At 40.9% G+C, this 68140-nt stretch overlaps 8 protein-coding genes across 15 annotated transcripts in view; 3 read left to right on the top strand and 5 right to left on the bottom strand.

The window, feature by feature from the left end:
• The window catches only part of agbl2 (AGBL carboxypeptidase 2), a 12477-nt gene extending 3126 nt beyond the window's left edge, over positions 1-9351 (bottom strand). For all 3 annotated transcript variants that reach the window (XM_026312407.2, XM_026312408.2, XM_026312409.1), the window contains exons 1-12: positions 8917-9351; positions 7943-8072; positions 7579-7752; positions 7307-7414; positions 6736-6883; positions 6368-6623; positions 5307-5705; positions 4985-5127; positions 1075-1234; positions 675-801; positions 466-566; positions 210-322 (exon numbers count right to left, since the gene is read on the bottom strand). In XM_026312407.2, the coding sequence (XP_026168192.1) occupies positions 210-322; positions 466-566; positions 675-801; positions 1075-1234; positions 4985-5127; positions 5307-5705; positions 6368-6623; positions 6736-6883; positions 7307-7414; positions 7579-7752; positions 7943-8054 (1841 nt within the window). In that variant the 5' untranslated portion in view covers positions 8055-8072; positions 8917-9351. The remainder of the gene's footprint in view (positions 1-209; positions 323-465; positions 567-674; positions 802-1074; positions 1235-4984; positions 5128-5306; positions 5706-6367; positions 6624-6735; positions 6884-7306; positions 7415-7578; positions 7753-7942; positions 8073-8916) is intronic.
• A 3174-nt stretch (positions 9352-12525) lies between these two features.
• On the bottom strand, positions 12526-15611 carry LOC113133173 (basic leucine zipper transcriptional factor ATF-like 3). Its single transcript, XM_026311789.1, has 4 exons — positions 15420-15611; positions 15024-15128; positions 13953-13997; positions 12526-13163 (listed from the first exon to the last, which is right to left on the bottom strand). The coding sequence occupies exons 1-4, from the start codon at positions 15492-15494 to the stop codon at positions 13020-13022; spliced, it is 369 nt and encodes a 122-aa protein (XP_026167574.1). The 5' UTR covers positions 15495-15611; the 3' UTR covers positions 12526-13019.
• Positions 15612-17967: 2356 nt separating this feature from the next.
• fnbp4 (formin binding protein 4) lies at positions 17968-25067 on the bottom strand. 3 transcript variants are annotated; one of them, XM_026310978.2, is made up of 17 exons: positions 24824-25067; positions 24242-24319; positions 24025-24155; positions 23394-23568; positions 23125-23272; positions 22906-23002; positions 22437-22781; positions 22130-22322; positions 21808-21968; positions 21622-21726; positions 21251-21384; positions 20076-20254; positions 19676-19971; positions 19432-19549; positions 18933-19126; positions 18646-18803; positions 17968-18493 (listed from the first exon to the last, which is right to left on the bottom strand). In XM_026310978.2, exons 1-17 carry the CDS (start codon positions 25050-25052, stop codon positions 18403-18405), a joined length of 2832 nt encoding a protein of 943 aa, XP_026166763.1. In that variant the 5' UTR covers positions 25053-25067; the 3' UTR covers positions 17968-18402. The 3 variants fall into 3 exon arrangements, with proteins under 3 accessions (XP_026166763.1, XP_026166765.1, XP_026166764.1); XM_026310980.2 differs by having other exon boundaries at positions 19676-19938; XM_026310979.2 differs by having other exon boundaries at positions 21808-21947.
• A 91-nt stretch (positions 25068-25158) lies between these two features.
• Positions 25159-27721, top strand: LOC113132686 (seipin-like). Its single transcript, XM_026310981.2, has one exon. The coding sequence runs from the start codon at positions 25240-25242 to the stop codon at positions 26506-26508; it is 1269 nt and encodes a 422-aa protein (XP_026166766.1). The 5' UTR covers positions 25159-25239; the 3' UTR covers positions 26509-27721.
• A 1552-nt stretch (positions 27722-29273) lies between these two features.
• Positions 29274-30155, bottom strand: lrrc10 (leucine rich repeat containing 10). Its single transcript, XM_026311223.1, has one exon. The coding sequence runs from the start codon at positions 30153-30155 to the stop codon at positions 29274-29276; it is 882 nt and encodes a 293-aa protein (XP_026167008.1).
• Positions 30156-32357: 2202 nt separating this feature from the next.
• cnot2 (CCR4-NOT transcription complex, subunit 2) lies at positions 32358-39819 on the top strand. 2 transcript variants are annotated; one of them, XM_026312152.2, is made up of 15 exons: positions 32358-32507; positions 33494-33622; positions 33717-33789; positions 34034-34181; positions 34275-34457; positions 34585-34664; positions 35267-35392; positions 35601-35725; positions 35868-35985; positions 36313-36469; positions 37240-37301; positions 37623-37672; positions 37776-37876; positions 38165-38309; positions 38427-39819. In XM_026312152.2, the coding sequence occupies exons 2-15, from the start codon at positions 33506-33508 to the stop codon at positions 38511-38513; spliced, it is 1572 nt and encodes a 523-aa protein (XP_026167937.1). In that variant the 5' UTR covers positions 32358-32507; positions 33494-33505; the 3' UTR covers positions 38514-39819. The 2 variants fall into 2 exon arrangements, with proteins under 2 accessions (XP_026167937.1, XP_026167938.1); XM_026312153.2 differs by having other exon boundaries at positions 32476-32567.
• A 1786-nt stretch (positions 39820-41605) lies between these two features.
• washc4 (WASH complex subunit 4) lies at positions 41606-51268 on the bottom strand. Of its 3 annotated transcripts, XM_033325278.1 has the most exons (34): positions 51131-51268; positions 50426-50565; positions 50261-50314; positions 50107-50172; positions 49903-49948; positions 49719-49786; positions 49544-49626; positions 49311-49353; positions 49110-49213; positions 48876-48996; positions 48650-48773; positions 48432-48559; positions 48127-48287; positions 47907-48033; positions 47575-47700; positions 47375-47482; positions 47109-47255; positions 46923-47002; positions 46335-46440; positions 46066-46182; positions 45774-45942; positions 45395-45549; positions 45216-45290; positions 45035-45139; positions 44801-44935; positions 44502-44610; positions 44325-44391; positions 44074-44160; positions 43688-43835; positions 43457-43553; positions 43131-43327; positions 42822-42918; positions 42576-42636; positions 41606-42211 (listed from the first exon to the last, which is right to left on the bottom strand). In XM_033325278.1, exons 1-34 carry the CDS (start codon positions 51189-51191, stop codon positions 42112-42114), a joined length of 3612 nt encoding a protein of 1203 aa, XP_033181169.1. In that variant the 5' UTR covers positions 51192-51268; the 3' UTR covers positions 41606-42111. The 3 variants fall into 3 exon arrangements, with proteins under 3 accessions (XP_033181169.1, XP_026168017.1, XP_026168016.1); XM_026312232.1 differs by lacking the exon at positions 41606-42211 and having other exon boundaries at positions 42345-42636; positions 42814-42918; XM_026312231.1 differs by lacking the exon at positions 41606-42211 and having other exon boundaries at positions 42345-42636.
• A 1534-nt stretch (positions 51269-52802) lies between these two features.
• Positions 52803-60756, top strand: slc41a2a (solute carrier family 41 member 2a). The gene is made up of 10 exons (XM_026311222.1): positions 52803-53138; positions 53598-53705; positions 55182-55253; positions 55398-55542; positions 56136-56282; positions 56515-56662; positions 58598-58677; positions 60124-60255; positions 60352-60500; positions 60580-60756. Exons 1-10 carry the CDS (start codon positions 52803-52805, stop codon positions 60754-60756), a joined length of 1494 nt encoding a protein of 497 aa, XP_026167007.1.
• The last annotated feature ends 7384 nt before the right edge of the window (positions 60757-68140 follow it).

Below are 68140 nucleotides of genomic sequence, written 5' to 3'. Positions count from 1 at the left end.
AAACTGAATGAAAGACTACCATTCCAAATCACATTCTTCCATCTCACTGATTTTAGTCTGCACAAATATGTGCCAACTGAGCATTCCAGTTTGACTCCCCACACAGCTCTATATAATGAACATGGAATATAATATATAAGGTAATATATAATATAATATTACTGAAGTCTATTTTGCATAGGTATTTCATGGGCAAAAAACTTTATCACCTGGTTTCCAGGTCAGAGACAGAGATGTTACTATCAGAGCCCAAATCTTTACCCAGCCTTTCTCTCACTGCTTTTGTCAGCAACACCGCCAGCTCTGTTAGACAGTAGGTGAACTACAAAATAAAAACATAATAGAGTTAAAAGCAACTTCATATTCAGGTTATAAACTTTTTTCCTCTACAAAGACTGAGACCTAGTGTTCAAGGGAGTTTACAGAGCTGTGTACATTTGCCAGACATGCTGCTTTATTGCTCACCTTTGTTCGATCAGGGTCACAGTAGTCTAGCAGAGTATCACAGAAGTAGAAGCCCAGGGACTTCAGGTCTCTAGTAGTAAAATGTGTTCCTTTCCTGTTGCCTGCCAGTCAAACAGATGATAGCGGGACATACAAGACACTTGGAAGTGTACACACACACACACACACACACACACACACACACACAGATTTGAAAAGTCTAAACTCACCCAGAGTCGAACCTCCAAAGGTGGCCTCCATAGTGTAGCTATTTTTGATGCCAAGTCTCCACATGGCAATTCGTCCTGTTCCTTCTTTGCTTTTCTGTACCTGAAACTTACAGCTCTTGAAAGAGAACTGAAAAGACAATGATTTAGATGTTGTACTTGAAATGTTGAGTATGCACAAATCAATACGAAGAACACCGACGTGACTAAAGTGAGGGGTTTAAAAAACAGAACAGAACAGATTGGTGAAGGTTAAACACATGTTGTCCACTAGAGCTTTGCAAGCTTAAGGACATGCAACAATGGCCAAAAACACGAATGTAAAACATGTACTTCTTAAAAGGTACGCAAAAATGGGTTTGGGGTTTCTCAGACATAATATTTATTTGAAAAGTTAGTTTACCTTATTACTGGCATTCTTGCTCATCATTAGTGGAAAGATTCTCTCATGAAGCTTCTGCGATGCTTCACCTCGGCTGTTGCAACCGTACATGAAGACATTGTTTTTCCGGTTGTGGCCATGAAAATCACAGTAAAGAACAACATCCCTCTCAGCCATCAGCCTGGGGTCAACATTATGTAACATGAACAGAAAATTGTATTGAGAATAGATTGTGGATTCAAAATTCAGAAAAAATAACACACATGCAAATACAGAGTGGAAAAAGTGGAACTCAAAAAAGCTAATCCATTTTCCTCCGAAAACGTGACATAATGACATAGTGACAGTGACATAATCTTCTTCTTCTTCTCCTTTCGGCTGCTCCCTTCAGGGGTCGCCACAGCGAATCATCTGCCTCCATTTAACCCTATCCTCTGTATCCTCCTCACCCACACCAACTAACCTCATGTCCTCCTTCACTACATCCAAGAACCTCCTCTTTGGTCTTCCTCTAAGCCTCCTTCCTGGCAGCTCTAACCTCAGCATCCTTTTACCAATGTATTCACTGTCCCTCCTCTGAACATGTCCAAACCATCTCAATCTGGCTTCCCTGGCTTTTTCTCCAAAACATCTAACATGAGCTGTCCCTCTGATGTCCTCATTCCTGATCCTATCCATCCTCGTCACTCCCAGAGAGAACCTCAACATCTTCAGCTCTGCTACCTCCAGCTCTGCCTCCTGTCTTTTTCTCAGTGCCACTGTCTCTAAACCAGACAACATTGCTGGTCTCACCACTGTCTTGTCCACCTTTCCTTTCATTCTTGCTGACACTCTCTTGTCACACATCACACCTGACACTTTCCTCCACCCGTTCCAACCTACTTGCACATGTCTCTTCACTACTTTTCCACACTCTCCGTTGCTCTGGACTGTTGACCCTAGGTACTTAAAATCCTCCACCTTCTTCACCTCTACTCCCTGTAACCTCACTGTTCTACTTGAGTCCCTCTCATTTACACACATGTACTCTGTTTTACTGTGGCTCAGCTTCATTCCTCTCCTTTCCAGAGCAAACCTCCACCTCTCTAGATTTTCCTCCACCTGCTCCCTGCTCTCACTACAGATGACAATGTCATCTGCAAACATCATGGTCCACCGAGATTCCTGTCTAACCTCATCTGTCAGCCTGTCCATCACCACAGCAAACAAGAAGGGGCTCAAAGCCGATCCTTGGTGCAGTCCCACCTCCACCTTGAACTCCTCTGTCAACTCTACAGCACACCTCACCACTGTCTTACAGCTCTCATACATGTCCTGCACCACTCGAACATACTTCTCTGCCACTCCAGACTTCCTCATACAAAACCATAGCTCCTCTCTCGGCACCCTGTCATACACTTTTTCCAAATCTACAAAGACACAATGCAGCTCCTTCTGGCCTTCTCTGTACTTCTCCATCAGCATTCTCAAAGCAAATATTGCATCTGTGGTTCTCTTTCTTGGCATGAAACCATACTGCTGCTCACAAATGCTCACTTCTGACCTCAGCCAAGCCTCCTCTACTCTTTCCCATAACTTCATTGTGTGACTCATCAGCTTTATTCCTCTGTAGTTTCCACAACTCTGCACGTCTCCCTTGTTCTTAAAGATGGGCACCAGTACACTTCTCCATTCCTCAGGCATCCTCTCACTCTCCAAGATCTTGTTAAGTAGCCCAGTCAAAAACTCTACTGCCACCTCTCCTAAACACGTCCATACCTCCACAGGTATGTCGTCAGGACCAACTGCCTTTCCACTCTTCATCCTCTTCAACACCTTCCTCACTTCATCCTGTTAAGCCCCGAGTCCTGGTTTCCTGTTTTGCATTTTATTTTGGTTAACTTCCTGTTTCTGTTCCGTGTCGTGTTCCAGGTGCCTTTATGCCTTTATGTTCCGGCCACATACGGACCCAGCGGACACCGAGGAGAGCTGGAGTGTAGGGCTCCTCCGGCTGTTTATCGGTCGCCTGAAGGCGGCCGAGGACTACACGGCGCCAGTCCTGTGGAGCGAACAGCAGGAACAGGTGCTGCGAGGCACCCTCCGCGAAGCGCCGAGCGAGAAGGGGCAGAAGGTATGCGGTAACTTTTTTCGGCTATTCACACCATGCTGGAGACAGGACGCAATCTGTCGGTCCCCTTCTCCGTAGCCAGGCGGTTTTGCATGAACCAGCTCCAGCCACAGTTTCCTGACCTCCCAGCCAGTCCGCCAGATTCCCGGTCCCCGGCGTCCCAGCCGCCAGATTCCCGGTCCCCGGCGCCCCAGCCGCCACAACCCCTCCGGATTACCTCCGTGCTCCTCCACACCACATCGCCGATCATGTTGCCCGCATCACAGGCCCTGCAGTCGCTGACGCCGGCGGAGGCGCGTGCCATCTGGCAGGAGCTAAAGGCGAAGCCCCTGGCTCCCTGGAATTCGGCTCCCCTCGCTGCTGACCAGCCCGAGTCCCTCCTCGCTTCTGCCCAACTACCTGGACCGGCATCCCCGATGCTTCTACGCCGGCGTCGCCGCCGTCCTAAGAGGCAGAAGCCAGAGCCTCAGTGCGCCGTCCCTCGGCGTGGGCTCAAGTGCCAGCTCCAGCCCCGCCAGTTCCAGCTCCGCGGCGTCACGATGTTGGCGCCCGCGTTGAGGCCCAGCTACCAGCGCCACCGGAGTCCCCGGGGCAGGAATCCCCTGGACCGTCCGAGCCACCGCCTGAGTCAGAGCAGCCGCAGCAGCCGCTGCCCACGTCCCCTGAGCCGCAGCAGCCGCTGCCCACGTCCCCTGAGCCGCAGCAGCCGCTGCCTGTCCCAGTCCCTCGGCGCCGCAACCAAGCTGCACGCGTCGATGCCCAGCCCGCTCCTTTCCGGCCCGCCGTCCTGCCTGTTCCCGTCCCTCGGCGTTATGTGGAAAGCGCCCGCGCTGAGGCCCTGTCGTCTCCTCCAGCCCAGTCCCCTCGCCGGCCAGGACCTTCCCGGCCGCCTCAGCAGCCAGAGCCAGAGCCAGAGACAGAGCCAGAGCCAGAGCCGTCCGAGCTTCCCGAGTGTCCCGAGCTGCCGCAGCAGCTCCCAGAGTATCCCGCGCCGCAGCTACCTGATGTCCCCAAGGCGGCCGCTGCATCCTTACTGATCTTTGCTACTTCCTGCTCCACAACAGTCACCTCTCCTACTCTGTGCTCTCTGACATTTTCCTCATTCATCAACTCTTCAAAGTATTCCTTCCATCTTTCCATCACACTTGTGGCACCTGTCAACACATTTCCATCCCTGTCCTTGATCACCCTAACCTGCTGCACATCCTTCCCATCTCTGTCTCTCTGCCTCGCCAACCTGTACAAATCCACCTCTCCCTCCTTAGAGTCCAACCTATCATACAAATCCTCATACGCCCTTTGTTTGGCCTTTGCCACCTCTACCTTCACCTTACGCTGCATCTCCCTGTATTCCTGTCTGTTCTCTTCTGTCCTCTCAGTGTCCCACTTCTTCTTAGCTCCCACTTCTTCTTAGCGACAGTGACATAATATATACATATATAAAAAGGAATATTCTAAAATTCAGTTGGCTTTGGTATTAAGGAAATATGACTTTTTGCATAGATAAGGTCCAGGAAAAATATATGTAGTCAACATATTTCAATGTTCAACTCCTTTTCTGCCAAGTACAGTCTGTGTGTAAATCCAAAACAAATAATGCATTGTGTTCATCATTAGAAGTTATACAAGCTAGGTTTTAATTATATTCACATTTTCACACAACCTATCTGGCAGTGACCCCACCCCTAATCTTCACCTATCCAAACAACACAAACAGGCCGTTCACTGACAAACAGTGGAAGAAACATAAGTTTATACATAAGTAAGTAACAAAACTCTCAAAACAATGTTTGTGTGTTTGCCCATGCGTGTGACCTGTCTTACTTTTCCACCATATTTCGGGTGTGCCACACACAGGGAAAGGAATCCCTGAGCAATGTCTTGTAATTTCTGTTGAGGTCCCTGCCTGCCAAAGAACAGCGATAATTACCCACCACCACACCATCTGGGTTCAGCATTGGCACCACCTGCAACACCACAAATTCAGTTAAAAAAAAAAAAAAAGAAAGTGTTCAACATAAAATAAACTGTAACAACATTATCACTCTATACACATCTGCTCTATGAATTATGTTTCAATATGACAAACTGAAATGTACTAAAGCAATGATCATAATGAGACCGATGTAAGCCTGAGCTCTCTCACTTTAAAAACAAAAGTATCCCTGAGTAGCTGAGCATCTTCCGAGTCCCCAAGCAAGAAGTCCAGAAACCCCTCCATCATCCAGGACCCATTGGTTTCTCCAGGATGCACTCGTGCTGTCACCACCACAGCCTTTTTGCGCCTGTCCTCCCCCCTGCTGCCCCCCTGGGAGGTTACAGTCACAATATACACAGCGTTCCCAGCAAGGCTGTGGCACAGCACCCGCAATTTGCAGTATGATGTAACTACAGGGTTGGAAGAAATACACCTAAGGTAGCGCTGCAGATGTGAATAGGTGTAGGGGTAGCAGTGGGCTAGGTAGCAGGTGTCTGAGTCATAAGGGAACTGGAGAGTCCAGGTGAATGAGAACAGAACTATAGTGTCACTGTTGTCCTTGGTATTCTAAACAGAGGAAGAGAGAAGAGAGTTTTTTGAGAACCTCCTTCTATTATTGTATTTTCAATATTGTGAAGTCATTCTGTTCTGGTGTACTTATGCAATTCTGGCAAGACTCTGCATCTTATTGTTTCACTACTGTTCTAATACCTACTTTTAATGCAGACCATTTTTAAAGCACGTGTTATATTTATTCAGTTCATGGTGCATATCTATGAAAATCAGCTTGCACTGTTAACTTTGTGTCATCACTCAATTTGTGGAACGTCTGCCTAAGTAAAATTTAATACCCATTTATATGAAGTAGGGGTAGTAATATACCCATTATTCTTTCTTTCTTTCATTGTCTGTTAATTTACAGCACTGTAGAATATACAGATTGTAGTTAACAGAAGGACTTTTGTTTTTGAAGGACTTTTGAAGGATTTTTTGTGCATGTTAAATGGTGTTCCTATGAGGCTTTGTTTTCCTGTCCTCCCATGCACTCAAAACACAACCTTTTGATAAGACAGAAAGGTGACTACATGCTATCTTTTAAAACACAGTGACAACCTCTGCAAGTGTAATTTAATTCTGTGATCTCAGAATGACAGCTGCTGCAGATAATTTACAGTACGGTCAAGATACCATTTTTGAATGTTCAAACTATAAATGTTCACCTACTGTACCTGACTGCAGTTCCGATAGTATCTGATATTAGCACCACAGCGTTGCCATCCAACACCTTTCTCTTTGGCAGCTCTCTCAGAATAGAGGAGTGGTTTCATACCCTGAGAATACAGGCTGCTGCTCTTCATCAAGTTGACAATAGTAAAGCGATAGGTGACTCCAGCTTTCATGTTTCTGACCCTGAAGTAGAACCATTGTGTGTGCTTTCTGGTGTACATGTCTGTGCGCAGGGTGAGCTCATAGTCATAAACACCCCTGCATGGGAAAGAAATGGAGATAGACAGAAAGTAACTTAACTAAAATTCCACAGGAATGAAAATATTTGAAAAGCTTAAAATAATCAGTAGAGTATGCTGCAGAGACTCACACTTGCACTGCCTTCTGAAGATTCCCACTCTCAAAGCGTGACTCAAACTCAAGAGTGAAGTCTGACTGATTAATACCACAAGTGGCGCTCTTAATGGGCCCCCTGCATCCTCCAGCACGAGAGCAGGTGAAATAAAGGCACTTAGTGGCTTAAGAGTCAGGACAGAAAAAAGTTAATATAAAATGTTGAATTTGTAAAATCACAGTTTAATAAAAATGAACCTGCAATGATTTTCAGGAACCTGCTGTTGGGTATATCGGGCTTATTTAAAATATGATTACTCATTTACATCGGCGATAATATTGCTGAGAAAATACACATAAGTTGCCTAATGGCCGACTGAAGTTTCCATAATATTGTATATCAAACTGAATGCAAGAGTTGTACATTGTCGTGCAGCACTTTTTACCAAATTTGTTATCCACATAAAATCCACAGCCTGAAGCATTAAAGAGCTAAGCTGGGGTTGTCCACACTAATTCACTGAAACATTTATGCTGGAAGGTGGCCTTAAAATGAAAAAAGAAAAAAAAAGAAAAAAAAAAAAAAACACCTTGGTGTCCAACATTACCATGGTCAATGCAGTATACCACTTTGCCTTGCTCCTCTCCAGCTGGCATTTGTGTCTGCTCATGTCCAGTGGGCTGATAAAAAGGCTCTGGCTCTGGGGGATTCCACTCTATAGCACACATTTTTACTTAAGATTCAATAGTTTTTACCAGAAGCACATCCTTATAAATTTGTGTATTCTTAGGCTGATTATCACTAAGTCTTAGGACATATAAATAACATTACCTAGTAACATGACATTTTAAATAAAATAAAATTTAAAATTTTAATTACCTATATGATGGATAATGTCACTGATGACCTCACACTCTATGGGCCAACGGGGGCAGGAGATAGGTGGGAAGTTAACCAGGTCAAGCGGTGCTCTGAGAGTCAAAATAGGCCTGCCACCATCAAAGTCTAGGAGCAGCTGCCTGGTCCGCAGTGTCTTACTTAGGCTAATGGATACTGAGAAGGAACATAAATTGTTTGATATATTATAATCTAGAACTAATAACAGATTACACATATATATTTAGTGTTGGCAACATCTCCTACCCAACACGTCAACTCATTTTGTTAGCTACACACATATTTTAATATCATACTCACAGAAGGCTACATACTGTATTCACATAAAAATGTGAAAATAGCTTACACTGCCTCCTCCTTGCTAATTCCTGCCCGTCTTCCTCTGTGTTGGAATCACTTGTGTCCGATTTGTCGAGCTGGTAGGTATTCCACCAATTCCTGATAGCAGTGACAGCCATGCTTGAGATTTTGTCTGCCTGATTGGGAAAATGTAATTAATCAGTGTTGTATCTGAATCAATAATCACCTTTATTGGCTTGGTCCCTGTATCAACACAGGCTTGGAGGATAATACAAAGATTAAATGCATTACTAGCTTTTCAGGAATGCCCTCTTCCTTAAGCTAGACACATATAGCTTGTAGTATAATCATTTTGCTGCTAATGTCAAAGTAAATAGAAGCAAAATGTCATATACTTACAAACCAATCAAGGTTGTACTAGCTTCTTTCATTTTTAACTTTTTAAAAAATCTTTTATTTATACAGTAGGAAATTACAAGGCAAGTCAAATCTCATCAATTTGTGTGCATGTTCTCCTGGGGCAACTCAATGAGTCATACCTGATACTCCTTAGGCATTAGGTGGACCTGGCATATAAAACAACTCCCTACTACACCTAGTTGCCAGGTTGTACTTAGATAAAAACAGTTGTCTTGCCTGTGATCTCCTGAAATTCTTGTTTCAGTTCCCTACGTTCCTGTTTCCAAGTGTTTGCCTGTTCTCTGTGTTTCTTGGATTCCTGTCTCCCAGCTCCTGCTACTCTCCATGTTTCCCATGTTTTCTGGCTCCCTATCTGTGTGTCAGAAACTCACCTGCCCTCTTACCCCTTACTTTGGAAGTACCTCGGTTTCCGTTATATTCTTTTGTGTTGGTTAATAAAAGTGCTTTATCTGCAACTCTGCGTCCAGATCTACAATGCTGATGATAATCTTACCTTAATATAATTTGGTCATGTCTATACAAAGATGGTCTGAAATTCCTATAAGGTTCCTATAGGGAATTTAAATACAAGACAAACTGGTAATGTTTGATAAAACTCACATGTGAAGTGCTGAGGGTAGAATCTCTCACGGGCACCGTCGGCTCTTTCTGCTAAAATGGAAACGGCAAAGTCTTTCTTGCCGTTAAGTCCTCAACTAGTCGATGTGGGTAACGTAAGTAGTTAACTTAGCTCATACATTAGTACAATGCCCGTCATATAGGACGTGCTTCAAGGTATTTCAGCATGAATTCAGCAGGTCAAGCACAGGTTTATCCCGATACTACTACGTTAGCTAGCTAACTAATTACTTTCTTATGGTGCTAGCAAACTCATTAGCGTCTTCCGTGACTAAAACTGAGTTATAAAGCTGTAACGCTAACAGTATTATTTTTAATAAAAAGCATGCCTCAATGACTGATAGGCACCTACCTCGCTTACACGTTAATTACATTATTCTACATAAAATGTTATGTTGCATAAGAAAAAAGACCGAAAGGCACACTTGGCGGTTACGAGCAGAACAATATGTAACGAAGTACGTGATGTTGCTTAGCAACCTATTGTATCAACGCGGTTGCCAAGGAGATGTGTACCATTAAAGCACAAGTTTCGTCAGGAAGCCGTGCATGTGTTCATAGATATATGTATGCGTGCAGCTAAACGCCAACATATTATCAACATTATAGCCTAACATTATATTTAAAAGTACTGGCACTCACTCCAACTACTTTAAAGTATAAATAGGCTGTTATGTATTAAACATAATTACTCGTTTGAGCTCACACTATTATTTCTCATAGTCCTAAAACAAAGTCTGTAGCTACAGTTTCTTATATTTAATTTCGTTTCTCTGACAAATTGCTAAATCTGTATATTTCGTTTCAGAATGTAGAAGATGTGATTCTGAGGACCACAATAATAATTATTTTTATGAGCCCATATGTGTTATCTGCATTACACATATGCAAAAAAAGGCTTTAGAAAAGTCATCACTAGTTCTTCTACCACTGACAGCACAGGGGCCGTGAGCTTCTTTTCCCCCACTACACTGTAAACCCAGATAAGTTGATTGTACTTAAACCATTTGAGGCAAGTGATTGCCTCAAATGGTTTAAGTAATCGACAGTCAAAAAAGTTAATTTGTTTAAGTATAGTCAACTTAAATGCAAAACAGTCAGAACGTAATATTTTTAAGTCATATACACTTAAATGGTTTAAGTGATCTACAGTCAAAAATTAATTTGTTTAAGTAGAGTAAACTTTAATGCAAAATAGTGAAAACTTAATATTTTAAGTCAAATACACTTAAAACTATATTTGCATTAAAATAAATGAAATAGGAAACTTCCAATTCAATGACCACACAACACAGTACTTTTTTTTTTTCAATTTTATTGAAACACAACAAAGCAACAAATATCGTTGATAATGATGCTCTTCGTGAACTATGAGAAAACTAGTTTTCAAACACAAGCTTTAAACCAAAAACAGTAAGAACTGGTTATCAAATTATCAAAATGTTTTGTGTGGTTTTTTTCCATCAGTTACTACAGTATATTCTTCTTTTTTGCTGCAGACGTTTTCTCTCACAATCACTTTGAAATACCCAACTAGTAGTAGGTCCTATGTGACCTGTCTTCATCTTGAAAATTTCCATCAAGCTTGGACACAAGCCATCAAGCACACCAAAGAATTCCTCTTTAAGGTTTCTTCCAACAACCCTGTTAAACTCCAAGTAAACCTGAAATATGCAAAACAAGCCATACAGGCAAAGTTACTTATAACACAAATGAACTTCTCTGAACATGTTGTCCAAGTATGTATTGTATGTAAGAAAAAACACATATTCAAAGGAAACTTCCACAAACCTGGCTTTCTGTGAAAAGGGCTGGCCAGCGTCAGACCATCTGGCTAATGTCAGGCTCATCCTTTACATCCTCATCTCTTCTAAGGGCAAAAGTGATGTCCATGTTAGTTCTAAAAAGTTAGTTTTTTTAACTATTGTTGCCAAATCTTATGTGGAACAACATAAGTTGAGAGCTACTGTTTGTATGCTGGAGTTAACCTCAAATTTACATATTAAAATGCACACGTCTAACTAGAAACATTTCAGTGGTTTCTAATTTGTAATACTTGAACATAGAAAACAACTCACCAAGTTCACCAAGAAAATGGCGTCTTCTTAACTGCAGTCAACTGCTGATTACAATAGTCCAAACTCATGAAAAACTGAAAAATGCAAATTACATTTTTTTCAACAGCATGTTACTGCAGATAACTCCCAGGCAGAAAACATGTTCATCAAAGGAGAAGGTAAATTGCAGAAAAGACCCAATTTACTTCTTGAAAATAAGAAAAAGGCGCAATTTTCTCAGAATCCACCAAGAAGCAAGCCCAGACTAGTCTTGAGTCTTGAACCAATCACAACCTAGAAAAGTGCTGCAGTGCTGAAAACAGGGGTGTGGCCGTAGGTAAAACTTGATAGTTTAAGTTTGTTAAACTTACAAAAATGAGTACACCTAGTGATTGTCTCATATACTCATACTATTTAAGTAATGCGATAAAACTAATTTTTTTAAGTGACATTTACTCAAACTGTTTGCATAGAAACAACTTTTGGGTTAACAGTGTAAGCATACATGTGATGTGAGGCTGAACAGAAAACATGTGCAGCCAAACTGTTTTTCTACACATGTACAGAATATAATCTAAAGATTGTCACATCTGATCATATCTGATCTGCTTTCATCATAGGATTATTTTCCTCTATCTATTCAGAGAAACTGAGAAGACTTACTATCCACACAGACATATGCAGGGATGTAAGGTATCTGATACCTGTGGAGGGAATTTTTTCTCTTAAGACATTAGTGACGTGCTGAAATTAACATCAACACTGATATTTCCTCTTTATGTGCACCTTTATGTGTTAGTGGCTAAAGTTGCTGAATAAATCACAAAAAAAGTTTAAGCTGAGGGGCTCTCAAAGAAAGAAGTATCTTTCACAGGATCTGTATGTTGCTCTGCCGTTGTTCTACAGAGAACAGCTTGTAGTCCACTCATGAAATACATGTTATAAATAGTGGGAATATAAATACATGTTTGTACTTAGAGAATAACACGTTATCCTTTAACTCACCTCTTTCTTTTTAATCGACAAGATTGATACAGCAACTTTAATATGACTTATGGTAAAGCAAAGAAGATTAAACTTGTAAAAATCACTCAACTCACCTTCTGATCTTTTATTGTAAGGAAAAATTAAGTAAAAGTCAGCCACACTCTCTCTCATGCACTTACACACTCATCCTTCATTCTCTGTTGAGCAGCACAGCCTTCAGCTCTCTCCTGCTGAGGAATCTGTGTGTGTTTTTTTAGACCAGGTTTCAGGCATCCTAGGTATAAGCCAACATTCCCAGCCTCCTGTTTCTGTAAGTGTTATTTGTATTACATGTGGTCTGGCCCCTGCTGCCAACATCTGCAGCAGTGCTTCCCACATGATGTGCCGTGGGAAGTTGTAATAACCGCACATAATTTTTGCAAAATTTTGGGGTGTCATTTCTCCCTTTTTTCAGCTCCATTAAACTATAATGTTGTGACCTGTTGGCTTTAAATGGGTGTGTTTCTGCATTTGAAGTTTCAAATGAATTATTCAATTATTTTTTAAATATTTTTTGATTAACATAGTCATTTGTTTTTATTTTTGCCATTAGTAAATAAAAGCAAATGTTTACAGTGTTGACCTGGAAAATATCAAAGGAAATAAGAAAAACTGGAAATAATTGTTAATGTTCCACCTGGTCTTCAGTAACAGACTCAAAAACCTAATCATTTTCCCACATATAATGGTTTTATGTAGAGTCATGAACCAGTGAGAATGGACACAAAGTGTGATACATTAGTGCCAGTCAACACAGGAAAGGTCATGTAGAAACCAGACATGGATTTGTTCTGCATATAAAGAAACAAATACCTCCCCCACTCTTCCAAGGCTTCTTTCATTCTGATTCCACGAGAATTGATTGCCTTCTTCTGAACTCATCAGGAACATTTGCACTTCACCTCCGGTCATGGTGAACAGTGCCATCCAGAGGTTTGCTGGCACATTAAACAATGAGTTTTGAACAACCAGTTAGATTGCTGAGAAACAGTATTCCTTGCCTCACACACAACGGGCTGTTGTGTTGTCAGGCTGCAGACTGGATGAGGTGGAAGAAGCAAACAGGCAGTGCATGATGGGACAGAAGGGCTCATGGGCTCTCAGAGCGTTGGTCAGCCGACGCTGCTCCTCAGACAGAGAATCCACCTGCAGAAAAAGCATCAAGCAGAAGCTAACACTGTTTCACTCTTCACTGTGTTGCAGTGTATTTATGTCTTGTGCAAACCACTTTAAATTGCACTGGTTTCTGAAATGAACAAAGTGCCCTTGCCCCTAATGGAGTTCATAATTGTTCCAACACATGAAGCATGTGATGATAAACGGTGAATGCATCTATACCAGGGGTGTCAAGATCAGGCCCGCAAACGGGTTTAATCTGGCCCGCGAGATAATTTGAAGTTTAAATTAGCTGCAGTTTTTCAATGAAAGAAACTGCTGTTCTAAATGTTTCCACTGGGTTTCGCAATAGCAATTATGTTAAGCAAGCAAACTGTTTATACCGGGGCTGAGCAAGTAGGCCTATACTTATTGTTCTGAATGAGGTATTCGATACCTAGAAGAGTATTTTGTTCAATCCCAGATAGGCTGTGACTTAAAGTTGTATGCCTTTGTAGATAGAGTAGATAGTAGATAGATATGAGACGAAGTTTAAGTTCCAATCACTGAGGCATTGTGTTCTTGAAATTGCACCAATTTTTTCCTCAGAATTTTCAACTAATTTGTAGTGTTTTTATAAGAGCATTATTTGTGATGTGTACTATTTTGGACTAAAGTAAAACAAAGAAAACAAATCTGAAGTTGTCGTTATTTTTAAGTTATTATGCCATGATTTTACAGGTCCGACCCACTTGGGAATAGATTTTCCTCCATATGGCCCCTGGCCTAAAATGAGATCGACACCCCTGATCTATACAGAGCATTTTCTGAATGCTATACCTCTCTTCTCAGCTTTCTGTTCCTCTGCTCCAGCAACTCACAGGCCTAGAAGAGTGGAGTGAAGGGGAAAAAAGTACAAGGCAGAAATTATGAATGATGACATAGTTTAGAGGGAATATTTTATTATTGAGTTTCTGTTTCTCTTTATTTATATTTAGTGTAGGCATACCTGTGATACTGGGTCTGTAATCATCACTAACCTAATACATTCCCTATCTTATACAGCCTTAAAAGAATAGTCCTGAAATTTACACATCAAAATTTGACTACTAGTCGCAGGACAATGATGATACCATGTGACCACGTATCATCGAGAACTCATCGAATTCTAGACCTTGATATTAGAAGATTTTCTGGAATCATGTCTTTTTTTTTGAGCTCTTCCAACTGGTTCCAGATGGAGCACTTGGTTCTTTCCCCCTGCTACTGCTCTTCCCTTAGGGTGTTCTTCAATTTCCCTGTGGTCTGAAGGAGTGCATTTACTTTCTCCCATTTTGTGCTTTAAACTAAAGACTGATGGGTCTGGGTTTATCTATCTCCGACTGCCTCACCCTGTTGTTCCTCTTTATTTTTCTTTAATGTAGTCAGGAAGTTGTGATTTTTTTGGTCTTCCTTTCCTGGGCTTTTGCCACTACTAATTGTATCAAGTCCAGTTTTTTTACAAGGACGTCTTGCTGTCAGTGGGAGTTACAAGTCCTGGCTACCAGTATCTGCCAACTCATGCTTCAGTTTCTGGATGTAACTGAGAAGAGCATTTTTTCATCCTCATAGAGATCCAAGTTGACTCTCCCCTATTTTATTGAGGGGGAGCTTCAATTTTTTTTGACATTGCTTTCATAATACATGCAATAGAGGGTTAAATATTTGATTATAATCAATTCTAAGATGACTGACAGCTTCCAATATAGTCCACATTCATATGTGTAAAATATGTTAGAGAAACCATGAATTCTGTAACTATCATGATGTTCATTTTATTTGAAAAGGTTAGAATTGAATGCTGCAAGTTTTGTGTGGTCATTATGTTTCAAAACGTACAGCACAAATGTGCAAACACACAGACACACACACCTCATGCAGCAGATCAGCTCTCTGTGTCTGTCTTTTCCGACTCTTCTGTGCTGCAACTCTGTTCTTCTCTCTCCTCTTCAGCTTCCTGCCCTCGTCCTCTGAACCCTGACATGTACACACAAACATACACGGTTATAATAAATTTATTCTTCATTGCAACCCAACTGACTTGTCCACGTTTGCTATTTTCCATTGCACAAAACAGCTTGATTTTCAGTGTAAATGGGACCATAGTGACATTGTCCTATAATCAGAAGATATTCATTCCAAATCCCATGTTTGCAGCCATGAACTTTGACCCCTCTGTGGGATAATGAACAGGTTGTACCAGAGCAAAAAAGCATTTCCCTCTGATAAGTAAGCATCATATAAACAAGCACAGTAACATGATCCTACCTCATATCCTTCACACAAGTGGATATTCTTGCTGTTCTGTTGATGACACTGGCCAGAGAAATCACAGTCTGACATCACAGATTCTTTAAAACGAGCATGCAAATAAAAAACAATAAAATTATATCCTGCACAGCAGCTCTGTCAGAAAATGTAAAGTGTTATAAGTGGACTGGGCATTGAATCCAGTGAAGTTAAAATAACCACACAAGAAACAGGCTGCAGAGTTTCACTTCAGTTTCTTTTCACTTTGCAATTTCACTGCCGTTTTAGAAGAAGCAACAAGAACAGTTCACATAAGTCATATGACTCAGGGGACATGGCTGACCGGAATGTTTGTGGACTTATTGCATGAATTATCATTGCATATAGAGCATTGTAGTTCATTTTGAATTAATACCACACACCGTACACCTTCCTGCTGCTGTAATTTCTTACTAGAGTGTCAAGTGTGTATTAACCCACAGTTAAAAATAGTCCCCAACAAACTTTGTACTCCTGTACATACACAAACAAACAAACGGAGAGCCACAAACCGTCAACACAAAACAATTAGCACATTGTTGGCTTTGGAACTGTTGACAATAAGTCAAGTGACCAAAACAGACAAATATGAACCATCGGGATATGTTTTAAACAGATAAAAAAAATACTGCTAAAATAGTTTAACTGGAAGAAAGGGCAAACAGAATCTACTGAAATGTATTTTTGCACAGAATGAACTGAGGCAGAATAGGAACAAGGAGAAAAGCACTTACACTTTTAGGATATCACCAGATACAGATTAACTCTGAAGAATTTCAATTTATTTTACTTTTTCCCTTAATTTAATTTAATTTTTTTTATAGATTCATGGGTGATGGCTTCGGTTCTTAAAGATAAGACACTGTTTAAGAATTTTTTAACCACACAAGAGTGCAATGCTTTGTGAATGTTGGTACAGGAATTACTCTTCATGAAATTTCATATATAATATTTTTCTGTTAGCAAATATAAGAGCAAACAAGCTGTTTGGTGTATGTTTTGTCAGATCAGTGCCAAGTTGTTTTCTGTCCCGTGTTAATGGCTTCACTCTGGAGGAAGAACATGTTTGAGGTGATTTCAATATTTAAGACTTTTACTGTGCTTTCTTCAGGAGAACAGTGCTCTCGTGTGTGTGTTTGTGTGTGTGTGTGTGTTTTTTTGGCCATAAAGTGATTCAGCAATTTAATCTGGAGAACAGTTCTTTGTTTATGGGAATTATAGTGATGTCTCACCATTTATCATCTTCAAATATATATGATATGAAATTTTCACGCTACACAGAAAATATTTTAAAAATAGTCTTATCATTTATAACTGTGCTGTAGTAGACCCTTACATTGCACCATCTGCATTGTTCTGTGGTTGTGCTTTAGGAAGCATTATTCTGGTTTGCCCTCTTTCACTGGGTGATGTGGTTTCTTGGCAAGTGGCATGTAGCAGTCAGTGGCTGATGCTTCCTCTGTGGCTCTCTCGATTAGCTGCATGTTCCTCATAGATTTACCCATGTGAGGCAGAGGAGCATCTGATTGGCTGTTGCAGCTGAACATGTCTTTGACATGAGTCAATTTTATGGTAAGGCTCTCACAGAGGCCCTCATCTTATTTCTGCAGTGCATATTGACTGCACAGAACAAAATGTATTACTACACATTCAGATATGCAAATTCTACATTTATAGATAAAGACATAGAATTCATGCACTACCTTTGTAATGTAGGTGGCTTGTATCACCATCCCTGATCTTAAAGGAATCCACTTTCTACAATTGTCAAAATCAGGTTTAGTGACGTTTGGTTTGGTGAAGCTGGCAAGTTTGCTGCTAAGATACAAATTAAAAGTTTCAACACTATTGCAGGTTAGTCAGGTTTCATTCCCTTCAAAACATTTAATTGGCCCTCAGAGAATATTGATGAAATTACAACATAGACACAATGTAGGAAAATCTATACTGATGTATATAAGATGAAAAATGCATGCAGACTTATGTATAAAATAATTAAAAAAAAAAAAAAAGTGAACTGCAGCAAAGGCTCACTGAAACTCACAAGATGAACAAAAAGTAGTGATGCATTTAGGTATTTCAGTTTTGGGAGGGTAAACTTTCAAATGTCCATCTTAAAGAGAAGTGAAGCTCTTCCTGATCAAATGAAAGCAAGAACCTGACTAGTGCACACTGCAGGTGTAACATGGCAGTGAGTGTACAACACTTCAAACAGTAACAGGCCTTTTCTATATATATATATATATATATATATACAGAAAATATATATATACACATATATATTTTATATATATATATATGTGTGTGTGTATATATATATATATATATATAGAGAGAGAGATATGTCATGAAAATCGCAGGGAATGGCATTAAATGTTTCAATAATCACAACAGTGACACATCTACAACCACATATTTGTTATGCTGTGAATTTGATTCATTTGCCATTACTTTGTTGCACTAGCATAATTAAAACCAAGGTTACTCATAGTTTAATATGTTTTTACAAGTTAAAAAAAAAACAAGGCTTTGGAAAAAAAGTTTAATAAGTTTTTACAAAATATACAAGTTCTGGGACACTCCTCCCCCTTCCAAGACATTGGCTCATCCCATTATACATTTTATGTACACAGCTGTAAAAATGCACAATAAAATAGACAATCCCTCCAAAGTCACTGTGATGGTCATCTACATGGGGTATATACAAGACAAGTTTTTCTGATGAACTTAAGACATTTGGCACATTTACAATTGTGGCTACAAAAACAAAACATATTTAAATCCCTCTGGTGAACGGACTGCCATGAAAGAGCCTCTAACTGGCTCCACCATGAACGTGGAAAATTATAGAAAAAGTCCATAGATGACAGAATAAAACTTAAGCTGCTAAAGGATGACCTTGTGGTAGTGGTTGGAGCGGTGTTAAAAGATTAAATGGGTGATGTACAATCCAGGCCAGATGTTACGTGCTATTCATCATCTTCCGTTTTTTCAGCCGCTCCCTCCAGTTTTCAGGGAGTGCCTCAAAGTTAGCATTCTTTAAAGCTTTTCCTCTGGAGAAAATAAAATAATACAGCAGTTAGTGTAGGGTTACTAAGAAGGAAAAACAATGTTTAGCAGTGGTAGAATATGAGCACAACTCAATAACTATTCGATTTTTATAGCCCATTCAAAAAAGGTGAATGGAAGTTGTGTAGAAACATACGTCATGAGCTGCTGTTGCTTCCACTCCTCAATGCTTTTCTTGCTAAGTTGCTCTCTATCCTCATCGCTTGAGCTGCTCTTCTCTTCCTCATCCAGCTCCTTCTGGATGCTCTGCCACTTCTTCACAAGTGAAGGCATTTTGGTCTTACTCTTCTTTAACTACAGAAAGTTTGTATTGAAGGGGGAAAAGAAAAAAAAAAAAAAAAAGGTTTTACACTGGATAAAAAGACAATTAACATGACCGGTATTAATGTAAAACTGAATTAATTTGTTGACTGTAACACCGACCTTGTCCTTTTTTGTTTTCTTGGTCTTGTCTGTAGGAAGAGCTTTGGCTCCAGGAGGTTCAAAGGGCGGTTGGGTTGGTGGCAGTGGAGGCTGAGGAGGCAGGGCTGGGATAGGTGGGACAGGAGGTTCACAGGGGACCAAAGGTGCAGCAACAGCTGGCACACCCCAGTAGGCAGTTGCGGGCATTAGAGGAGCTACATACAAAGAGAAACCTTATCAATGTTGCTAAAAGTATTGAAATTACATGTTTGAAATACAATCCTAACTTAAGCACTGTCTTGGTGTGGTGTTACACCAGCATGTCTTTACTAATGATACACATTCTCCTGCCAAATTTGGCCATGTTCCTTATATTGATGATCATGACACTCGTCGCTATTTGAACATTCAGGGTTTAGGATGGACTTTGGGGATGTATAATACAATGTACAGACAGACCAGGCATTCTTACTTCCAGCATGATTAATATATGCATACAGGTGTCATTCTATCTTTTTACCTGCACTGGCAGCAGGCTGGGTGTAGAGAATGGGACTGCTGCCAATAGTGATGGCCTTATTCAGCTGGCTAGCTTTGCGTTTCTGACCCTTCCCAGAGGGGGCTGATGACTCCACAGCCTGAGTGATGAGAAGAAAAATAAAAGTTAAAGGCTCCTGTGCTTTTCTATTATGAATTTCAGCATGCAGTGTTGTCAAGTGAAATATTAGCAAGGGGGCACTAATCAAAGCAGAATATTTCCATACTTTCACACTAGGGGGCCCTGAAGGTAAAGAAGGCTTCCCACTGCCATCTTCCTCAGTTCCAGGGGCAGGAGGTTCCCCATCATTATCATCATCCATTTCCATCTCCACCTCCATGATCTCTCCATCACTGTCAGGAGGCGGGGGAGGGGGAGGGGGAGAACCTGGTGGGAGAGGTGGAGGTGGGGGCTGGTGGGAAGGTGGAGGTGGGCTGTCAGGAAGGGGAGGCTGAGATGGGGACCAGAATGCACTGGGCTGAGGTGGTTCTGGTGGGACAGCAGCATCATAAGCTGACGATTCTGTTCACAGAAAAAAACGAAGCCATGCATATTTGAGGAGACATTTAATAGCAAAGACTTTTAACAGGCTGATATTCCACCCAGTCTGAGGAGTAGTAGCTGACCTGTCCCCCCACTAACAGATGCCGATGATGCTTTAGTATCCACTTGGCTAGAAGTCTGTGCTTGGGCATCCTGGTTGCCTTGCAGGTCCTCCTCCTCCTCCTCCTCCTCCTCCTCCGTAGGGAATTCCCACTGGGAGGCACCGGTCCGGTCCTTCACATAGAAATACCGCCTGTGCTCTCTAAAGAGTGGGACAACAGAAATAGAGGGCAAGACTCAATGAATGGCCTTACAACTGTCTGAGTGGCATGATACCCTGGGACAGTGGTGCAAGGGAGTGGTCATAATGGTTACACTAGAGGGCGGGGATGTTGGTATGGACAGCAACATTAGCCATCCAGAAGAAGGACCCAATTAGAGTGTGGTCATGGATGTGGATAGGGAACCCACCTTGCTCTCAAAAACAAATAAAGTAAAACAAATCATCTCTAGGTCCTGAAAGTAGTACTCAGCAGCTCACACCATGGTTGTCACATTTGTTGCGTTTTAGACAACCATTCCCTCCCAGACACCGGAAGACGCCAGGGAGGAAGCATCATCATCACCATTATCATGAACAACCATAGGTCAGGAACAACAAGCACACAGTCAATTTGTTTTACATCAGAAAGAAGAAAATAAAATAAAAAACAGGAAGACATATGAAATAGAGGTCTGACCTGCTGGATTCCCGTCATTGCTCCATCTTCACCTTTTATGTGATGCGTGACACTCGTCGCTTCCAGGACATCACTCTGTCTGCATTCTGGGAGTTGTAGTCCTGTAAAGTGCAAAGCTCTCCCACGCAACCAACCTTCCTATCATACACCCCCCCACCCTTTCACATTCTCCACTGACTGAACTCGTAATCAGTCTACAAACGCCCTCAGAAAAAGGGCTTAAGAGTCGGTCATAAGGACAGGGAGTCCTCTCTGTGGCAGGTATACTTAATAGGATGCAGGCTGGCCCAGAGTGGATGCTCCCTTATCAGTACGTGCAAGGCAAAGTGCCAGGATTGCATCACACAAACCTGAAGAGTCTGTTTCTGGAAAGTATTTTCATCCAGTTGAAATGGTTAAGCTTCTCCCCAAGTCATGTAACAAAGTCTGCAACCTCGGCACTGAAGGGGGATGTAGTCACACGGTAAGATTTCGGGGGGCGAGGGAGTTTAGAGATTTGAAAGGTAAGGAGCGCGTACCTGTCCCAGTGGCAGGACCAGCCTTTAGGGGTGGCGTTAAGTTCGTAATATTTTATGTGTTCAGCAGCTTCCTGCAGCCTGTGGCGAAGATAGACCCCATTCAGAGCACCCTCCCTCCAGTCAGCAATCCGAGTCTGTTAGGTTAAGAGAAAGACAGAAGAGCCACAAGATAGATGAGTAACACAGGAGAGTAATTACAGTAAGTTTCTAAAATGACACCTTGAGATGGATTATTATGAGATTTTTAAATATTAAATAGTAGCATATGACTGTGTGCAAAATGATATGAAATAAAATTAAGTGTTAAATATTTTAGAAGTCACTAGGATAACTACAAGTGGAAGTTAGAAACCAAACTATTATCCTCTCACCTCAGTTTGTAGCAGAAGCAACTGGAAATTAGAGATTGCCTTTTTGTTTATCCCCAGGAACTCCATCTTGCTGATTAAGGTGTTAGCCAATTCTCCAATCTGAAACTATATTCATTTACGGCCATTAGCACATATCTTTAAAGAGATTATCACAATTATTATGGCTGGTAATAACATCTTTGTTACCTTGAGCTCAGGTGTTTCCACTTTGAGCTCAGCTGTTTCCACCTCTTCTTTCACCTGCATTTTCAAAGCTGTTTTCTCCTCAGAACTGTCCACTTCCTTGTCTTCTGCTTCAGCAACACATTCTAGGACTTTGGATGGTGCTACAGAACCCAAGAGTGAAACTTAAGAGTTTTCATATTAAAAAGAAAAGGAAAAAAATAAATAAATAAATGAAATAAATATATACATATTCCTTTTTCCTTTCTTTTCTTTCTCTGCTATTCCACCCACTGCTGTCACGCATCCAACCCTTAAAGCAGCACACATATATATTTGGACTCACTGTTCTCTGTGTTCTCCTGAAGGTCTGAGCCTCTGCTGTTAGAGTCAGGGCTGGCAGCTGAAGGGAAGACCGTCTTCCACCGCTTGTTTTTTAGTAGAAGACTACGAGAACCAGATGCTTCTTGGCTTGTCTCAGAAGAAGGACTAGAGCCCCCTCCACTCACATCACCTTCCTCCAGTGCCCGGAGCTCAGCCTATGAGTCAGCAGAGTCAGATAGGTTACTGAGGCAGGGGACATTAACATTTCACATTAATTTTGGAATACTGCCATATAACAAAAATATCTGTCAGTGAAACACAAAACACACTTTTTTCCTCTCCAGAGCCAGTTCCAGCTCCACTGTGTCTTCCTCCATCTCTTCCTCAGCCTCAGAATTGTCTCTTGACATCTTCTTAGTACAAATCTCTTTCTGGACAGTTGGGACTGAGTCTAAGTCCTGCAGAGGGGTAGTGGGGGATCCTGCCGGACAAACAGCTTCTCCATCAGAATCCAAACTGTTCTCCGTCTCATCCAAACCTTTAAGTAGTTTTTTTCTCCATTTTTCTTCTGCCTCTTTCACTTCAGAGGGGATCAGAGGACCAAGCAGAGATGCAGCTACTCCATGGCGCTCCTCCTCCTCACTTGTGAGGCCCACAACACTCTCGATTACCTCCTTTTAGAAAAAAAAAAAACATTTTGGGGGGGGGGGCGGCATTTTATCTCAGAACAACAATCAGAACACATATCACAATCAAGATATTACACACTGGTCGGTTCTGGACTTCAATGAAACTTGCCTTCACTTTGGTCTCTTTAACTGGTGCCACGGCTGCTGCAGTATTTTCCTCTGTGTAATAACCAGCATGGGCTGTCCCATTTCCATTTACACTAGAGCTACAAATAAAATATACAAAACATGTCATATATTGAATTACCTTATTTGGTCTCAGAGATGAAGAATGAAGAAGCAATTCGCAAACCTGGGATAATACTATGATTCTGGCAGTTACTCCTACCTGTTGGCATACTGCCCCAGGTGTTGCACCTGATCAGCAAGATAGTGTGGCAGCTCCCAGGACACCTCATTGGTCAGAGTGTTCCAGTAATAGTAGCAGCCAGAGTTCTCATCCCAAACCTCCTGCCAGTCTCCCATCTCTACACCCACTGCAAAAAAAAACAAAAAAAAAATATGCATGACTTACTTATTTGACTAAAAATTATGATAAATTCCATTACAGACATCAAGATGAGCACACTTGATCTTAAATACTTCACAAATAGTTACCTCCGGCTAAAGAGTACTGAGTGTTGTATTCAAACTCTGTGCTTTGCTGATTCTGTCCTTCACTGGCAGCTGGCTGATGGGTATTTATATCAGGTCTGGGTGGTGTGGTTGTTTGGACTGAAGGGTGAGATGCTGCATCATCTGAAGATGGCTGGGTGGTGATTGCATCAATTTCCTTTGGTGGGAAAAATGGCAAGAGGAATTTGACAGAAATGACAAAAACATGTTTTTAACTTCCAAGAAAGGACCACACTGAAAGTGCTTGTCTTTACATGAATGATGTAATTCACTTATGAAAAACTAACCCCAAGATAGAACCTATGTAGAATGAAATGAAAGCCTGCAAAACAAAAACCCAAATTCTAACTTTTACTTCCACCCATAATGATGCAAGAAAGCCCCACAGCTCTTCTTTCAGTACACAACTACAATACATATTATAGTGCCGTCACAGCTCAATTGGTCAAACAGTGTATATTGATCTTTGTAATATTACCCAGGTAGAATCTTAGGCAGTTCTCTCAGCTAATCAAACACTACAATGTTTACTAATGCCTTATGTTTTCCAGCGTTTCTGATTCACGGGTCATCAGAAATTAAACTTTATTTCATGATTAGAAAATATACTCACAGCCATGAAGTTGGCCAGGGTACTATCAATGTCAGCTGACTGGTTGTGTTGAGCGTTAGCTGTTGAACGCTGAGAGTCTCCGGCCTCATCTTCATCACTGTCTTCATAGGCTCCAAGCAGGGACAGGCCCTCTACGTGTGGAGACAAAACAGCTTTGTTCAACCAAATGTAGACCTTTGCTAGTTGCTACTGTCTGACAACCCCGCTGTTTCTTTACCTGTGGCCTTTACCGCGGGAGTTTTCATGTTTGTGTGTCTGTCCCTCACGAATCTGTGTCCATCCCCTTCTTGTTCGTCTGCAAACCAAGAGGTTAACGATGAGCTTTACAGAGAGCTAGTTGTCGCGTAGCAAGCCTGGCTAACAATCCCACGATAGCCCACCTTATTCACACACACAAGCATTGCCCTCAGACTCCCAAATTAAGCAAATAAATGCAACATTTTTTGTTTTGGTAACGTAACGTTTGGGATAACTGACCCAGTCTACAACTAAGCAGCCTCACAAGAACCAGCTAGCTAGTTAGCTAACGTCAGAGTGCTAACCATTAGCTTAGCATGCTAGCTGATAGCTTCGAATCGGTGCGTTTAATAAAAGACGCTGTCGTTTCGTTTGAGATCTACATCTGTAACTTGGCTTATTTAACGTTATTTCTTGTTGACAGTATATCTTTTCGTGCGCTTTTAAATAAATTGGAAGCTAAATGTTTAAAGTGAGATATATCGTTGTTGCCACATGGGCCCATTATTCACCGCTCCAGCTCTTAGCACCAAGCTAACGAGATAACATGTTTAAAAATTACCGTCTGATCCCGAAGGCGCTTCTTCCCTCTCGACGGCAGTCCCACCGCGGAGCCCGGGAGGTGAAAGCTGTAAGATTGTTCTCCGACCGACCGCCCCTCCCGTGAGACGACCTTTCTTCCCCATCGTCCCTGCCTGGTTGTGTGGGCCTGACCGACTCCCCGTAACTGCAGATCTGCCACAAAAGAAGGTGGCTACATCCGGGTCACATGTCATGGCGTTGTTTGTCATGCTCGCTAACTTGCGAACACTAAGTCCGAGGAAAACCGATAAACCGATAGAAGACAGGGGTATTTTTATTTTTGTAGTAATAGTATATCTAGCTTGTGCACCGAACTAAACCAGCTGTTTATTGTGTACATGGACATGGGAGGTTGGACGTTAGCGATTAGCCACACATTTGCAGTGACACCCACTGATGTATAAACAAAACGAGCCATTACAGCAGCAGCAGTCGCCAGGGCTCGACGGAGGAAAAACTGCCCAAACCACGACTAGAAGAAGGTCGGAGTGCTTCGGATCAGACAGTATGGGGGGTGCGATGGGACCGGTTCTACACTGGCTGCAGGATGTGGCAGCTGTGACCCTTGTCAAAGCACGACGAACTTTATTCCAGGCTGCCATCCTGTTTTGTGTCTTGGTTCTGCTGCTCTGGGTGTCCATCTTTCTCTATGGAAGTTTTTATTATTCCTACATGCCCACCGTGAGCTTCTCCACCCCTGTGCACTTCTACTACACATCTGACTGTGATGTCTCAGAACCTGCACTTTGCTCCTTCCCCACTGCCAACATCTCTTTCATGAAGAATGACAGAGACCAGGTGATGGCTTTTGGTCAGCCTTATCGAATATCTTTGGAGTTAGAGATGCCAGAGTCTCCAGTAAATGAAAAGCTGGGTATGTTCATGGTCAGGATGTCGTCCTACAGCAAAGGTGGAAAGGTTGTGTCGTCAGTTGGACGGTCTACTATGCTGCATTACCGATCCAGCCTCCTGCAGACCCTGAGTACTTTACTGTTCTCTCCTTTCCTTCTGACTGGGTTGACTGAGCAGAAGCAGCTCATAGAAGTTGAGCTGTTTTCAGACTACAAGACAAATGCTTATGAACCCACTATTGGTGCAGTTATTGAGATCCACTCTAAGCAAGTGCAGATCTACTCATCTCAGCTCTGTATCCATGCCTACTTCACTGGTATACGATATGTTCTGTACAACTTCCCTTTAACATCAGCAGTGATTGGCGTAGCCACCAATTTTGCCTTCCTCAGTGTCATTGTGCTGTTCAGCTACCTGCAGTTCATATGGGGTGGCCTCTGGCCTCCAGACCAAGTAAGAGTCAGGGTTATGATGGGAGACAACACCCGCATCCAGCAGAGGAGAGAGGAGGCTCGAAAGCGGATGGAGAAGGAAAACTCACAGAAGGAACTTAATGCTCCTAAAGAGATTGGATCTGTGAACGACACATCTGATTTTCAGGGAAATGCCATGGAGGCAGAGCTGTTGTCACAGAGGGCATCGGCTATCTCAGATACTTCAGGGGCTGATGTTCCAGATATGAAGGAAGGAGGCCCTCATGACTCTAAGGAGTCTGAGGAAATAGATGGCTTAGAGATGTTAGATAGATGTCTGCTGCATCACCAGGGTGAGACAACACTCCGACAGAGACCTGGACCCTGGATGAGCCTGTGAAGCATGCCCCTGCATACAGTTAAAGTTAACCTATAGGATATGCTCACATGCTTTATGATGCTCCACCACTCTTCAGTAGATGAAAAGTTATTAGGCAGATATTGCTAAATTCATGCAAATTCACAGTTGTAACTGACAAAAATATAGATGCATGAGAATATATTACCTGTGTTGTTTTATCAAAAAAAAAAAGTACTAACAAACTAGTCTTGATAAATTTACTTCACTGTAACTTTGACTCCTGCTCGTGTCTTTCTCGTTATTGTCTGTTCAGTGGACAGACTTGTAAAGACAACAGATCTCCAGTCTCATATGTTTGTGTCATTTATGTTTTGGTTGGGCCCATAGCAGAAAGTTCTACATTCAAGCTCTGGCAATAATTTAACACCTTTTTTCTAAGTCTGTTTGTTTTCTATTGTTATATTGTTTTTAAAGTGGCAGTTTCTCACATTAAGCCATCTTACTATAAAAGCTTTTTTGGAGGATTTGGACAAAGACGCCTTGTAATAGTTTCCCTCGGAGGCTTTCTCAGAGCAACTGGATTTGGAAGATTTGCCTCCCAAAAAAAGCATCTTTGTTTTTTTCTTTTTAACTTAATGTGCAGCATATAAGGAATTAGTTCCATCCATGGTGTTTTTTTCACCTTCTAAATAGAGACATTATTTCTCAGTGTAATGGGGAATTTAACTGCCATGGCACATGATGTTAAAGCTACAACACTTTTTCAAAGCTGGTGTTTATTCCATCAGATTTTGTGTTCAGTTATCTGTTACAATGCAGTTTACAGTTGGTACATTAATGTTGTGAAAATTATATTTATTGTGTTTTTCATTCTAACAAAGCACCAGGGTATTTTTGATGGATCTATTAATATGTTAGGCTCTCAAATAGACATGTCTGTATTTATCATTATACATACAGTGTAGGACGAATATGTGAAGGTTTGAAATTGGTTCTGGTTGGTAAAGCTAAAAAAGAGAAGGTAATGTAATTGTAGTGATTCTTGCAATGTATTTAACCTTGACTTCAAGGATGCTTGAAATGTAAGTAAACATTATCAAAGGGTCTGTGCAAGTTGTGCTGATATAGGATTTTGAACCAAAGATATTGTTAAATATGATGCACTTGGTCATCTTGGGTTCTGTCTTTCAGAATATTCTTATAAATGCCTTTAATTTATGTACTGATACAGAATTAAACACATAGAAACATACAGCAGTGCGTATATTTTTCTTTAATGTTTCCCAAATACGTTTCTGTGATGTGCAAAATCAAATAATAAAGTTTTGCTTGCTCCTGATATTTTAAAAATATGCAGAGGTGCTCATCATTGAACTGGACTGTTGAGGGCATTTTAAATTGTACTTTCTAATGTTTTATCCAAACCTTGCCTACCATTAGAGTATCTATTACCTCATATGTTTATTGGTTGAAGTACAAGATATTAAACAGATTTCTTTTGATAAGCATCCCATGTGTGCTTTAGGTAAAGGCATTACAGGTTTTAATAGAGTGAGGGTATATATTTTTTAGTATAATTTAAATTATCTTGAAAAAATATTCAAATATCACAAGTAATAGTCATATCTACATTAAACCCATGTTTTTTCTTGTCTTTCTTTTTTGTAGAATTACAATCACAATCAAAGTAGTTTTTAATAAAAAGCAGGATAGAAGCTGAAATTACAGTAGTTCAGTGGATTCATTTCATAGTCACATTCTACCGGAAATAATCACATTTCCAGTAAAATGGCTGATATGCAACCCTGTTAAATTTCTGTCATAAATGTTGTAAATGATTCGAAATGTCTAAAATAATACACTGTGGAATGATTTGATCTTGTTTACAGGATATTTTCCTGGTATACTGAGCTACATTTATGATCTGTTTCAAATCAGAATCTTATGGCGATGATATTAGGGCCATTAGCAGCCTTTATTCAAAGCCACAGCCCCACTCTATCAGATGAATTATGCATTAGTCTGGATAAGGAGTGCACTAATTGACTTAAAACATCCATCACTAGTATTAAAAACCTCAGTGTATCTAGCCTCAGCAGGTTTGGATATGATCACAGACTGCTAGAACAAAAAATTGTCCTGTTCTTGTTCTTGGTCTCTGCAGTATATATTAGTAAATCACACACAACCTTTAACTTATATGGTGCTATTTTGTTGCTGACATAGTGACTCATCTGTGCAGCTGCTGACATCAGTGTTAGCTGGAACTGAACAAATTTGTAGATCACCACTGTAGGCAACTTACTGCATAGTCAGTTTCAAAGAAAAGTATGAATGCCTTTTTGTATTCCTGTCTTGCAAGCAGACACTTACTGTATGTTTGTCGAGTAGAAATATATGCTTGTCATTACTGTTTTGATCCCACAGAATATCATTGTGTAAATCTGTGATTCTAGGATGAGATACCATAGTTCAAAGCTTTTTGACCAACAGGAAGTTTAAAATTGGTCAAAATGAATGGCAATTTACAGTGTCAGTATTGTTGCAGTTAATCATTTGAAGGCATTTACTGAATTTTACAAATTGTAATAAGAAACTGGGGATTCATCCAGTAACCAAAGTTATTAAACATTTTTAAACAAGATTCAATTCTCTTTTTAGGCTGCTTATCCATTAGTGTCTTATATTAATGCTTCAACATATATAGACCAAATACCATGGGCCTGATGTACAGCACAACACTCCGCTTTAAGTGTTCCACTTGAGTGGCATCCTGCATTAGTAGGCTTTGTCACAGATAAAGGTCATTTTGTTCCTTGACCCGAAGTGTTTTGCTCCTCCTCATGGTGTACTTCTGTGACCTCTGCTGTATTCTCATTTGTTGCTTTTGACCCGTCATCTTCCTGCTCATCATCAGAGCTGTCTGCCCAACGTCCAACCCTCCTGACTCCCTCACCTACTGCTGGGGCATTAACACAGGGGTTATGGTCATAAATAACAAGTTTCAACCCCTGCATATGAGACAGGCTTGGGAATTGGCGTATTCTGTTACGATCCACATCAATGACAGCTAGCAAGTGCATTTCAAGCAACACTGGTGGGAACTCTGCCAGCTGGTTCCCAGCAAGCCATATACTTCTTAGCTCTTCCAGTTGGATAAGTTCTTTTGGTAAACTTCGTATCTGGTTATAACCGAGATGAAGGGTCTTGAGATTAGACAGCTCACAAACCACCTTTGGGAAAACAGTGAAGCAATTAGTCTCCAACCACAGAGTACTAAGTTCCTTGAGCTCTTTCAATTCTCTGGGGAGGTGGTAAAGCCTGTTGTTACCCAGGTAAAGGATGCTGAGCTGGGGCAATTGGCAAACTGCTGCAGGGAGCTCTTCAAAGCAGTTAAAGTCGAGGGCCAGCAGCTGAAGCTTTCTCAGGCCCTGCAACTCAGCTGGCAAGCTGCTGAGGTTGTTGTCACTCAGGTAGAGCTTCACCAGCTCATTGAAGGCACAGGGAGCAGCAGGTAGCCGACGCAACTGCCGGCCACTCAGATCCAGGGTCCGATCAAGGGGCATCTCCTTTAGGTCCCCCACTAAGAAGCGTTGACAGCGCTCTGAGGGAATGAAGGCAATGATGCCTCGCATGGCATTACCCATCGTTCTGACTGTATCTGACACAGCACTGGTGCTCCACATCTATTTAGTGCCGAACAAGGTTTGCGCTCAAACAGTCTGTAGGCGTCTTCAACTGAATTTTATGGTGTCCCATTAATGCTGCTCCACCGCCCCTCTGGGGTTACTGATAATGTGTAAAAACAAATAAGTTGGTAACAATCTAATATAGTTTTGTAAAACTGCACCAGCATATTAATCTTCCATGTCTGAGGTATTACATGAATATGATGTTGAATTGCATTTGTTCATGTGATAAATCCATGATACTGTGTTGTTTACAAAGAAAATAAGCATCATCAGTTGTCAAAATGGAAACAGGAAACATAATAAGCATAAAAATTATCATAATGAGAATGGAAAAACACCTACTTTCTAATATTTTCCTGCTGATGTCCATGACTCTCAGAATCTTCTTCAGTAAGCCATTTGTTTATCCAATTTAATGAGCTGAAAATGTATTGTATTCCCTGGGCAGATATTCCCCAGTGCAGTCCTCTCACTATCTCTCAGTGGCTCTGAGCTTTGCCCTGACTTTCATGGTGATAGCAACCACTAGCTGCTCTCTCCTCCCCATTTATGCCTAATGACTTTCCCCCTTCTTCTCTAACATGACAGAGGTGGGAGAGAGAGAGAGAGGGAGGGGCTGGGTGCCATTGATAAGCATAAGAAGTGCTTTGTGATGAAAGCGCAGTGAAGGTCATTTACGTTCTGTTTTAATCGTCTGGACACAGTCCTGGGTCAGTGCCACCGGGCCACGAAAGAGGGTCTGCACTGTGGAATACATTCAAGAATCTGTCAGTGTTCACAAGGAGACCAATGAGGGAGAGTGTGTATGCGTCTTTTGCTCTGACTTACATTGTAGTTAAACATTGCATGTTTTGAAATGTTTCTGCAAAGGTGGGAAATAAAGATTCAGGTTCCACTGAAAACTAAGAGCTGTATTGAAGTGTAGTGTGATGTACATGTATGTATCTGCGTTTCATCAGTGCCCCATTGTACATGCCTGTTTAAAATGTTTGGACATCCATGTGGGGTCATCGTGAGGTCAAGGCTTCAGTGTCATTATTACAAATATTTTTTTTGTAATAATTTTTTCACTTCAATTCTGGTGCTCACCTTTTAGTTTTCCATGCAGTCATTTTTTCACCCATGCAGTTTTCACAGCTGAATATCATTTCCTATTTCTTGGTGAAGTCTTACCGTTGAACTGTAAGAGTGGGATCGTCATCCCTGTGTGTCTAACGTGTGATTTGCCCATGCTATCTTGCATGCCTTCATTAGAGCTATTTTCCAGCTAGATAAAACTGTGAAGGAATTTCATTTTCCTTATCAGAATGGTTGCCCGTCATCTGTTTTCACTCAGTGACAGACTGTTTAGCACTTGTCCTACTCCTTATCGACCTACCACGTGGAGGTAGTAAGAGAAATACCATTCATGGCAGACATTTTGATATGTCAGAGCACCAGGAGCAATAATATTCCCATTAAGTGACTACTGAAGCACCTCATTTAAAGGAAATTGTTATTGGTTATCATTATTATTAGAAACACATGCATTTTTCCTGCCATGGAAAATCCAAATTTCGGCTGTAAAAAGTCTGTAAAGACTTTTATCTTTTGACAGAAAATTCTCACAAGGTCCAATGTGTTTAAAAAATTTAAATTTAAAAATTACTAATCTCCAGTGAACCTCCGAGTACCCTAATTTCTGTTTGATGTGCACAGTTTTCTATTCTGGGTGACTGCTTGGCCTCTGCTTTTTCTCTTTGGTAATTTTATTAAACACAAATAAATGTGGGGTAATGCATTATGTAAGTACATGCTTTAAATTGGCTAACAAAGGCCATAAAACTATGTCTTTGTACAGGGTCCATGAAGATCTGAAAAGGATAGGAGAAACTTTAGGCCCTTCTTGTTAGTTGACATTGTGTTTTATTTGTGCATACTACCAAACAAATTTTCAATTTATTTAGCACATAGTAAACCTATAAAGGCCCCAGGAGGCTGTGGTTTTCCAACCTTAACATTATTATTCTGAGGCTATAATCTTGAGAAACCCAATTAAGCTAATAAGAATATTGACATTGTGACTTAAAGGAACCCCTTCAGTACTGATCAAACCACACACAGCACTGTATTTTCATAATGCAGTACACATTATGTTCACACGAGGGTCGCTGAGACTTGAGAATAGTGTTTTTATTTTTATCCACTGCAGAATCGGCCTAACCTTCCCGACGTTTTAATTTCTTCCTGTTTCTTGTGAGGCTGGTTGTGTACGGAAGTGGTCAGCAGCTTGTAAGGTCAGAGGCGAAAGGCTATACCTCATAAACAGCCATCTTGGATCTAACGAAGAGAAGGGAAATTGATGCGGTGAGGGTATTTTAATCATTTTTCGCCACACTGAAGCAGTTGTGTTATAAATGGACCAGCGTGAGTTAGTAGTTTCGCTCTTTTCCTCTGTTTCGATTCCCAGCAGGTCGTTAGCTTTAGTTTCTGGGCTACTAACGCTAGCTGCAAACGGAGCGTAAACTGAACCGAGCAAACATAGCTGGTTGTGGCTGTATGGAGACAGGCAGGGCCTCTGTAGCTGCACGATAGTGGCTGGTGTTTGGTAGTTAACGTTGTTTTGAAGTTGTAAGGTTTCGCTGTGTTGGACTACTCAGGCAGCTCGCTTGCAAACTGGCGTTAAGCTAGCTAATCTTAAGCTAACACTGAGTTAGCCGCTAACTAGCATGTTAGCACCTGTTAGCATTCCTGCTTCTAATGTCTCAACACTGTCAGATTAGTTTTGGTAATAAAGAAAAAACGTTACTAATAACTTAATAATAACAGACAAGATTAACGAGACACAAGAAGACACAGTATAGATACGGTTCATTTGTTGTGTAGGTCCATAACATATGTGTATATATGTTTACAAGCTAGTTAGACCTCACTGTGCAAAACTTTTAACAACCAGAAAATGCCAAATATATCAGTGAGCGACAGAGACGTGAGAATAAATGGTGCATATAAAATTTTTCCATTTGTTTAAAGACACATTTGTAGAAATTACTCTGTCCTATGATTAAATTGTTGAGAAATATTTGTCCATGTAGTGTCACTGTAGTGCAGAATAAAAACAGTACAATGCTGTGAAATACTGTAAAAGGGGTGTACCATAACTATGCACCACGTAAACTACTGTAAGGGAAACTTAACATAGTTTGAGCAAGATATTGGCAACAGTGAGCTTCAAGGAGGAATTGTGTGTCATTAGAAAGCACTGTGAAATTGTTTGTGTTAAAGTCTTGATTGCTTGCTTGACTTTTCTCCCTTGTATCGTCTATAACAGCAGCTCTGCTCTCTCTGTTCAGGTGACAAAAGGCATGTTTGGTGCTAGGAAGAAATTTGTAGAGTTCGTCGAGGTTGTCGATAACGACTTTACTGATGAAAGCATGTACTACAACCAGCCGTCGATGTTTCCACATCGGTCGGACAAAGATGTGAGTTTCATGTCCTTATCTGCACATTACCTGAGGTAACACTGGAGGAGATGTTTTCCAGTTACTGTGTCCTGATCTCAAATGTTTTCTCCAGATGCTGTCCTCTCCCTCACCATCGTCGTCGGGTCAGCTTTCTCAACTTGGTGCAAGTTTGTACGGTCCCCAAAGTAAGTGTTTTGGTTTTTTTTCCTTTACATTCAGTAACAGCAGTTGTTGTACATGAAGTTGAAAGAAGTTTTACGTTTTGTTTCTGATTTAAATGTTTAATGGGAAATCATTGCAGGTAAACCTGAGTTACTATAATTTTTAAAATGTGACATTTTCTACTTTTTATTTATTTTTTGACAGAAAGCAGAAGAATTTTGTCTGACAGTGTTTTGCTTCCTTTTTTCCAACAATGTCTTTCTGCAGGTGCACTTGGCTTCTCGGTAAGAGGCATGGGGAATAATACACCTCAGCTAAACAGAAATCTCACACAAGGCACACAGTTACCAAGTCATATCACCCCCACGACAGGGGTCCCCACCATGACCCTTCATACTCCTCCGTCACCAAGCAGGTATTTTTCAACAGTAAAGAGTACTTGAAAATGAAAATGGCGTTTGGCCTGAAATGAGTAAAAATTAATGAAGATGAGATTATGTTTTAACAGGGGGACATTGCCGATGAACTCGAGGAACATGCTGAACCACTCTCAGGTTGGTCAAGGCATTGGAATAAGTGGCAGGACCAATAGTATGAGCAGCTCAGGGCTGGGCAGTCCCAATGGCAGCTCACCCAGTATCATCTGTATGCCCAAACAGCAGCAAACACGCCAACCCTTCACCATAAACAGGTATATTGCTGTCCTTTGTGTCCTCTACAGTTTCTGATATAGATGTTTTAATTTTTAATGGATGTCAATGTTTGGTAGCTGGGCTTATGTTTTTTTTTGTTTGGTTTTGTTTTCTCTCTCTCTGCAGCATGTCAGGATTTGGTATGAGTCGCAATCAGGCTTTTGGGATGAACAACTCATTATCAAGCAACATCTTTAATGGCACAGGCAAGTTCAGTGCAACACCCTGGAATCTATCTGTTTGAACAGAATATAAAACGTAGCCAGCTCTGATTTTTCAAAATAAATTATACAAAAACCGTAAGAAATATTGCATTTTATAAATATAACTTGCTGTATATACTTTAGATGCTCTTCATTATTGAATCATTTTTTTAAATAACGTCCTTGCCTGTCTAATAGTGAAAACATATTCTCAGTGGTCATCATTATTAGATGATCCTGTTCCTTGTAATATACAGTGAACAGTGTCTTCTTTAAGCAGAAAACAAAATAGCTTTAAGATGCATGGCAGTGTAAAGTTATAGTAAAAGTCACTATACACTTAATTGGCTCTTTTAATAATCTGTGTATTTTTGTGGTAGGTAGCACTATTGTATTGATTTATCTTTGCTGCTAATAGTAACTACTGTACAAGTGAGTTGTTGTCTGGTGTGTAGGTGTAATACCTATCAGCTTAGGGGTGTTGTTTATTTAACATATCAGGAAGTTTCATAATTGAACAAATAGTTGGCACATTATTACACAAATGGTTGGCTTTTAAGTTTTGCATGTTACAAGTAGCTAACCTAACCTCCTCCATGCTGCAGATGGGAGTGAAAATGTAACAGGCCTGGATCTATCAGACTTCCCTGCATTAGCAGACAGGAGTCGAAGAGAAGGGACTGGAAACCCAACACCGGTGCTTAACCCATTGGCTGGAAGGGCTCCTTATGGTAGGCCATTAAGCTAAAGAAAGTGTCTCATTTTTTATCCACATTAAGCTTCCCATAGGAGAGGAAATTGCCATTAGCTTATTGGGTTCACAACAAAAGTCAAGGCTTTTTTGAGGCAGGAAGAATTATTGTAGATATTGTTTTATAGTAAGGATATCTATTTATAAGCCTCATATAAATTGTGTTTACTGTGTTCATCATCATCAAGTTGGCATGGTGACAAAGCCATCAACTGAACAGACACAGGATTTCTCCATCCATAATGAAGACTTCCCTGCACTGCCTGGGCCAAACTATAAGGACCCCACGTTGAACAACGATGACAACAAAACAGTAAGTGTTGCCACTGATGGGTCTGCACCACAGGACATCTTTTTTTCACACATTGAATGTGACACATTAAGTAGAATTATTTACACTAAAATTACATGTATTTCATTGTGCAAAAAGTTTTATTTATTTTTGTCACCACTAGAACTTGAACTCCACAAGCAAGAGCACATCCAATGCAGATGGGCCCAAGTTCCCCGGAGACAAGACAGCATCAGCACAGAACAACAACCAGAAGAAAGGAATCCAGGTGTTGTCCGATGGTGAGACCACTCAGCCAATCGTATCGCTCCACTGAGACATCCCTTCTTAATCGCACAACTTGGGTGAGGCAGTGGGGCTCTCTACCCTGCATTTGGGGTTAGATAATTATTTCATATGCTGCACAGTGAGGAAACCAAAAGAATATGTTCAGTGTGATACAGACTATCGTCATCTTTCCTTTAGCTTGTTTGTGATCTTCGTTAAAAAAAAAAATTCACGGGGTTTGGTCTCCAGTGCGTGCTCGGTGTGGTTTAGAAATATAGAGGAAAGATCACAGTTCAGTTTCAGCAATTTGTTAAACTCTTGAGTTTATTGTGCTGCTATAGGTCGGGTGACGAACATTCCCTCAGGAATGGTGACAGACCAGTTTGGCATGATTGGCCTGCTAACATTTATCCGCGCAGCAGAGACTGATCCTGGGATGGTCCATCTGGCACTAGGAAGTGACCTCACGACACTGGGACTCAACTTAAACTCACCAGAGTAAGACAGCCGTCCTACCCTAATTTCATTAGACCTGAGGGTATGACTATTAGCTGGTGAAACATGTATTCCAGCAAATTAGATAGGATTGAATAAGTCACTAGTCGGGTAATGAAAGTCAGCAGCCCATTTAAATAATGTTATATAACCTGTAATTCATTGCAGACACAGATGGTTACCATGGTTATAATGGCATTTGTCCAGCTTTTCCTTTCATTGAACTGAACTGTCTCTGGTCTGAACTAGGATCACATAGCTGTTCATTTAGACTGAATTTTTAGTTGGGCCAAATTTTTTTTTTTTGATACAAATTCTTTGTGTAAGACTTATTGTATCATTTTCGTTATTGGACGTGTATCATTACAATAAATTAGCATATTTACCAGTGTAATCCAGGCATTTTTGAAATCAAATAATCATACTGTACACCCAAACATGTCTGTATTTGATTTAAAAAAATTTTCATCAATTACATTTTTAATATCACTTAAAAACCTGGTGTAAAAATACCCAAATTGCAAACCTTTAGCCATAAAACAAAAATGTCATATAGGAAGGTGATGAAAAATATCTTGACATTATGCCATGATAATAGCTCTGTACTTGTCGCTTTTTTGAGTTTCAAGTCGTTTTTTAAATGGGCTCCTAGGACTCAAATGCACATAGTCTGGTTAGGTATCATAATATACCAGTTTAGAAGGAGAAAGACTTTCCACTTTCATTTAAAGTGTTCTGTTGAAGAACTTGTTGCAACTTTCTTTCCCTGACAGAAACTTGTACCCCAAGTTTGCGTCTCCTTGGGCTTCAGCACCTTGTCGACCTCAAGATATTGGTAAGACATTAATGTGAAGTGTGTGGGGGAGGACAACCCGTTAATCTTTTTATTTGCTTGTTTGCAGTAGTCATTGGGCAGCTCATTAGCTTTTGAGATTTGTCAGTCAAAGCTAGCCCGAAGACGTTTTCATGATTACAGGAAGATGTAGAAACATGGGTTGTTAGGAACCATGAGAAGCCTCCTCAGCCAGCTGCACACTTCCCCTCCCTGTCATCTGATCAAAAATCACTTATTTCATTTGTGATTGGAACTGCTGAAATCTAGTGTTTTGAATATGTTTGGATTTTTAAATGTGTTATCACTTTGTTGCCTTTCCAGACTTCCACGTTCCATCGGAGTACCTAACCAACATTCACATAAGGGACAAGGTAATTTTGAGCACAGTGCCACTGTGCATCATTACAGTATTCATTAATGTACTCCATGTTGGTGCCATGCTAATTCTCCTCATTACGTCCTGTCCATCTTTAGTTGGCTGCAATCAAACTGTCTCGATATGGTGAAGACCTGTTGTTCTACTTGTACTACATGAATGGTGGAGACCTGCTACAGCTTCTTGCAGCAGTAGAGCTGTGCGTACTCAGTCTTTTGCTGCAGAAATATTATCTTTGCTCTTAAGTTCACACTAGAAAAAATTCTATTTAACCTTTTTCTTCGTGGAAGGAACTTTTCATCTGTCTGCACAGTTTGTTTAAACAGTCCTTCTAGTGTGTGACAAGCAGTCAGCAGCTTTTCCCTTTTTAGAGTGAAACTTTGATTAATTTGGTATCTGATACTTGGAGTTATTTGTTTATGGTCACAGGTCAGTAAATGTTTTGTTATTGTTGGTCATTGTTAATCTTTCATAACTTCACTTCCAGCTTTAACCGGGACTGGAGGTACCACAAAGAGGAACGGGTTTGGATAACAAGGGCACCTGGCATGGAGCCTACACTGAAGACCAACACGTATGAGAGGGGAACCTACTACTTCTTTGATTGTCTTAACTGGAGGAAAGTGGCCAAGGTAAGAGGTTTCCTTTCTGCTGCTTCTTGGTCCTTTCATTATCTGGTGAAATAGCAAATAGAAAGTTTCACAAACTTTTGTTGTGGATGAAATGTTAAAATGGTGTCTACATCTAAGGAATTTCATCTGGAGTATGACAAGCTGGAAGAGAGGCCCCATGTGCCAACAACATTCAACTACAATCCAGCCCAGCAGGCCTTCTAAGGCCCGACAAGTCCAAAGACCGCAGCTGTTCCTGTACACAGCACTGTTGTCCAGGAGGGGCGCTGTGGTTCACACAGCTGGTTTTTAATCCTTGAGGACTTGGCTGTTTGACTGCAGGGGTCATCGCCACCATTAAAACTGCCCTGCCCTCCCAAACCTACATGCTGCCCAAAACACCAACACTTGTTCTGTTTTTATTCTTCATGTTCCTCCTGTTTTTTTTTTTTTTTTTGTTTGTTTTTGTTTGTTTTTTTGTATCTTTTGAGCAGGGTCTGTGTTATGTTTACGTCTCTAAGTCTGAGGCCTGTTTTCTCCCAGAATGGAGCACAGACTATTTGGGCACAGGACAGTGGTAGAACAAGGGATATGCCTTGTATTTACAAGTGTTAAGAATAGAGAAGAAAGATGGAGAAAGCACATTAACATCCTCAGATGCAAGTGAAAGGGTGAGAAATGCAATGTTTATTGTTGCACTATATGTAGTAATAAAAGAACACAAAATTTGTTTGTGCTTTTTTTTTATGAGAATGCTCACTGATATATATTTTTTTCTTTTTCCTTTTTTGGGGGGTGGGGGTCATGCAAATTTTTCACATGCATCCCTTTTCATCATTTTTTTTCTTCCCTCTGTTTACATGGATTCCTCCAATTTCAGCATCTCTTCCACCAAACTGTTTTCTGTCTCGCACAGTTTCCCCCCGCCTGTTTCTCTATACGAGTTTGGTGCCAGTTGAACATGGACACAAATCTGGGAGACTTCTTTGGTGTCCACAACTGTGGATAAGTCCTTGCAGAGGCTAAACAGCTACAGTGTTGCTCCAGAGCAAACAACACTTTCCAGTCTTTGTTACAATTTTGTAAGAAAATGTGTACATTTTTGTTTCTTTGCATCACATAAATTAGTATATGTATGTACGAATATGTATATATGATTGCTATATATATATATATATGTATGTGTGTATATATATATATATATGACATCTATTTTGGAAGAAATTTTGCCCTGCCTTGTACCTCGTTTTTATGAGGTGAGCATGAATGCAATATGTGGATGTAACAGGACATTTCTGGATCTGCTGGACAGGGTGTCACATGGCACTGTGGGCACTTACATCAGAATAATACAAGATTAAAATGTCATTTAAGGAAAGGCCTGATTCTTAGCCCAAAAAAATAAAAAAAAAATAAAATAGAAATCATCCCTGAGTTTTGAATCTAAATCAAAAGAAGGGATGTATTTCAATTCCAGCTGTTTGAACAGCAGTGAACAGCAGCATTTCATAGGAAATGGGAAAACCGACAATTGGAGGAGAAAAAAAAAAAACTCAGCAATTCTGCCAAAATTGTATTTTCTGAAGTGAAAAGCTTCATTTCTTTGTATTAAAGGAGAAAAGGCTTTCCCGAACTACTGTGTCTGTGTTGCTTTTTGCTCAGAGATCTGTTATGATGCTTAGCTCCTTCCCTGGAGTCAGTTTTATTTTTCATGTGCATATTAGCACACAAAACTTTGAGCACTATAATCTTTGCCTCAAGACCTTTCCCAGAATCCTAACCTTAGCATAGTTATGATTAAAAAGATACAGTGCATTCAGAAAGTATTCAGATCCCCTTTTTTCAATGGTACAATTGTTGGAATTCATTTTTCTCAATCTCAGTACAAAGTCAAAATTTTAGCAATGTTTTTAAATTTATTAAAAAGAAAAAACATCACATTTACATAAGTATTCAGACCCTTTGCAACAACACGTGAAAATTAGTTCAGGGCCCTCTCTTGATCATTGCTGAGATGTTTCTACACCTTGATTGGAGACCACCTGTGGTAAATTTAATTGATTGGACATGATTCGGAAAGACACACAGCTCTCTATAGAAGGCCTCACAGGTGGCAACGCATGTGAGAGCAAAAACCAAGCCATGAGCTCAAAGAAACTACCTGCAGAGCTCAGAGACAGGAGTGTTGATAGGCTTAGAGCTGGGGAAGGCTACAAAACATTTTGCTTCAAGGAAGGTTCCCAGGAGCATAGTGGCCTCCAAAATACTCAAATGGAAGACATTTGGCACAACCAGGACTCTTCCAAGAGCTGGTCGCCCAGGCAAACTGAGCAACAGTGGGACAAGGGCCATAGTAAGAGAGGTGACCAAAAACCCGATGGTCAGGCTGACTGAGCTCCAGAGATCCGGTATGGAGATGGGACAAAGTTCCAGGACACTGCAGCCCTCCACCAAGCTGGGCTTTATGGCAGAGTGGTTAGACAAAGCCTCTCCTCTGCAAAACACATTAAAGCTGCTTGGAGTTTGCAATAAAGCACCTGAAGGACTCTCAGACTGTGAGGAACAAGATTCTGTGATCTAATGAAACCAAGACTGGACTGTTTGGCCTCAATTCTAAACGTTATGTCTGGAGGAAACCAGGCACCTCTCATCACCTGCCCAATACCATCCCAACAGTGAAGCATGGTGGTGGCCGCATCATACTGTGGGGGTGTGTTTCAGCAGCAGGGACTGGCTGTCTGGTCAGGGTTGAGGAAAAGCCTTTCCCCAGCGCTCAGGACCACAGACTGGGTTGAAGGTTCACCTTCCAAGATGACAATGACCCTGAGCACACAGCCAAGACACCACAGGAGTGTCTTAGGGACAACTCTGTGAATGTCCTAGAGTGACCCAACCAGAGTCCTGATTTGAACCCTGTCCAACATCTATGAAGAGACCTGAAAATGGCTGTCCACCGATAGTCCTCATCCAGCCTGACCAAGCTTGAGAGGAATGAGAGCAAAGAAGAATGGCAGAAAATCCTCCAGATCAGGTTTGCAAAGCTTGTTGTGTCATACCCAAAAAGACTTGAGGCTGTAGTTGGTGCCAAAGGTGCTTCCACTAAGTGCTGAGTAAAGGGTCTGACTTCTTATGTAAATGTGATATTTGTGGGTTTTTTTTTTTAAATACATTTACATTTTGAAATGTTTTTTTTTTTCTTTCTTAAATTTCATTATGCTGTACTGCATGTAAATTTAGCATTTGTAGTTTCAGGCTGTAGCTGAACTAAACCTAAACTAAAAAAAAACAAAAAAAAAACAAAGGGTGTCTGAATACACATGTACAGTATCCCTTTTTTTTTTTTTTTTTTTCTTTTTAAAAAGTGGAAATTTTATTTAGTCTTCCAAGACCCAAAAAAGTTATTTCATGGAATGTAGATTTGACCAAACAGTGGCCTCATTTTCATTACATGTTGATAGACAGACAAAATTATAAAATAAAACTAATGATACACCTCCAGGACTGAAGCTTAAATACTATGCACACTCAAATCAATGATGTTAATTCTAAATTAGGTAATTGAAACATTATACACAATGTACACATGTATGCCTTAGGTCATACAATATCAAAATAATTAAAAAAAACAAAAAAAAGCAGTAGACAAATATGGCACAAAAGTATACACAGGAAACACTCTGAAGAGTCTAGTGTAGTATGAACTACAGAGGTGTCATAAATGGCCAAAAACAATCATGTTATTACAAATACTAACAAGGACACAGCAAAGAAACAAAAGCTCTGAAATTTGCTTTCTTCAAATTTGCAGGTGTTTGTGTAAGTGCTACAAATTCCAAGTCTGTTCATTAGAAGCTGAGAGACAATTGAAAGCTGTGAGATGATGTTTCCGTAGGCTGAAGCAGCACCTTGGGAAAACATTCTTTCTGTGATGAAGATGAGTCAGTTTGTCAATGAACAGAAAATATTAATACCCTTCAGTTGTGGTTTTATCCAGTTTGTAGTGATCTTTCTGTCATCTACACACACATACCTAATTCTAACTCTAAAATCAAGTCTCAACCCTCAAGCAGGAGTCTGAAAATAGTGAGGATTGGAAAAATGTTCTCACTGATAGAAATATGCTCAAAATGGTACTCACAAAGATATCAATACAAGTGCACACACCGAAAGTGTTGCTCGAGATCTTTACACTTCTTCATCCGGCCAGGTACATGCTCTGCACATTTTGAGCTTCTCTGTTGTCATACATGTGAAATGCTGCTCTGCTAATCTCACAACGATGCTCACTTTGATGCAGGTTCGTGGGTGGTGGTGCCATCTGAGCCATTTCCTGCTTTGGTGCCTTCTTCTGATGGAGAAAATGGTAAAGTTACTTGTTTAATCTAATGGAAGATGAAAGCACAGGCTTCATCATTCATTAGTAGGGGTATCTATGTATGAAAAATCATCTACAAAAAGCCTGTGGAGCAGGGTGGGTGTGCCACTGCTTATGTATAATTAAAGACACCATTAGTCACCACACCACCTCCTAACCTTTATCCTTCTTCTCCTGAGTCTCCTCAGCTGCAGTCTTGTCTGCTCTGAAGAAGATCCGGGCGCTGCTTAATGAGAAGTAAAGCAGCTCAAACTCCTGTGACAGGAAGACAAGAGAGTTCCACATCATGTACAAATGGTCACAAGACTCCAGATCATCGCAGTGGTTTCCAAATGAACACCTTGTTTGTTAGTTACTACACATTTGATACAGTCACATGATACAGTCTGTCTCTCCCTTCACATCTAAATAAATGAAGGCCCACGCCGTAAACTGTTTTGAAATCGTCTTGAAAACACAGACTCTACCTGGAGATAAACATCCAGTCTTTTCTGAGTCAGGTTCATAGTTTGCATCAACTTTTCATCCTGGCTGGCAGATTGGACGTTCTGCTCCTTCACCACAGCATTCAGCTCTTTCTTGTACTTATCTCTGACGGCCTGGAACCAGTGCAGAGAGTCAAACTCCAGATACTGGTCCAGCAGCTTTAGAATATATGCCACACCTGAGACCGAGAGATACCGTGGCAGTGGAGGGAAAAGAAAAATAAGAGTAAGTCAAGAACAGTGCAACGCACAAGATTAACTTGATGTGTTTTTTACTGACAAATGATTTATCACTTTTGTCCACTCACCCATAGCAAACCCATCATCTGTGAAAGCAGCTCCAGTTTTGTTCTTCTTGTTGAGTTTCTCTTTGCAGCTGATGGAGTGCTCCACAAAATTCACAGTCTGTGGGAGTGACTTGTTTATCAAAAACTACAAGTGCTGCATAGATTTATGAATCAAAACATTTCAAGACATGGCAGAACAAGTAGCTAAACACAAACATTTAAAGAAAAGAAATGCAAAATCTTGGCACTGACCAGTGGGGGTACAATCATGTAGAAGTTCCTTAGGTGCATATTCTTGGCACTGCGAAACTCAGGTGCAAACACAGCCACCAGCTTTTTGAAGTACTCCGTTCCCTCGGCAGAGTTGCTGGTCAGATCTCCCAACACTGAGTCTAGGACGCTTGGAATGAAACACGAAGTTAATGACATTTCCCTTACACTTTCTTACCTGTGGTGCCCTCTAAAGCCGTCAACACAAATACACACAAACATTGCGACATTACTTGACTGTAGGCGCAACTGAAGCAGTGTTTATGTGCATGACAGAAATATTAAAACAAAACTGAACTACACAAAATAACACACAAAGCTACAAGTTGGATACATACTGTGCAGTGCAGGATTATCAAATGCCTTACCCAGCTGCTCTCTGAGTCTCCTCTGACAATCCCTCTTCCTTAACCAGCTCCTCAAAGTTGACTATATCCTCCAGGTCTGGGACGAACCTGAGGTTGGCAGGCACAAAAACACAGTGAATGCAGGTTTTAATCAGCTTTAACCTCGTACACAAATTAACATTAATATATCCAGTTAATCAGGCATTTCAAAGACTTTCCAAAGTGAGTCAGTACAACTAAACACGACCAGCAGTCAGATAATTCTCTTTTACCTGATCGCACTGCTGCAACAGTGGAGTCCTCCAGAACGGATCATACGCACGTAGCCCATGGCGTTACCTGATAGAAAACAGTAGAGGTTTTAGTTTACACTTTGCCTGCACTTGCAGATGGATTTGTTTGATTATATGCCAGTAACAGATCAACATTAATTACAGTCAGTTTCTTACCAATCTGGCTGATGAGCTGTCTGAACTGGTCTAGGTAGCTCTGTCCATCAGGGGTGATGCCCAGCTTTCTAATGCCTCGGTTGAACTTCTCTGCTCGTTCGAATGGATACTACAACAACACAAACAGCTACAGATGAACAGAAGCTGGGAGGGAGAAAAGCTATTGTGCCTTGTGGAAACTTTAAAATACAAACTCTGGGAGACTAATACAGGAGGATTAAGTAGCTAACTGGTTCCAAGAACACAAGATCTAGAAAAAATGAATTTATATGGTGAGCAGCTGAGTCTTTTTTTTTTACCTTCTGATCAGACTGGTCCTTTGTTTCTCTGAAGAAGCGGATGTCCTTGATGAGTCTGGATTTGATGTGTTCATCATACATGAACTGGCTGAAAATGTAAAACTTCTTTCGCAGGAACTGGTAGGTGAAATTCACCTGGTGAAAATGATGAGATGTGAAATGGGTGAGAAGGATGGAGCTAGGAGAGATGGAGACACACTGAAACACACCACACTGTCACTCCTGTAAACTCACCGTGGTGTTCATAATGCCTGTGCCATGGGTCCGGATGGAGTTGGCAATGTGACGTATGTTGATTGTGTTTAAGTGCTTGTTGTTACTTGCCTTCTCTATGAAAATCTATTGGAAATAAAAGGCTATATAAGACTCCTTGTTTCAAGACAGAGAAGATAAACACAACCGCTATAAGTCTGACCTGGTTGTTCAGGTTATAAAGGTAGCGTGAGACAAAAACGTGAATGTTCCTCATGATCTCCAGAACATCCAAACCCTGATAAGAAAATACAGATAATGCAGTTAATCAACAATTCATTATTAAATTTTGTTTATTGAAGAAAGCTCCTGTCATCATGAGTAAAGGGCAACAACAAAGACCTGCTCCAGGGTCTGGCTCGGCAGGTGTGCCTCTGTCATTGTCAGTCCATAGCGCTGTGTGGCAAGGTTTCTCATCTCGCTGTAGGTGGCCCAGTCATGCAAAGCGACAGTGGTCAGGTTGTAGAAAGTTTTGTCCAGGTAGTGCGTCACATAGGCTGGAAGAACATTCAAAGTAAGACCAAAAATACCATCTTCATGTTGTCCAGCAGGTGTCAGCATTACACGGGACACAGAGTACACTGTTTCAACATCACCAGGTTTAACTTAGAGTATATGCCATGGAGTATACTGGTGAGAGACTTTTTGGGTCAACAATAAAACAAAGAAAAAAAACAAAAAAAAACGCTCTCTATACATGCATGAACAGTTTTTTGCACACCTTTGATATGAATGAAGCGGTTGAAGAATCGGATGGGCTTGAGGGAGAAGAAATGGGCCAGATCTTTCATGCCAACTTTGAAAGGATTCCTGTCATCCAACTTCAGGTGGGTGTGAACAGAGAGACGCAGGTCCTTCTCAATCTCCTTACACAGCTTATCGAGCAGGTGCTACAAGAATGACAGAAACTGAAAATATCTAAAATGTACCAGAGAAATGTCTATGTCTGTCAGTAAAGTCTTCCCCATTTCTTCTTTCTGCTTCTGACTGATAGTTTTTCCACTTATCCTCACCTCGTTGAACACGCCCATGATCTCCTTGTCATAGCTCTCCAGGAGCTGGTCACATGACTCCATGTGCTTGGCATGCGACATGGATGGCACACTGTCCCTCAGTGCACTAAACATGTACTGCTCAGGCAAATCAACAGCAAAAACAGAATAATCACCACAACAGCCAAACACCACAAGCAGATGAAACAGAGTCAACAATTTAAATCAGGTGGATACAATGACGCAGAAAACCTTCAGGGTAATATGTGCGTCAGAAGCTAGAAGCTTACATGTATTCGTGCTGCGTCCACAGCATTGTCATACACGTCATCAAGGTAGATTGGAAACACAGCCCGATGCCAGTACAGGAAACTACAGTCACACTGCAGCTTGACCCTGTCAAATAAAATGAAACAGTCTCTAAGTTTGCAAAAATATTCTCAAAGTGGGTCAAAGTAGTGCAAGAATTTGTTACAAAAATGTACAAAACAAAAACAACCTTGACCAAGGAAATGCTAGATACCAAAAAAATGTTTGTTTTGACAAATTATCAAGGGCAGTCGCCTGTCAAACTGGAAAAAGGATACTGAGGGCACTGGTTATATTAAATGTCTCACTGTAGCCTGTTCTCAAGACGGAGGTGCAAATATTCTGACATTACAGCAAAACATTGGCATTCTATATCACAAAAGAGCCAGCTGTCACACTGGCTCCGCACCAAGAAGTAACATCTAAACATCTGTTCTCTTCACTTGCCTGGAGGGTTAAGCACTTTGCCGGGTCTCAGCAGATAAAGCAAAAGGGGATTGTGTCAAGCACTGACTAGAAATTTTACACTTCAGATTTTGTTTGTGATCACAAGGAAAAAAAAAAGTCACCTCTCACTCAGCTCACTAATAAGATCCAGCTTCTTCAGCACAAGCTGCAGTGGAAGCAGCTCCTCATCTCTGAAAGTTTTCTACGAGAAAGCCAGAGGTCGATTCCAGTGTCAAGCAAGGGAATCAAATAAAATAAAAAGAAACAAGTGTCTGTATCCCATTAAACACTGACATTCCCCAACATACCAGCTGAGTACCAACACACAGAGCCAAAGACACCACAAGGCGTCGTTCCTTCGTGCTGGGTCCACTGAGGGCATTTTCTGCCAGCACCAAAGATGAGAGCACATCCAGCCGCTGCTCACTGTACTTCTTGTCAGAGATCACCCTTTTCTTTAAGGAGAAAACACACAAGGTGTCAGAAAAAACAGAGCTACACTTAATTAGAAATATATAAACATATCACTTACACTTCACAACAAGTGTAATAATGTGATTTTATTTGTGTTTACCTTGGCAGTGCCAATGGCGCTGAGGGCCTGCGATTGCAGCTGTTGAGTGATGTGAGAGACGGAGTCGGCAACAACCATGGACCGTCTGTAAAATGTGTGCTCCACAGCCTGAGAGGAAACATGGTTAAATTTTATTTCTATTCAAACAGACAACAGATCCTATAGATAGACTCTCAAAAAGCACACACACACACACTCACCTTGAGCAATTCAACCAGTCGACAGAGAGCTTTAACAGACGTCTTAGTCATGGGCCGCTGCATCGACATGTACATGTTCATGGTAGTCTTGATAATGGTGCTGATGCTGTATGCATACAATATGCCCTGTGAGGGACACAAAACAAAGGGAGCTTTAGAAGTCTCATTATGTTTTACTTTTTTATGCGGTCAGGTTTTTATGAGCAGTAAACTTATTCAGATTTCGTTTTTAGGGAATAATCAATGCATCTTTGGAGCATTAACACCTGGATTCTAAGGAGTACAGCAAAAACCTTTATTTAGTCTCATGTTCTAAAACTAGCAGTCTTTACCTGTACAAATACATTACACCTGCTGCTAAGGTCATCTACCATCTTGTCACTTTTATGCTCTTTGGACAAGATGGATTCCATCTTCATCATCCAAGAAGTTACAAACACGTAGTAGGACTGAACATCTCTGGTGAGAAGAGACAACAGGAACGATCAGATTCTCAAATCTAAAATTCTGATTTAAACAGAATGAATGTGACTGCTATTTGGCCCCACGGACTTTGTTAATGCCTGAGCTCTCTGTTGCAGGTAGGTGTCTCGCTGAGCTCTGATGGCCTGTACATTCTTCTTATCCATCAGTTTTGCTGCAGCTGGAACCTTGACGATGAGGAATGTGTCAGGAAACCATATAATGTTAGCAGTCAGAGTAACAGCTGGAACCTGGGGGGAAGGGGAAACACAAACACACATGAAAACAATGGTTCCACTGAGATCAGTTAGAAATAAAGATCAGAAAGGGGTGTAACAACTTGAAAAAAATAATAATAAAAAAAAAAAAAAAACTGGCCAAAAGCACCAAACTACCTTTTTGCAGACATCGAGCAGTGACTTGAAAAGCTTTTTATCCACACTCCTGAAGATGTGAAAGTGAAGCACAAAGAGGCAACAGACTGCAGCATATTTGTCTCTCTGGTCAATCTCAGAAGGTTCACCTGAAAACCACAAAGACAAAACAAGATTTTCAAGTTGCTTGGAAGAGCCATCACCTCTGAAACCAGACTTTCATGTGAGGAGATACTGACCAATCTTAGACTCAATACTGGTGAAAATGGTGCGTATGTTGAAGGCAAACTCCTCAGCAAAGGCACTGTTTTTGGCAACAGCTACTCCTTCCCCAGGATCATCGAATCTCTGCTCCACACAGGCCTATCACACAGTCACAGATGTTGTGAGATTAATGGTGGAGCACATCACAGAATATACTCAACCTCAGAAAACATAGACAAGCTCTGTAAGAAATAAAGTCACCTGAAGTATCATGCCATCAAGCAGCTGTCCCTCAAGCTTGAGAAGAAGTTTTTCAAAAGGTTTCAGCTTCTCTTCAGGGATGGAAAATTTCCCAGGGTTATGATGCACTGATTTCAGCAACCTATGAAGGCATGATTTGAATAATGTAGTTAGAGCTTACTAAACAAAGATGTATATGCATATATAGTTTTTTTATTATATTGGTTGCAATAGTGTGAGTGTACATGTGTTAACCTTTTATACATCTTCCAGTGATCTTTCAGTGTGCCATGATTTTCCATAATCTCATCGAGTGTGAGCAGAACCACTAACAGCTCCCCAAGGTGTTCATAAACTATCTGCAGAATGAATGTTGACAGAGAACAGGCTCAAAATCAAATGTAAAGAAAATGTAAAAAGCAACATGTCAAAAATTCATTAAATCTTAAAGCCTACCTGGAAGTGGACGCCCGATGACTCAATAATTTTTGGTGCACCCCTGAGATAGAAGAAAGATGCTTTCATACATTTTGTCTTATACTTTGTAACAGCGCAAAACATGCAATAAGTGTTTTTTGTCTGCATGTGAAGGGCATAAAGACTCTCTTCACAATGTTTGTATCAAATCAATCCAACTAGGACAGTAACAGTAGTGTGTATCATGATGGGCTTCTGTTTGTGGATCTTACTTGTTGCTGTTGTAAAGCGCAGCCAGTTGATGAACAATGTTAACCACAACTTCATAACATCTTGACACAAAGCACGACAGTTCCTGCCACGAACATAGAAAGAAGCTATCAACATTTTCTGGACTTCAATAAACGATGTTATGACAAAAAAAAAAAAAAAAGATTTATTGATCACTTGTAGGAACGAGATGAATCTGCCCATCTGAATCTGGGACTCTCCCTCAGTAACACTGGTGCCAGACACTATAACATAAATGCAGATATATATGATTTTTAATGAGTTCATCTACAAGCAATTTGTACCACAAAAGGTAAATCAGTGACATTAGGAAATGCTGCTTGCTGACATATTACAGTACCTCCTTCTCCATAATACAACAGCCCATTGTAGAACTTGGTTTCTGCCTGCAAGGCAACATAAAGATCAAAGAATTTAGGACACAGAACTTCAATTTGCATTACAAGGAAAACAAAAACTAGGAATACAAAACAGGCATAATGACAAATCACTACACACCAGCCCAACTAACCTCACAACAGTCCAGTGTCTTGACTGTGCTTACCTCATATTTCAGCTTCTTTACTTCACTACAGAGAGCAGCATAAACTGTAATGACCTTGTTCAGAACCTGCACAGCCCCACAAAATAACATTGATCATTAAACAAAGAAAAACTTGTAAATATGAGACAGTTACAGACCATTTGTCTTTACTTACCTTATTGTCTGTTTTAATTAACTCCAACAAGGATGACTGCTCACATGGAAGAAGCTGAAATGGAGAAAAACATAATGGGAAGGAAATTACACAAGTATAACTGTGTTAAAAACAAATGTCAGTCCTTTGAGCATGATGTGCAGCCACTGGGATTGGGTGTTTTACCCTCAGGGCGATGGGGTCCAGAGTGAAGTCCCACACATCTCCGATGGAGTCGTCCAGAGCCTCCTCGATGCCCCTCAGCTGAGAAGTGTACTCCTCCAGAAACCTGCTGTAGTTCTTTAGTTGGACCTCTGTGTGTATTTCTGTAGGGCAGAAGGTTTGGTCAAAGATTATAAAGAAAACACATTACAGGAGTAAAATATACTTTCACCTGTGAGCACTTCCAGCCACAATGAAACTAAACTATTGGTGTGTTATGGGCAAAAAGAGGAAGCGCCAGAGAAACGTTAAAATACTCAAAACACAACGTCAAACCTGACAGTTTCTGTAGTTGCTCCTTCTTTTGTGCTTATTAGGATAAATGGCAGTAACCTTACCTTATTACAGCGATTGTTACGCTGTCAGTTTGAATATTAAACTGCGGCCATATCCCTTAGCTAACTTGTCATTTAATCTCATACATTTATCCTTTACATTTCAACCAGCCTCGGTACAGAGGACGTTCACTTCGTGTCACTATCAAGCGAAATCACTTAAAACATATTCATGTTACGAGAAAATGTTTGCAATGAACAACAGGAGAGGCTTGTTTCCCATGAAATAGACAGAGCCCCGAGAGTCAACGCAGCTTACTAGCAGCGGAAGCTAACACTGAAGGCTAATGTAGTAAATCTTTGTTTGCATGTCAGGACCAGAAGAAAAACTTACTTTGTGAGCCGTCGTCAAAACGGTCAAACTCCCAGTTAGGTGCGATGGTCTCCACCGCCATAACGACAGTTTAAGTGACCCAAAACACTGCTGTTAAAAAGTCAAGCTACTCGGTCCCATGATAGGTCTCATGATATTGTGAATGGGCGCCAGTGTTCATGGGAAATGTAGTCCACACGATAGATAGATAGATAGATAGATAGATAGATAGATAGATAGATAGATAGATAGATAGATAGATAGATAGATAGATAGATAGGGAATAGAAAGCATAAACAAATAAATACATTGAAATAAGTAAATAGAAAGCATACACCCCATGTGAACAGGGCTGTAGTCATCGGCCAGCACTTAACTGCCCTTAACAAAGAGGACTTATGTGTGTATATTGTTGCCTGTCCTGTCAATAGCCTACATAGGATGCCACTGTATTTGTGTATGTATTCACTAAACAGAGGGAACTTGAGATGTTTAGGGGCAGGGTTAGGATTGGAGGGGGTGATGGCAAAGAGTACTAGGAAGAGTCATGGTCAGTACCTTCTCTCACTTTGCAGCCGAATGAGAACATAGATGACTCTTCCTCTCTCAAGATTTTTACATTAAGGGTAAGGCACATTTTATTTTACCGTTGTACTTCTAACCATAAAACAAATGTTGCTAAGACTATCAAATTAAAAAATATTGATGTATTCTTTTGGAATCACATATCAGAGACACAGAGGCAGAAACTCAGCATTACAAATTAATTTGAAATGAGAATTAAAATTCTTTTGCAAATTCTTATTTTAGGTTTATGACTTCAGTCATGATCTTAGAGATGAGTGATGCCTAAATATACAAAGCTTTTCCTTACACAGTTTTTGTTTATTGTGTCCTGCTTTTGTGTACATCCATCATAACGTGGTGACTTTCTATAGTCATCAAGGTAACATTTAACCCATAGTCTTGAGTGTTTTAATATGTTTCTGGCTCAAGACAACATACTGCCTGTATATTTACCTACCATTTTGATTAAAATGGTTTCTTGGTTTATCATAAGTATGAAGATTTAACCTTAAAAAATGTATAGGCCTATTTCCCTACAGTTGCCTAACAGCCACACTGCAGTTTAAATGATAGTTTGTATAAACAATACCATTATTTTAGATTTGTTCAGCTGGAGAAAGCAGACTATTGACACTATTTCTTCAAATTTTCTTCTAACTTGGAAACTTGAAAATATTCATACCTGATCATCTCTTAAGTACGTTATCTCAGTCAAACAATGCACCCTCAGTGTTGCTGATAGAAAATCAGCATGAATGATAATGCTTGCAATCTCTGGCATCAGATGACTCTGAAACAGCCTTATACAATAGCCATGTTTTCCACAAGCCAAAGTCACTTGATTTTCCATGGAAAATGTGTACACACCTATATATAGCAAAGCCTTGTGGCAATATTTTAAGAACAATTAATAATTTAATATTGCCATGCATACGCCAGTTTCTATTGCTTTATTTCTGCAATCACAAAATCAAACAAACAAAGCTAGCTTCAGTTATACCTCATGTAATGCTCACTGTTCCTGATCAGCACACAGCTTCTCTTTAGGCCAACTGTTTGTGACCAGTGTAGTAGTTTCTCAGGATCTGGAGCAGAGGAAGAGGAAAATCCTGCCAAAACCCAAACCATGGTTGTTCCAGAGTCACTACCCCCAAGTGGCTCTGTGGGCCAACAATACAGATCCAACCCATCTTTATCCCAGCAGTCTGGAGGTGCACAACATCTCAGCTCTAGTGGGAATATTTCGCAAGTCAACAATAGTCTCCATTTTGAATACTCTGAGACAGACCTTCTGCTCCCCAAAGAACTCAACAGTGGGTCAAGGCTCCATGGATTCATAAGAGCAAATGGCTCTGGTGAACCTGCAGAGTCAGCCTGTGCCATGCTGTTGCAGATCCTGGTGCCTTTTCTATTGGCTGGACTGGGGACAGTCTCTGCTGGGCTGCTGCTGGATGTGGTTCAGGTGAGAAAACTGATGGAAGCTGACGAGCGCAGAGACATCATTTAGAGGTTGTTTATATCATTTTCCATGTGAGGACACCATTTTTAGTCTTTCAAAATAAAAAGCATAAAAATAATAACTGTATATAACACCTTTTAAATATAGGTTTCTAAACTGCTTTACAGTCAGTTAAAAACAGAACATGAACGTAATCTTGACATTGAAAACACTGAGAAGTAAAGAGCAGTGGGGGGGGGCAGTGGGATGACAGGCAGAAAGGAGAGAAGGAGAGCAAGAGTGAAATCAAATTATGTTTCAGTTAAGAGAACGACAGATGGGAATCACAAAATAAATGACTTTTTTTTTTATTTTAAAATTTGTGTGTTTATTTTAAGTGAAAAGGATTTATTGTATTGTCGTGTTGATTGTGCATTTTAGGATTGAAACTGAATATTTGCACTGTATGTGTTTTCATGGCAGAACTGGGATGTGTTCCAGGAGGTAACAGAGATTTTGATCCTGATCCCTGCAGTATTAGGCATGAAAGGGAACCTGGAAATGACACTGGCCTCTAGACTCTCGACTGCTGTGAGTGTGTGCATGGAAACACATAGACACACGTCATGCTTTTCACGACAGACACACAATGTGATCTCTTGTCAGTAATCTACATATAGTATGTGTATGTAGTATGCATATGTTTACAATGGAATACCACAAGGGATACTGACAGAGACACACACTACGACTCTGAACTCAGTGTTCAGGGAAAACAGTTCAAGTGAACAATACAAGAATAGATAGGGTAAATACAATCTCTTATATGTCTACTGTCATGGAAATTTCTTTTAGGTTGTGAGAGTTGCTAATTCTCAAGAACAAACACAAGTGTGATGAATCATCTCAGTTAATACATGCAGCATGGCGAGAAGGCATCTGCAGCATTCTCTATCTTCTTCCCTAAAATTCAGGATTATATAGCTGAGGAAAACCGTGGGCTCATCTTCAAAAGACCCCAAAGGTTTTTAAAGGTGTTATCTATCTTCAGCATCTAACGGGACTAAAGCAATGTTGGCAGTTATTTACAGGCATCTAAAACACTAAAACTCCCATGCTATTGTTTAAAGAAGACTGCAACCTTATATGTTAATTGTACCCTTATCAGTTAGTAAACATGCACTACCAATTTGTCAGTTTGAATACACTTTACCATTGAGAAAGTGTGCCCAAATTTTTGATTAGAACTGTAGATTTCAGTTATCAATTATATTTTATTTACATGTCAAAAACCTGATAATATCTCCAATATCTCCAATGTTTCTAAAAACTACTAAAAGCAATAATGCATAACATATTATGCTGACTTTATTACATTTTGGTGCTAAAAATATTATTAGAATCTAAAGTGTGAATTAATCCACAGCTGAAAATAGTTTCTAAAAAATGTACATTTGACTCCATTATGAATAACATTTGCCAAACATTATCCTGCCTCGCTGTTTCAGGAACGTATTTAGCATTTATCTAAAATAAAACAGTATATTAGTGACCTGTGTTTAAATATTTACATCTTAAGTAGTAGTAGTAATAGCAGTTTAATTTCCATGTCAAATGTTTTATTTTTGCATGTTGATAGTAAATATAGGGCTTATAATATTTTTTTCCAGGTGTTGTATGGTGTTTTGTCTATAGGTAGTTTTGTGATCTCACTGAATATGTTAGATATACAATATATTGACAAGGCTCTAGTACGCTTCAGATTTACTTACGATTATTTAAAAAAGGAGTACAGTATGTTAAAATGGTTAGTGTTTCATTAAAATATGTGTGAACTAGTGTTGTTAGATGATGAAAAAACTGATCTGATGAGGGTCAAAGTTTATTCTTGACCTTGGAAACATCCAATAACAAAACATTCTCACTCATGGGGCCACTTGACAGTTTTTCTGGAGCTTTTGATTATATCACATGAAAAGGAGGAGATAAAGGAGACTGCTCAGTTGCTACAAAAATGTAAATGTTTTAATATCCATTTTAATGAGCTAATTTTTAATCTGATGTCAGGTGAACACAGGAAAAATGGGCTCTGCCAGAGAAAAGTGGTTGTTGATTGTTGGGAACCTGGCGCTCAAGCAGGTAGATCATTGTCATTTGTGAACAAATTATTAACTAATTATGTGGAAGTCATCTTGTAATTAATGTTTCATCTGCTTTTTAGCATAATTTTGGGTCAATCCATCAAGACCTGTATCTATTTATAATACCACCTTCATTTTACAGCTCCAAGCCACTGTGCTGGGCCTGTTAGCCTTCCTGATGGCGACCTTGCTGGGCTGGATGATAGAAGGAAAGATGCCCTTTAAACATGCAGTACTTTTGTGTTCAACCAGTGTTTCTACTGCCTTTATGGCTTCATTGCTGCAAGGTAACAACACAATCTGCCTTCATATTAACCCAGTGTCTTTGGGCTTTCCTTAGACAGGTGTAAAGATCACTATTTGTCTCCTCCATGCTTTGCCCTTGGCATCAGGAATTTCCATTATATTGAATTAGCTACAGTGCATACAATAAACATTTACGCCTCTTGACCATCAATCCATTCTTGCCTTTCCTCAGTTTCATGCATTTTCAAGTGCTGTCTCATTATAAAGCTAATATTATTTTAATTCTTTAGAGCTAAGATTCCTAAATATCTGGAAAAAATACACCGTCTAAGAAAATTTTTCTAGTTTAGTTAATTGTAGCTGATCTCCATGATAGAAATTATGTTTGAAGTAAGAGTATGACCACAAGTACTGGGTGACGGAAACATTTGTGTTGTAACACATGTGGACTGCATGCACTAGTGGGACCTTTGTGGTCCTCCACACACATTTGCTCTATTCAATAAAACTGAGGAGTAAATGCTCTTCAATGAAGAGTTAAGGGACAGTTTTATTTCCATTAAGAGTCAAAGCGAAGTATGGTAAATTTGATCAGCTTTTCAGCTAACATTACCTTGTTTTTAACACTCTTGAGGTATCACTATGGTGGGAGTGATCATTGGCTCCAGGCGGATGGGCATCAATCCAGACAATGTGGCAACACCCATGGCAGCCAGCTTTGGGGATCTCATCACCCTTGCCTTCCTGGCCTGCTTCAGTCAGTGGTTCTACTTCTTCATAGGTAAAGGAGAAGGAAGACACCAAGATGACCTGCTAGTACAGTTGGATTCTGTAACAAAGGAATGGAAGAATTTACTTTTACTGGTAGTTCTGAGCCAGAGCTCATGCAATTTCCATGTTAGGCCAACAGATGTCACTTTTTACCCTTTATCTAAAGGTGAAGACATTAAAAAGCTGCAGAGAGCAAATGCATGGTTTTATAGTAAAAAGTATAAATACTTTTGTCTTCACAGAACAGTATTCCTATGTGTTGTATCTGGTCGATCTGTTACTTTTGTGCCTGATTCCTATCTGGGTGGTTATTGCCACCAAACACCCAGCTAGTCACATCCTGCTCCGCACTGGCTGGGGACCAATCATTACAGCAATGCTCATCAGCAGGTACTGACATCCATCTTTGTCTGTGGCTTACACATGTACTTAGGTTATTTGATGTCTTTAGCATTAGGTGTAGGTAGAATTTTAAGAAGTGATTAATTACAGTGAATTATTGGTTTTGAACACTTCTGCCTGGAAAATGGTCCAGGACATAGGAGATGCAGCATGGTCAGTTCTCCCTGCTGCTGCATACCTAGCCTAACCACAGCTTCCTGATTAGAACATCAGTGCCCCTGTGTGTCTTGCTTACAGCATAGCTATACTTATACTTCCTGTGCACCTTTTATATATGATAAGATGCTTCTATTCTCATCCCTTTTTAAACTTCCTCTTTTGCATTTGGGTTGGTCTTCAGCCCACTGGAACACTGCTGCTGCGTTATACTGCATAACTTTTTGTTCTTTCTGTGCCATTGAGCCTGTTGTTTCTGGACGACCTTGTTGCTTTTTGAAGATTCCAATCTGACTTAATTATGACTATTAAACTCACTAACTATGAAGAAAGATTCTTCTCAGTATGGTCACAAAACAGTAAAAAAGGCAGTTGGCTCCAAGTGCACAGGTGTTTATTCACAAAACACAGTACATACAAAGTGCGTTACCCCAGGGTATACTGAAGTGCCATCTCAAGCTTCCTGTTTATATACCTTTGTACAGAGGGTGGATACCAACCGTCTTTCATCTTATTAACATGCCCTTTTCCCACCATTATTTTCCTTTTTTTGGACATATGCATTTCTCACCTACACATGATTCCTTTTTATTTAAAAGCACCAGGGGATCACCCCATGCCCAATTCCTCCTCTCAGGGCCAGGTGTTATTTCCCCTGCACATTTCATCTTAATCTTTATTTCCTTCTTGATCAATGGCCTGTTAACAGTGTTCTTAAATGTGTAGAGCACCTATCTCTGCAATGGGTAATCGGTGCACCAAGACATGTTCGATATTGCATATATTTGGTCAATCGTGCAAGGTCACTGAATTCACAGGTCATCCTGGGTCCCTTTGGTTAATTCTAAACACTGGGTTTACCTACACACATACAAAATCGATCAAAGCATTTACTATATTCATGGCTTAGTTTTCTCATCTAGCTGAATGACTATAGACCGGTGGCTTTGACATCCCATATCATGAAGACCTTGGAGTGGCCCCTTATCCGTCACATGAGGCTGCAGGTTGAGGAGGATTTTGATCCTCTTCTGTTTGCCTATCAGAAACACATGGGAGTGGAAGATGCGATGCTTTACATGCTGCACTGAGCATATGCCAATATGGATGTGCCTTGTTTGTATGTGAGGATTATGTTCTTCGACTTCTCCAGTGCTTTCCACACTATACAGCCTCATATACTGAGAGACAAGCTTCTATGTATGGGGGTGGCCCTCTCCCTGATGTCATGGATTATGGACTATTTGATATTCAATAATGACACGCCGGGGGGATGTGTTTCTGGGGCACTAGAATGCAGCACTGGGGCTCCTTTTCTGTTCACAGTCTAGACATTGGACTTTAGGTCACATTCAGAAGTTTTGTGATAATAAGGCTGCTGTGGCATGTGAGCATGGTGGACAGGAGGGGGAGTACAGGGACTTAGTGGAGGCCTTCATTGACTGGAGCAAAAAGAGCTATCTTCTCCTGAACACCAAGACTAAGGAGCTGGTGGTGGATTTTAGGAGATCAAAAGCACCATGCCAGTCAGTCTGCATTGATTGACACAAAATAGACACTGTGCTGACCTTCAAGTACCTTGGAGTGGTACTGGACGAAAAATTGGAGTGGTCTGTCAATGTGGATGCAGTGTACAGAAAAGGGCATCTATCTGTCTATCTAAATATCTATCACACAAATCACATCACATAGAACAGAAAGGAAAATGTCAAACCTCTTTTACCTTTACTGGGTGATTATGACATGTTTTTGTTTTCTTTCCTTTAGTATTGGAGGACTGATTTTGGACAAGACCGTGTCAGACCCAAACTTAGTAGGAATCATCATATATGCTCCAGTGATAAATGGTGAGTTGTTGTCTTTTTTAAGTACATTTTTGAGCTATTTTTTCAATGATGATAGAGCTAGTTTCTATCTCTTAGTCTCATTTTCTTTACGCAAAACTGGACTGGTCCAGAAATAAAGATATTGGTGTCACGTCCAGGAGCAGCACATTACAGACAGCCCCATTCCATGACTCAAATATATTCATTTCTATTTTGGGGAATTTTTTACCAAAGAAAAAGAAAATTTAGATATTATAATATTGTAAATAAAACACATGACTGAGCTGAGTTTACGGAAAGCCAACTAAACATTGTCCTCATGAGCTCCATCATTTTAAACACTCTCTTGTAGTGGAGTTTAATACACTTCATTTTTTATATTTGGGCAATCCTAGAACTTTTAAAAATAATTGTGTCAAATGTTGGATGTGCAGATGCACTTCCAATTCTATAGGTATCATCTAGCAGACCCCTAGTGTTGGGCACCTAATTCACCTCAGCGCTTAAGTAAGACACCATTGTTTTGTAGTGTTGATAAAGTCAGTCTTGTCTTTCATGAAACCACAACATTTTTTACATGCCAAGGTCAAACCCTGTTTCCACTCACTTCACTGGGAGCCCTTTAAAAGAGAGCAGGATTTTGAGGTGGAAAGCTGAGTTGGGGGATTTTGTAAATGGCTGCAGAGGGCACATTTCTGAGGTCACAGTAATACAGACACATACAGACACACACAGACACACAAAAATGCAACACAACAGCAGCAGGCACTTCTACAGTAATTGCATCTTCTAATATGGATCTCCCATTGAAATAGAATGGTGGCTTTCTGTCATCACCACAGCAACAGTGTCAAAGATAGGGCATGAGTACAATTGGCTTTTATGATCGGGATGCCCTAAAGGATTTTTATGTCAAATTTGGTACATTTCTGACAAACAAAACTTTGGCTCTCCGTGCAATTGCATTTTTCAGTATACAGTAGATCTCCCATTGGAAAACAATGGTGGCTTTCTGTCATCACCATGGGAACAGCATGGAAAATAGAGCATGGGTCTGATTGGCTTTTGTGATTGGGATGCCCTAAAGGATTTTTATGCCAAACTTGGTAGACCTTTGACAAACTAAATGTTTGGCTCTCTATGCAAATATAAAATTGTTATACTGGCGATTTCCAGGCCCATGTCCACCTGTCAATCATAATATATACATTTTTGGAAAGGTCTGGCACATCCCTACATCATGGTGGGGTGTGGGTCAGTGCCCTATGCTACCTGGGTGACCCCCTCTTACTTTTTCACTCCTGGCCCATTGAGCAATTATAATAGTCCCTTGTCTTCACCTTTGGTGAGGGCTCTGGCCCAAATATAAATGGTAACATTTATATTTCACATGTATCTTTATCAAATAGCAGCCCAAGTTCCATATTACTGACCTCATCCTACCCTCCCCTTTTCTTTTATTCTCAGGTGTTGGAGGGAACCTTGTCTCAATACAGTGCAGTCGTATTTCTACTCAACTACATTTGAAATACTCACTTGGAGAACTTCCTGAGGACCTTAGGAGCTGCTACAACCCATGCCGCACTTTCTTTGGTTCAGGTAATAAGCAGTTGGTCAAGCCATTCAAATAACAAATGTATTCAAATAGTACACACTCACACACATAACACATAATGTTGGATTTTGTCATGGCAGATGCAAACCATCGATCTGCCCAGATTCTGCTTCTTTTGGTTATTCCTGGTCATCTTGTTTTTTTATACACCATCCACCTGATGAAAGGAGGCCACACCTTTCCCAGTCCGCTTTTGACTCTTGCCTTCTTGTTTGCCTCCCTCATTCAGGTGAGTCAGCATGTGGTGACATTTCCTTTTGCAAACAGCATCACCCCTCTACAATAAATCCAATGTGACCTTTTTTTAGGTCTTCTCCCTGCTGTGTATAGCTGACTGCATGGTCCATGGTTTATGGCGGAAGCACAAAGACCCCGACAGTTACTCAATACCCTACCTCACAGCACTTGGAGACTTCCTAGGGACTGCCTTGCTCTCTGTTGCCTTTGTCATGTTGTGGTACATTGGTGACTCAGGCAGCGTATAGAGTCATGACAGAAGACAGCCAGAGGGAGAAGAAAATGCAAGATAACATCGCTTATGGTAGTAAAATAAATACAAGGAAAAATAATCCATTTATTCTTCATTATTCTGCAGGACTTTGTTATGTTATGTATTATGTTACCTGGAAGAATACACTTCTCTGAAGGTCTAAGGTGAAAAGGGGTAAAAAAAAAGAAAAAAGAGATTTTCATGAAAGGAAATGGTAACTGAATACAAAGGTTGGATGGATTCACATTAAGCTGAATAAGACATAATAGAAACATTGATGAAAAAAGTTTATTGCCAATAAAAGAGTGTATTTTTAATGGTTTTATTATCTGTCTACCATTACCATTTTTATAAGCCTACCTCCTAGTAGGTTTGTTGTTGTCATGGGATTATTTTGCAAAATATTTCTGACAACAATATTTAACACCATGTTTCACCAGACTGTAGTAGCAAGTGTGCTGTTTTATGCTGCAGTCTGCTGGGGAGGCAGCACGAAGCACAAAGATGCAAGGCAGCTGGACAGACTGGTGCAAAAAGCTGGTTCAGTGATTGGACTGAGGCCGGACCCACTGGAGGCTGTGGTGCAGAGATGCACACAGAAAGAGGCAGAGACCATCCTGGAATACACTGAACATCCCTTTCACAACATCCTAATGGAGCAGAGAAGCAGCTGCGGTGGACGAGTCACCTCATTGAGCTGCAGAACTGAACTATACAGGACATACATCAGCCAATGGCAGATGACTCATGAACATGACCTGGACTCTTAATCACTGCTCTTATTACTAACTTCCCCTGATCCTAGTTTTAGGCTGAGGGGGTCTCTTCCTGAGAGTCCCTTCCATTTTCCTTTTGTTTCTGATTAGTTTCTAAATCTTTAGCCTCAGCCGCTTTTTCCAGATCAGCTCGTACTTCTCTCAAAGCACGAGTAGGTGGTGGGGCAGGGACACAATGTGTTAGGTGGTGCCAATTTGCTCCAGCTTTCCCTTTTATCTGAACCGAGTGGGAGGTACACTCAACCACTTCAAATTGTCCAGTCCACCTGGGCTCAGTCCACTTATGTTTGTGAACTTTCACCCGTACCCAATCCCCTACCTCTATGGCTGGAGTCATTTCCGAGGTTGCCTCCTGGTCTCCTTCAGCCCTCTGCACCTGTTCAGACAAGACTTTAGTGACATTGGTTAATGCTTTTACGTACTCTTCACAATCAATCTGCCAAACATCCAGCCCAGGAACCCCCGGAAGATCCCTGGGTGGTCCAGGCAACTGGCGACCAGTTAGCAACCCCTGAGGTGTCAGGTGACATGAGGGCCACAGGCAAAGCATCTAGCAGCTTAGCTTAGTCCCATGGCAAATCTTGGCAATCTTTCTCTTGAGGGTCTGATTAGCCCTTTCTACTATCCCCTGTGACTGCGAATGATACACTGATCCAAACCTATGTGTAATACCTAAACAACAGGTTTCTGCTTTACCTTATTTTATCTGGGCAGCCCTGTGAGTTAACTGGAACAGTCGCCAGTCCTCCTCAATTCTGCCACATCCCAATCACGCCACCAAATTGTTAACGAGTTTGGTTATTGGAAAATGAACAGAGAAAAATTATTCCAATGAGTGCTGTGGGAACAGGCTTTCAAATCCTCTGTTCCGCGTGTTCGTTTAATTGATGACGCTGGAGAAGATATTCTTGGTCCAATTGATTATATTTATTAAACATTCACTGAATAAAACATTACAGAGCTCTGGGTCAGACTGTCCCTAACACCAACAGTATTCTTTGTCAGTTTACGAAGTCTGACGACTCACTATCCCTGACCCAGTATCTATTTATTAAGAATGGAATGCAAGCTCTCAAGTTTCTTCTTTGCGCTGATTGGTCCATGCTGAGGAATTCCCAACTGATGTTGTGTCTCTGCCAGCGACCCCCATTCTCTGGGCCAGTAACCCCCATTGCCTGGGTCAGTAACCCCCATTCCTTGGGCCAGTAACCCCCATTCCTTGGGCCAATAACCCCCATTCCTTGGGCCAGTAACCCCCATTCCTTGGGCCAGTAACCCCCATTCCTTGGGCCAGAAACCGCCATTCCCTGGGCCAGTAACCCCCATTCCTTGGGCCAGTAACCCCCATTCTTTGGGCCAGAAACCCCCATTCCTTGGGCCAGAAACCCCCATTCCCTGGGCCAGTAACCCCCATTCCTTGGGCCAGTAACCTCCATTCCCTGGGCCAGTAACCCCCATTCCTTGGGCCAGTAACCCCCATTCCCTGGGCCAGTAACCCCCGTTCCTTGGGCCAGTAACCTCCATTCCCTGGGCTCAGTAACCCCCATTCCTTGGGCGTTGCCCCTGTATGTAAACAAACACTCACACAACACAAACAAAATCCTGCTGCCTCTACAACTACTACTCTATGTTATTCTACTTCTCTAAATCCCCTTTGACCTTTAACACTCACTTTAATCATCACACTATCACCTAAACTAATTCATTTATATTGCAGCTAATTCATTCATGTTGTAATCATTATACAGGCCTTTATTAAATTCCAACAGTCCCCCTTTGGTCTCCCCTCAGGAGACCAACTCTCTTGTCGCAGGGGTGCTCCAAATGCTGTGACCTCCTCGTCATCTGACTCCTGTGCCTCCCCCTTTGGAATCAGCAGCTACACACGAAGTGCCGGGGCGTGGCTCTCTCCCCTGGTCTCTGATAACGTCAGTCTATATTCTGTTATCAAAACTACCGGTTGCTGCAGTGTCTCTTTTCACATGGTGTGGGCTGTCTAGGGAAGACCAGACAGATGTACCACATAAAATAGCATCACCAGTTGTATAAGAGCACAGATTCCCTGCCAATCAGGTGGGAGCACTGGTCTCAATTGGTTTCCCCCACAATACCACCACAGATCGGCACGTGCAGTAACATGGTCAGTGAAAGAAGGTGTAAAGAAAGGTGGAGTAAGAGCAGGAATAGGTGGCATCAAATAATGTAAGGACTTTGTTTACTGGCTGGAGGGCAGATAGAAGCAAATAGCTGTAGTGTTTAGTTGTAGCTGTAGTGTGGATCATTTTGTGCATTGAGTCTTATCAGTGTAATCTACATGTTTTAGTGTCATAAATATACTTGCCTGCTCATGTTAGCTGTTCCTGTCACACATTACCACAGTTAACCACTTTACAAAACATCAAACTGGACAGTTTGAGTCTCACTGGCCCAAAAGATAAAAGTGGGCACATCAGTAGCTCTCTTTGTCCGAGGTTTGGTTTTGGTGTTGTTCATGGCATTACCTGGCTGTAGCAATTCCTTCTCAAGGGAGGAAAAGATACCAGGTCTTATATCAGTGGAGTTAGTAGCATTCTCCGGCTGTTGCAAACCTTTCTCAAAGAGAAACAAAATCAACATAACTGTGGTCAGCGATATGACAGTCAATATGCTTATTGTCAGTGTCACCCCACAAAACAGTCTAAAGGGGTCTCAGGGTTGATATATTGGACCCTCCATGGTAAAATGTACTTCTGAGCAGTCTTCTCCCCAGGTCACTCTACTCCTCACTCACCTAATTCCCCTGGGTGTGGTTGGTTTCTTCACTGGTTTGAGATGAGTGGTCTTTATTGGTTCCACCCCCTTTGTAGCCAGACTTCACCACAGGTTCAGCTGGAGTTTAGAGTGAGTCTCTGCTGGTTTGACAGAATTACTCAGACAGTACTTTTACCTCTTTACAGTGTGTTAAATGAATCCAGGAAGGTCTTTCAGCAATTCTCACAACCATGGGTGTGGACAGCAGTACTTGGTAAGGTCCTTCCCAGCACAGAGAATACCAATACTTCCTCTTGATGATTTTTTACAAAGACCCATTCTCCTGGTTTCACTCTAGAGTCAGGTTCAGGCTCAGGACCCTCCTGTCGTACATTAATACATCATTTACATTTTTCTTATTCAACATTTTGCCATGTGATTGGCAATGGTCTCAGTCATGTGAGCTCCTCCCTAATGAATGATTTTAACTCAGGAAGATGATAACACTGCAGTTAGTGCATCAGGATGCTTTGCTGGAAACACTTCAATCCATTTAGTTAATGCATCAATGATCACTAAACAGTATTTCTTTCCCTCACAGTTATTTAATTCCATCCATGCAAATGTTAAAAGGATATTCAGGTAGTGGAAACTTTCCACTCTTTCTTGTCACAATCTGTCCCTGTGGATTATTTTTCCACATATTTCACCTTGTTGACAAATTTTTAGAGTAGATTGTAAATTGTAAAAACTGTATGTTGCAAACATTTTGTTTGCTAATCCTATAATCCTACCATCCCTCCTGCAGACGTATGCATATTAGCATACGTCAGCACTGAAGTCATGTGACCATTCTTACACTCCACAATTTGGATAAAACATTTTTCACAGTTAGGCAATCCTAAAACAGAGGTGGTGGACAAGGTGTTTTTAAGATCAATAAAGGCTTTTTTTTTTCTTTTGATGATTCATCTCAGGTTTAATCACGGGCCATGAGAGGACGTCCCTGCAGAAATCCTCTAACTTAGGGTTACAACACCAGATTTATATGCACTTTGTCACAAGTAGTGGACTCATTCTTGGAGATGACTCTACATATTTGTTCAGGCATCCTCTATCTCCAGGCCTCTACCAGCACTAACCAAATTGTTGGCAGTTATTTAAAACCCTCTACAACCATAAAACACTAGCCCAATAAAACAGACAGAACCACATACCAGAAATGGGTTGAGTAAACATTCAAATGACCCCTTGACATCTTGTAAAACCCCTACATTTCCCCCTTTTGACACAAAGTGTCAACACAATTATAATTACCAATCAGAGGGAACAAAACATTACATTATTAGTCAGGGTGTTTCTATATCTAGATCACTGTCATCATATGGGTTTCCTGGGGCTCAATCATTCAAGTGTATTTCATTAGTCTTTTTAATTCAGTTATAGGATATGTGTCCTATATGTGTCCTACATGTCCTTTACAATGTAAAGCTGTCCTTTTTGAAGCTGATTCTGAACAAATCCTTGATTCCTCTGACGTTCCCTTACATTGTTCTGTCGAGATTACAGGCTCCTTCTGCGAGGTTGTGTAGTTTCCTGCTGGTGAGCAGTTTGGAGAATTTTATTCTTTACCTGGTCCATGTCTGACTCCTCAGTTCCTGTATGGGTGTAAGACATTTGTCCATACATTTGGCAAAGTCTTTGTTTCTCAGCCGACACATGACATCATGATGCAGCTCCTTGGGTTGAGACCATTTATTAATGCAGTTTTCCACAGGTGACTGTATGCCGCATTATCCGGAGTGTGCAGCGAATACAGTTACCATGCAGGTGCAATAATCAGCTGGTGACTCACCCCCTTTTGTCCGGTATTAGGGATCTTAAACCAGCAGACTCTCAAAGGAATTGCAGTCCGCACAGCTTCATGCAAGGTGTCCATCGTGGCGGTGAATTGTTGTGACCCCACTGGTGTCGTGTTGTGGGTCTGGTGTTTCCCCATCGGAGTTTGACGAACCTGCAACACATAACTTCTACTTTCTTGCCCTATATTTCTGCTTTGTCCTTAACCACACATTTAACTAATTTATCTACCATTGTTGGGTTATTTACCTAAGGACTCACCACTCTCAGGAAAGACAGCAAACGTTTGCTTATTTCTTGCAGCAAGGAGAGCACCGACAGAGCCTGCACTTTTACAGCGTCAGTCTCCTACAGCACTCTGTCGGATACTTCCCCGTTACTGCCTTTTATTCACACAAGTTGAATGCACGGACATTACCAAACAAGGACATTTCCTCAGAGAGTTCATTGTGCTGACCTGGGGCATTTCTTAGTTACACACATCCTGCTATTGTAACATTGTGCTTAACCGTCACTTACAACATTGAAGCTTGAGACAATGTGTTTCCTCTTAAGACCTGTAGTGCCTTACACATACTTTTAGGCTGCAAAATGACAATCTTCAACACCAAATATACAGAAGTATTTTATCACTCTAACATTTCCCTCCTGTTTGTCATTTTTAAAGTAGGTTCAAGGCCTTCCATCTTCCTTCGGGGATTTTCTGGAGACCCGTCATAGTGACTAAACAGTGAGGGATAAGCGCAGTTCCACGAGGGGTTGGGCGAAAACCTTCAGAAAGGAAAAATTCCCAACCGGCCCCCAGGCCTCTGGGCAACCACCTCTGGTCCTCTTATGGAACCTAATACAACTTAGCTGTACACATATGATCATGTGTAATGGTAAGCAGGCTTTATTCTTTATACCCACCTCTGTTCAGGGAGACAAATGGAATTGTAACTACAGCTATGCTGTTCTGGGGGAGACATACTTGTATGCCTGTTTGGTCAGCCCTGTGGTCAGAGCATATGGTGTTTATAGAGTTTGTCACTGTTTTTACACAGCCAAGGCTACTAAGTAGTCCTACAATGAGGAGCAGCCAAAAGTAAGCCATAGCTGGGAGTAAGGATCAGTTGGTTTCTTTGGCAGCCAAGGGTTTTGATACCGGCCGACTTCCTCCTTACTCGGCTTCTAGTGGTTGCATTATCTTACAGTGACTCTGGTGGATCCAAGTAGGTCTCTCCTGGATCTTAACTGCTGTGGGCGTGGTTAGGATCACTGTATAAGGTCCCTCCCACTTGGGAGTTGACCAGGTTTTCCTCTTTATGACCTTTATTAGGACTTGGTCACCAGGCTTAACTTTCTGCACCTGTGGAGACAAAACATCTTTTGGCAGATTATTTGCACTCATGACTTCTTTGGTTTGTAACATTTTGCTCATCCACTCAGTGGTTTCTCCTTGGGGTTTTTCACACACATCTTCACAAATGGGGAGAGTAAAGGGTCTTCCATACAGGATCTCAAACGGGGTCAGGCCTTTGTCCATTGCCGTGACCCTCATATACATTTTTACAAGAGGAAGACACTCTACCCATGTCCTCCCAGTCTGCTCCATAGTCTTTCTCAGTCTCATTTTTATGGTGCCATTAGTCCTTTCAACCAATCCTGCACTCTGAGGATGGTATGAACAATGGTTCTTCAACTCGAACCCCAGGTGTTTGGACATTTGTGTCACTACTTCATTTACAAAATGTGGACCATTATCACTGTAGACTCGCTGTGGAATCCCAATGATCTGGAATAATGTTCTTGCACAGCGCTTTAGCCACTGTCAGTGCATCAGCGCTTTTGCTGGGCACAATTTCAACCCATTTAGAGTATGCATCTATCAAGACAAGACAGTACTTGTATGTCTGACATTGTGACAACTCTATAAAGTCCATATGGATAACTTGGAATGGATAGTCTGGGTTGGGGAATCTCCCTCTCTTCGGTCTGAGATTTCCCTGTGGGTTATGCTTACAGCAAGTCAAA

This window comes from Mastacembelus armatus, chromosome 6 (genome assembly GCF_900324485.2).
Source record: "Mastacembelus armatus chromosome 6, fMasArm1.2, whole genome shotgun sequence".
NCBI lineage: Eukaryota > Metazoa > Chordata > Actinopteri > Synbranchiformes > Mastacembelidae > Mastacembelus > Mastacembelus armatus.
Note: the sequence above shows the minus strand (reverse complement) of the source record. Positions and strands in the feature narration are given on the sequence as shown.

Bases quoted from the DNA above. Each gene is read 5' to 3' on its own strand.
- LOC113133173 (XM_026311789.1), bottom strand. From the start codon at position 15,494: ATGTCAGACTGTGATTTCTCTGGCCAGTGTCATCAACAGAACAGCAAG. The intron at 15,129-15,419 runs GTAGGATCATGT...TGTACATGTCAG, and splicing joins ACTTGTGTGAAGGATATGAG to GGTTCAGAGGACGAGGGCAG. The intron at 13,164-13,952 runs GTATAGCATTCA...CTTTTTCTGCAG, and splicing joins ACAGAAAGCTGAGAAGAGAG to GTGGATTCTCTGTCTGAGGA.
- cnot2 (XM_026312152.2), top strand. From the start codon at position 33,506: ATGTTTGGTGCTAGGAAGAAATTTGTAGAGTTCGTCGAGGTTGTCGAT. The intron at 34,182-34,274 runs GTATTTTTCAAC...ATGTTTTAACAG, and splicing joins ACTCCTCCGTCACCAAGCAG to GGGGACATTGCCGATGAACT. The intron at 37,877-38,164 runs GTGCGTACTCAG...CTTCACTTCCAG, and splicing joins CTTCTTGCAGCAGTAGAGCT to CTTTAACCGGGACTGGAGGT.
- LOC113132686 (XM_026310981.2), top strand. From the start codon at position 25,240: ATGTATAAACAAAACGAGCCATTACAGCAGCAGCAGTCGCCAGGGCTC.
- slc41a2a (XM_026311222.1), top strand. From the start codon at position 52,803: ATGGTTGTTCCAGAGTCACTACCCCCAAGTGGCTCTGTGGGCCAACAA. The intron at 58,678-60,123 runs GTGAGTTGTTGT...TTTTATTCTCAG, and splicing joins ATATGCTCCAGTGATAAATG to GTGTTGGAGGGAACCTTGTC. The intron at 60,501-60,579 runs GTGAGTCAGCAT...ACCTTTTTTTAG, and splicing joins TGTTTGCCTCCCTCATTCAG to GTCTTCTCCCTGCTGTGTAT.
- washc4 (XM_033325278.1), bottom strand. From the start codon at position 51,191: ATGGCGGTGGAGACCATCGCACCTAACTGGGAGTTTGACCGTTTTGAC. The intron at 47,701-47,906 runs GTAAAGACTGCT...TGTCCCTCACAG, and splicing joins GGTGTAATGTATTTGTACAG to GGCATATTGTATGCATACAG. The intron at 45,943-46,065 runs GTGAGGATAAGT...TCATTCTTGTAG, and splicing joins TCATGGGCGTGTTCAACGAG to CACCTGCTCGATAAGCTGTG.
- fnbp4 (XM_026310978.2), bottom strand. From the start codon at position 25,052: ATGACAAACAACGCCATGACATGTGACCCGGATGTAGCCACCTTCTTT. The intron at 22,323-22,436 runs GTGTGTTTTGTG...GCTGACTCATAG, and splicing joins TGGCTCTGGAGAGGAAAAAA to GCTGAGCTCCGGGCACTGGA. The intron at 18,804-18,932 runs GTCGGTGTTACA...AACTTTCTGTAG, and splicing joins AGAAAACAAAAAAGGACAAG to TTAAAGAAGAGTAAGACCAA.
- lrrc10 (XM_026311223.1), bottom strand. From the start codon at position 30,155: ATGTGGAGCACCAGTGCTGTGTCAGATACAGTCAGAACGATGGGTAAT.